This window comes from Pecten maximus, chromosome 14 (genome assembly GCF_902652985.1).
Source record: "Pecten maximus chromosome 14, xPecMax1.1, whole genome shotgun sequence".
Classification (NCBI taxonomy): Eukaryota; Metazoa; Mollusca; class Bivalvia; order Pectinida; family Pectinidae; genus Pecten; species Pecten maximus.
The window spans coordinates 35,450,625-35,522,713 of record NC_047028.1 but is presented as its reverse complement, the minus strand read 5'-3'; the positions used below and the strand labels follow the sequence as shown (position 1 = coordinate 35,522,713).

The window sequence follows — 72,089 nt, the reverse complement described above, 5'->3', positions numbered from 1 at the left end:
TTAGCATTATACACCGTTTGGAGTAAATTATCAACATTTATTTTCGTGTTGTTGTTTATTGGCAATTAAGGAGACAAATATTATAATGTAATAGTTCAACTGAAATTATTTCTCAAACTATATATTGTCATTCTTCTTATACCAATAGAAAGAAAAAAGAAAACAAAATCAATCAAGGATAGCTGGATTATGTTATTATAAAAAGTGATGATTATATATCAACATTACCCTGAATATCGACATTTTTGAAATATATTCAGTTTGATTATTTGGTTATGAATGTATATCTTGATGTTAATGGTAACAAAGATTAAGTAGCAAAAATTACTATTCTGATGTTTATTTTGATGATTCCACATATATGTATATATATATTAATGCTTATATGTATCAAAGGCGTTAGAAGAAATATTTAATGTTTTTTTTTCAGTATTTGTTTGATTTCCGGACTGATTAAGTGTAAAAGAGAATGGTATCACTTGCCAAATTACCTATAAATGTATCCAAAATTTCAAACCTTCTACGATGTCATGTAGGCGATTTAGATTGATCATCTAATTGATGGAAAACAATACAAAACTGATTTTGGAATGAAAAAAAAAAAGAAAATATAAAAACTACTTGCAGTTTTTCAATACATGTAAAAAGGCAATATTTTTTTGTAGAAACTTACATTGGGTCTCTGTTACGTTTTCTTCCGATGTCAAGGCATCTTGGAACGAATATGCTGTAAAAATAAAACAGTGAATGCTCATTGAAAATTAAGTAGCAAACTATAATAAAGTTATAGTTCAATTCAAGTTAGTTCACAAAATCGTTGTCTTTTTTTCTGATAATAAATAGAAAAAGAAAACAAAATGGATCCATTCGAGCTGGATTATGTCATTATATTTCGTACATCACACAAACATGTCCATGGCATTGTCATCGAGAAATTAGGAACACAAATGAAAATTGAATCATTTGCATTTCATTAAATGGAAATTAGTTGAAAATTTCAAGTTAGTAACGAACAGAATAAAAATGATGAAATGGGTAATTTTACAACATGATATTTTTCCGATATAATAAAGAGGAATAAAATTAATAATTATATATAAATAATATTTGGATTCTCGCCATTTTTGTCATTAAATATAGTTTTTTTATTTGGTTGTGGATATATATTTTGATGTTAATGATCATTAAAAATAAGTAGCAAAATTTACTATGCTGATGTTTATTTTGATGATCCTATATGTATATATATATATCTTGATGCCGATAGGTATGAAAAAAACATTAATAGCAAACTATAAGATTTGTTTTGTTTACATATTGATTAAATATAAAATAAATGGTATTTACCAAAATTAAGTAACAATGTATGGAAAATCATAATCTCATACCATGCCATTTAAGCAATGAAGACTGATTATAACAGATCGAAAACATTACAAAACTAATTTGAAATTAAAGAAGAAAATGAAGAAAAAAAAAATAATTACAATTTTTCAACTGTTGTAAAAAGACAATAATATTTTTAGAAACTTACTTTGGGTCACTTCGATGGTTTCTTCCATTGTCAAGGCGTTGTTAGACGAATGTGCTGTAAAAACAAAATGGATGGATGTTCTGATGACATTCTGATACATTTGGTCTTGGATGCTTCAGGCAGTTAGCATTATACACCGTTTGGAGTAAATTATCAACATTTATTTTCGTGTTGTTGTTTATTGGCAATTATGGAGACAAATATTATAATGAAATAGTTCAACTGAAATTATTTCTCAAACTATGTATTGTTATTCTTCTTATACCAATAGAAAGAAAAAAGAAAACAAATCATTCAAGGATGGCTGGATCATGTTATTATAAAAAGTGATGATTATATATCAACATTACCCTGAATATCGCCATTTTTGAAATATATTCAGTTTGATTATTTGGTTATGAATTCAAGATGGCCACCATGGCAACCATCTTGAAAAAACATTTTAAACTTCTTCTCCAGTTCCACTGGTACCATTGAGTTGGAAATTGGTGAGGATTTTAAGGAAGGAGTGCCAACAAAGTGTTAATATTTTTCCGCCTCGTAAAATCATTGACTTGGCAGCCATGGTGGCCATTTGTAACATGATTGTGCAATCATGGTTTTCCTGAACAATGCCTATTTTAAACTTCTTCTCAAATTCCCCCAGTGGGATTCAGCTCTTACTTACCAGAAATGATCCTGAGATGGTCCTTACCAAGTGTTGTTATTTATTGGGTCGGTCAGAAATCCAAGATGGCCACCATGGCAAACGGCGCCACTATATACTTGCTACAGAGAATACATACTACAATTATATAAGGTTTTTAATTTAGAGTCAGATGACCGTTAAGGCCCCTGGGCCTCTTGTTAACAAATAAACCGTAAAGGGCTTTTTCTCACCAGTTTGGAATGGAGCCTTTTTAGGTCATCTGACCCGAAGGGTCAGGATGACCTATAGCCATCGTGTTTCGTCCGTCGTCGTCTGCCGTCCGCCGTCCGCCGTGCGCCGTCCGCCGTCCGTAAACTTTTCACATTTCAATCTTCTTCTCAAGTTCCACCAGTGGGATTAAGCTGAAACTTGCCAGGAATGATCCTGAGATGGTCCTGACCAAGTGTTGTTATTTTTCGGGTCGGTCCGAAATCCAAGATGGCCGCCATTTTGAAAACACATTTTAAACTTCTTCTCAAGTTCCACCAGTGCTGTTGGGCTGAAACTTGCCAGAAATGATCCTGAGATGATCCCGACCAATTGTTGTTATTTTTCAGGTTGGTCCGAATTCCAAGATGGCCGCCATAGCCGCCATTTTAAAAAACACATTTTAAACTTCTTCTCCAGTTCCACCAGTGCTATATAGCTGAAACTTGCCAGGAATGATCCTGAGATGGTCCTGACCAAGTGTTGTTATTTTTCGGGTCGGTCCGAAATCCAAGATGGCCGCCATAGCCGCCATTTTGAAAAAACATTTTAAACTTCTTCTCAAGTTCCACTAGTGCTGTTGGGCTGAAACTTGCCTGAAATGATCCGGAGATGATCCCGACCAAGTGTTGTTATTTTTCGGGTTGCTCTGAAATCCAAGATGGCCACCATAGCCGCCATCTTGAAAAACACATTTTAAACTTCTTCTCAAGTTCCGCCAGTGCTATTGAGCTGAAACTTACCTGAAATGATCCTGATATGATCCCGACCAAGTGTTGTTATTTTTCGGGTCAGTCCGAAATCCAAGATGGCCACCATAGCCGCCATCTTGAAAACACGTTTTAAACTTCTTCTCAAGTTCAACCAGTGCTGTTGGGCTGAAACTTGCCAGAAATGATCCTGAGATGATCCCGACAAACTGTTGTTATTTTTCAGGTCGGTCCGAATTCCAAGATGGCCGCCATAGGCGCCATCTTGAAAAACACATTTTAATATTCTTTTCAAGTTCCACCAGTGCTATTGAGCTGAAACTTGCCTGAAATGATCCTGATATGATCCCGACCAAGTGTTGTTATTTTTTGGGTTGGTCCGAAATCCAAGATGGCCGCCATAGCCGCCATCTTATAAAAAACATTTTAAACTTCTCCTCCAGTTCCATTGGTGCCATTGAGCTGGAAATGGGTGAGGATGTCAAGGAAGGCGAGCCAACATAGTGTTGTTATTTTTTTGGCGTCGTAAAAACTATGACATTGCAGCAATATGGCGGCCATTTTGTAACATGATTGCGCAATCATGGTTTTCCTGAACAACACCTATTTCAAACTTCTTCTCAAATTCCCCCAGTGGTATTCAGCTCTAACTTACCAGAAATAACCCTGAGATGGTCCTTAGCAAGTGTTATTATTTATCGGGTCGGCCAGAAATCCAAGATGACCGCCATGGCAGCCATCTTAAAAAACACATTTTAAGCTTCTTCTCCAGTTCCACTGGTGCCATTGAACTTGAAATTGGTGAGGATGTTATGAAAGGAGGGCCAACATAGTGTTGTTATTTTTTCGGCCTCGTAAAAACTTTGACATGGCAGCCATGGCGGCCATTTTGTAACATGATTGCGCAATCATGATTTTCCTGAACAATGCCTATTTCAAACTTCTTCTCAAATTCCACCGGTGGGATTCAGCTCTAACTTACCAGAAATTATCCTTAGATGGTCCAGACCAAGTGTTGTTATTTATTGGGTCAGTCAGAAATCCAAGATGACCACCATGGCCAACAGTGCTACTATATACATGCTGCAGAGAATGCATACTGCAATAATATAAGGGTTTTAATTTAGAGTCAGATGACCGTTAAGGCCCCTGGGCCTCTTGTTGTCTTATTTTGGGAAGAAAATTGGTGAATGGAAAAGACAATTTGTGAATGGAAAAGATTTTTTCAGGAGTAAACTGCAAATTTTAGGAATTTGACTTATATGAAATGATTGGGAATAGGGCCCATTAACAGCCCCAAAGCACCCTCAGAAAAAGCCCTGCCATAGGCAAAATAGTACAGGAGATTTGCTCCAGAAACCTTTTAGGCAGTAACATTATGCATCTATAGACAAAGTAAAGGTCACAGTCAACTATATAGTTATGGTTTATGCGACACAGCGCCTTACAAATATCTTCCTTTAAACCAAGATTCATTATAACCGTAGGTGAAATAGTATGTGAGATATATATATGCTCTAGAAACCTTTCGAATGGACGATCGGACAGACGGACAAAGTCAACACTATATATACCCCCACTTCATCGAATCGGGGCATAATAAGACAGACGGACACCATAACATAATTGTATGCTCCCGTTAAATGTCATTAATGGGCGCAAAAAAAACAGCAATAAGTCCTAGATCTATATATGAAATACAAGGACTAGCTTGATATAAGTTCTAGTTCTTCATGTATTCAGCAAATCCATCACACAAACGTTCCAAAAAACCCTGTTCATTAGCTACCACAAACATGTTGGAGAGAGAATCCAGTTGGTAGTGAGCAGATCTAAAGATACAATAATCATCATCTGGGTTTTTTTGAATGTCGTGCAGGTTCAGTTTTATCATTGAATTATCAATTTTCTTGGGAAGAACAAGTTTTCCATTATGAATTCTGGCCAATGGCATCTGGCAGTTTGTGATTACACTATGGCTTTGTAGTATTTTTTGATAGCCAATGTAGAGCTCCCCATTGCTCCATTCAAAAACGGCAAGACAGTATGTCGTTGTATTCTTCTGACCAACACATGCAGACATATGCTGGTGGGGCTTATTACTTACATGCACAGGCTGATCATGATGAGGCTTTTTATTGTTTGATTTCTCAGCACTCTTTTTTTTCTTTTCATTGATCGTTATTGCTGGCTGTGATTTCTCATCACTCTTTTTTTTCTTTTCATTGACAGTTATTGCTGGCTGTATTCTATTTGTTTTTCATATAACTAGTTTCTTAATTACACCTTTGCAAAGCTTTGTAAAGGGACCACAGGCTTGTGGTAGTTCCAAGTTTTCATCTGTTTCATTGTCATCCACCAGCAAGTTTTGTATCACTACCTCCGTAAACATTTTGTCCTTATTTCCAACAACGATAGCCTTGGCCACTTCTCTGTTTTGTTGGTCTAGTAGCACAATATTACTTCCTGGGACAAACACGTTCATAGGCTCTTCTCCTGGGGATCCGTCGCTGTTCAGTATCTGCAGGTAGCTGCTCGTCTTACCTTTGTGTATCTTGTTAGGTGTAGAACTTCTTGACATCCTTGGCAACCGCTTTCCACTGACAATGTCATTCACATATTTCCTACGATTTTGAAGACATTGCCCAAGCCTTTTCCAAACCTCGGCTTGGTACTTTATGCTATTAAGCTGTGGCGCTGCTCTCTTGATACTTTCTTGAAATGCTACTCTCTTGGACGTCGACATTTCAGTAAGAAGTGGGGATTTTTTCCAAATGCTTGCTCCTTTTGCGGCATCTTTGATCAAACTCGAGAAAAAACTTAAGAACTTTGACAATTCTTCCGTTTCCTCCAAAAGTTGTTCCGCTGTAAAGTCGTTGCAGATTGCTGTTAAACTGGTGACAGTGCCAGTGATGTCCATCAATGATCCAGAGCTAGAATCCAACTTGTCTGCCTCATCATTGGATTGCGAGCTGGCTACTTCGGTATCAACAGCTGTAGTCTCCCGAAATTGATTATCTGCTACAATAACATTGGTATACGTACTACATGTACTAGCCTAGTTAAATAACAAGTTTACGTAACGAAGCATAAACTGAAATGAGTAGCGGCAGCCATGATTATTTCTTGGTTTCTTTTCTGAAGAGCTCCTCTAAATTTGTGAATGGGTGTACAGCTAAACTAGCATATGACCATATGAAAAGCATTACCGTCGTGTGAATAGACTGACGAGAACGTAGCTCGTAAATCGCACCGGCGAATTAACAGCACATTTGTCATAAGCACATAAGCAGGACCGTGACACCCATTTCTGTCATTTATTTTGTGTCTTTATCATTTTTTAAAACTGAAAATGTCGTTAAATTTTCAGGTAAACTTCGCCAGGGGAATCGAAAGCTGATTCAAGTGTATCCGTTACCCACTGATATAATGGTCTGGCAAGTGCATGCTGAAGTTTGATATCTCACAATTTACAAAAAAAAACCGGCTCTTACCTTTGATAATTAGCTTTGTTTCTTCACTTAATTGACTCATTGCCATGTTGACGTCCATGCCTCGTGGAAGCTGCTCGTGGCGACGTTTGGCGCTCTATCATTTCCAACCAATGTAAAGCCGGGATGCTGATGAAGCCCAGCGAACCAATCAGAGAACTCGTTCCAGCAGAATGGAATTACAATCTTGGTACAGATTACGTTTGAATTTTGCATTATATATCTTGTCCGGGATTTTTCTTCCAGTCTTTAACTACAATACTTGTCACTTGAACTTGTTGTGTCATGCTTATAAGTTCACCTTGGTGAGGCAGTTGTACTGTGTCATGTACAATAAGATCAGTGTGGTTGTATTTTGGCCTTGCACTTGGTCCTATACAGATCAAAGGGCAGCCAGTCTTAGACCTCCGATTGGATTTGGATTGAAGCCTTCTCATTTTTTCAGCAAACCGGGATCCTTGAAGTCTCATGATTATAACCAATGTAGACAGACATTACTCTATTTCTTTGACTGTATCAGCGCATTATGCAAAGAAAGCCAAGACCTAGATGATGTTGATAAAATGGAAGAGAACTTGAACAAAGCTCTAGCTTCTTTGGAACACAACTTTCCTCTCACATTACAGAATATAACGACTCTGAAACATTTCTGATTTATGAGTGGTGTCACTTCATGGTGGCGACTTCAAGGATTCCAGATCCCAAAGGTCCCAATGATGCTAGTGCATATGGTAATGAACCTGATCATCAACTTCTAGATGTAATGAAGGAAAAACAGCAGTCCTGTACTGGTAGAAGGAACATGCTTGTACTTAAACCGAGGGAGTTAAAGCGACTACACAAAGTATGCATTGATGGACCGGATGTGGTTTGTAATGGAGAAGATTGTTTTTTGACAAAATACTTTGTTCATTATGAAGAACATTCTGTGACAAAGCGTATTGTGACATACATATGTCGATTAAAGGAAACTAAATCAGCTAAAATAATATCTTCTTACGTATGTTCTCAATTTGACAGAGGAAAACAGCAGAACAAAGTGATTTCAGGAAAATTTATTTTGTTTGGACAAATACAATATTTTGGGGGACACAAGAACTGTAAAACAGGGAGTGTTACAGAAGTTGCTTCTGTCAAATGGTTTACGGATTTAATATTTGATAACGATACACATCTCTAGAAAGGTAATACAAATGGAGAACATTCATCTTCATATGTTTGCACAAAGAATCTTTCAATGCCATTGGTCACAGCAGAACAGGACAGCTGGGTATGGTTTCTAAACAGTGGAAAATTACATATATAATGCAAAAATAAACTGAAAGTGGTCATGATCAGTAGGTAGGTGTTGCATGTGATTCTCATATGTATACAAATGACGTAAAAACAATTCTGGTAAAAGACTGTGTACTTATTGATTAACTATAATTACCTTAGCATGTTAAGTATGACATGGATATAAATATAAAAAAGTATACATGTTATGATGTAAATACTGTCTTTATTTAAATTTGCCAGAGGTACATGTAACTCAGTCTGTTTCATTATAATATTAAACGTGCATTGATATTGATAATACATAATATTGATCAATCAAATTTACCCATTCATGATATTGGGATAAAAAAAGAAATTATGGTTTACATTTCATAAATTTGTAAATTTCCATGGCCATAAATCATCGACAAGTGATATGCACACTTTTCATAGCCATTATCAACTTGTAACTCATGGGCAGAAAATCCTTACATGTTTGCCATGTAAAATTCATGGCCAACAATTGTAAATCAATGGCCATGAAATACAACTAATTGTCTATTCTAAAATTCATGGCAATAATTGACAAATCAATGGCCATGAAAATAGGATTGTACAAAAATTCATGGCCATTAACATAACTGAACCCTTTCCCAGTTTATTTTCATAGATACAGTATTATATACTGTATTTCATTGCATGGATTTAATACACATTCTATAGTCATGGGATATTCAATTAATTCATGGCGACGAAACTAAGTTTTCATGGGATTTCCAGAAGTGCAAAAACACGTTATAGTCGTGGTGGGTAAATGTTGTTAGTGACACATTTGTTTCCGGCTAACAAGTTCTCTTTTTACACAAACGATATTCATCCACAGCCAAATATACTTCCTATTTTGACAGCAATTATCAACACGATTTAACTGATGGTTCCCGTGTTTACTGCATTTATTTAAAATGAAATATAAATGTTTGGTGTTCTAGATCATTTTAGATTGTAAACATAAACAATTCCTCACAAGTATATGCTATTTTGTTGGCATAGGATTACGTTGTTCTGTCTCATTCCTGCCTTGAAAACGAAAGTAAAAAATTCAGCTTGATCGTCGTGGAAATTTACATGCGTCCCAGTGCAGATAAACTATCCACATGTCTAAGACTCATATGTTCATCATGAGTTCATATGCATGAACAGTTAATATAAGCCCAAAACCAACCGTGTTTACGTAGTAAAATGTTAACAGTTCTATAAATAGCTTTGCAGCGGAACAGGGATAACTTCAGCTGTCGCGTGACTAATCAAGTGATCAAAAGTGAGAAAAAGAAGGCAAGTTGTACCAAACTACATTGCCGTTTTTCATGAGGATTTTATTAGATAAGATTACAATTTGTTAATTTGAAAATAATCTAATGGTTATGGTCCGTGACTGGTGTACTGTTTTGTCAAAACTACATAAGCAGTATGGAATGGAAATATATGCAATTATAGGTGAAGTTCCCTATTTCCTATTACTGTTATAACATGTCACAAATGAATTTATAAACTTAAGTAAATTAAAATAATTTACATAAAGTCTCTAATTCTGATATTTAACTAGACCTAACATTAGAACTAATTAATGTACAGAAATATGAAAAACATCTTAACAAACTACTAATTATTTCTTACTGATATATACATACATATACATATAGTAATAAACCTGCTTTGATTTATTCTATATTAAATATTATTAACAAGCACAAGTCATTGTAAACATCAACTGAGATCTGCCTCTGTAGCCCAGTGGGTGGCTCAGTGGGGTCCCTGGCCTGGCCAGTTTACTGTCATGGTCAGTCAAAGCCATGGGGAGTCCAGTCCAGCTGTTATTTACATATCCATGTGTACATACACCTAACATACACTTGCGTAGAGGTCCCAGAATATCCATGTGTCATCGTTCAAAGGTATTAACAGTTGGCAGAGGATGAAGAGGTGCTCTATGGTTTACTGGTGGTTGTTTTGCTCTCTGACATGCCGAGCAAGAGGACACTTATTCATGTATATGTTTATACATCCTAGGCCAGTAGTATCGTGATGACACAACATTGTAAGTCCTATCAAAGCCTTGATGTGCTCCTCCTGTCAGAGTGTCATGGCAATGTTTCATCAATTCGCGTCACATTGATGTGGGAATCGCTAATTGTTTCATCACTCTAATGTCCTTGGGTAGTTTCCGGGCTCGTTGATCCCATAAATGGTACAATAATCCATTGAGCAAGGCATAGTGCTGACTTTCAGCCACTATCTTGATTTCCATTTGTTTATCTTCAGGGAGTTGTCCCTTCTCCAAATATAACCTTATAGGTGATAGATCTGGACACTCCAATTGTTGTTGACATACTTCCTGTAGTCTGTCCCCAACGACAGACATAAGATCCTCATCAGCCTCTTTTTCTGTTACTGTATAAACACCTGGTGACTGAATTTGTAAACTCATTATAGATTTACGGTCATCTGAACCATACTCCAAAGTCAGAATGGCTGCAATTTCCAGCTCATCACATGTATTCTCTTATTTAACCTCTAGTCCCTTGGTGGTAACCCATTCCGAACAAAGGTACAAAAAGTTATACTTCTTTCGGTACAAAAAAGCTATAACTTTTTATACTAGATTTGAACCACTTTGAAACAGCGGTTCCAATCTAGTACTAAAAAGTTATAATATTTGATAACTTTTCTGTACCTAAAAAAAGTTACAAAAAGGGTACAAAAAAGTTATAATTCAACACTATATGCCCATATTGCCCCTGACATATTCCAAGAGGCTGTGGGTCAGGATTCACAGTAGGGAGATACTAGTTGTAAAATTTGTACAATTTCCTTGTTTACACCTACAGTTTGTATCTTCATGCAATATATGAGATAAGCCAGTGTTTTTGTTATTGTATCTATAATTATCTTCAATGGTATTGACAATGGTCTTGTCCATGCCTTTCTTTCCATGGCATCCTGTTACCTTACCACATTCAACAAGTTCGGTGTTGGTGTGAAACACTGACATTAGATATCTGGCAACCTGTGTTCCCTTCTGCTTTCTTTTTACTGTTATATGTTTTGGATAAACGTAAACCCCAGTTCCAGGTAATAGCTCAACCATCTGTAAGAATAACAAATACTTGAAAATTGATTTTATTTTCTTTAGTTTCTGATGTACTATTGGAGAAATAATTTTGGGTATGTAATCCTCCTATTCACGATAATTATAACAATGTACATGATCCTTTAAGTTTCCCAAAGCACACTCAGGGCTGACTGTAAAATTTATAAATGGAAGTCATCACCAAGAGGTCTCACCATGATAATTGGAAATTATACACAATTTATAAGTTGCGAAAGTCGAAAAATGAGTCCAATTGGTACCGTCTTAATATAGTTTAAGCAACCATGCCTAACCTATAGTCATATTTCCTACTGAAGCCAATGAAACAATACACATTTGCAATAAAAGTTATGTAGAATAAAGTTAAAAGACAAATATGATTGGGCACTTTGACTTATCTCTATTATAAGAAACTTTTTTAAGTATTGAAAATTGTATGATAGTTTAAATATATAATTATCATTGTTCCACTTACATGGTGAGCATTAGCCGATGCTGATGGCACCCGCCCAGCTCTTGGCCTTCCATCAGCTTGGTAAACATGTAATTTCATAATACATCAGTGGCCATTACAAACCCTTTCCAATAGGGTACACAATCAACATAATCAGAGCAAGATATTTTTAACATTTCCAATATTCACGGATAAGTGATTGAAAACAAGTATTAATTTTAATCAGAGACCATTACAGAGGAGATGTCCCACAAACCTCCAAATTTTGGTTTGCAATGCCATAATACACTCGCATAACAAAATTCTAATAAAATCGGACACTATTTATTTTGAGACCAATACGCGTGCAGGAAATGGTGGCAATTTTGTTTGATCATGAAATCTTAACTCACGACAGAGTTTGTGAAACCATAATTCACCTGCAAATCATAGTTCATCCAAACAGGACCAATTTTCTAAAATATTGACCAATAAGATGGCAGCAAATAGTGGCAATTTTGTTGATTTAGGAAGCTGCAATTTCCTTGCCAATAGCATTTGTAAACCATTTTGATAAAAATAATAAAACAGAAATTGGAATTTATCTCCAGTTATAAACTTGATTAAACACATCAAATAAAATGTATCAAACAAAAACTTAACCATTTATGAAGCACTGTTTTCCTTTAAAAAAAACTAAATTTCGATGAGAAGTTTACAACTTGCTTTTAAGCTAACCAGTGTATAAAAATGTGAAGTTTTATAAATGTGGGTTTAGTACTTTGTGATCAATTTACTAAATAAAAACCTTATCGCAGTATTGTTACTCAAGATTATTAATGTTATAGGGTGAAAAATGGTAAAAGTTCAACTAGAAGGATAAAATCACCCAAGAATAAAGAACTAGCTGAAAGGAATCTATATGTGAAGTTTCAAGGCTGTAGATTTACTACTATGTTTGTGAAAACCTCAATAAAAAGATTCACACAAGTGTGGACAATGTCTTCACCACCAAAACATTAATCGTATAAGCACTTGTATGACTTTTTGAACAGGCCAGGTAATAAAAGGATACCAAGATATCATATTTCTATTATAATGTATAAAATAAGGTCTCAACATGCATGATGAAAACTGGTATTTTGCCCGATAATACTAAGACACAAGTAAAATAAAGAACTTCACAACAGACATGTGCAAAAGATTTAACAGTCACAAGAAAATGTGAATTTCCTGTCCATCAGCAGTTTAATGCACACTTTATTTATTCGCTTTTCTGATTTTAAAACATCAGGCGAAAAAAGAAAGTTGCAACTGATAAATTAATAATTGATCTAGTGAAAATATTTCATCATCATGAAATGTTTGTCTTGAAAAATCTCTTAGTTTTAATATATACAAATTACTATAATAAAAAGATGTGATTTTCTTTGGTATGTAGATAATTCAACTTTATTCCAAAGGTGTGACTCTTTTAACATCTTGGGACACAGCAGCATCAAAATTAAACATAATAATTTGTCATTTGTTTTCATTTTTGATATAAAATAGCAAAAGGTAATTTGTTGGCTAACAGTTTGACGGGCTTTTCACCTTCTTACCATAAATGACCTAAAGGCTTGGTTTTTCCAAAGGTAAACAAAATATTTAACACTTAAAAGGTCATCCACATTCTAGTTTTGAATTAATCTGGCATCTGAGATGAAACGTTACAACAATTGTTGGACGAGGGGAGGTAACTCGTACAACACATTGTACGAGTTATCTCCCCTCGTCCAACTAACGTTATATCTCAGATGCCAGATTAATTTAAAATATCGTACCGCTTTAACGGCAAATGTTACTAAAAACATCACAATCATCAGAATAACATGCTGCATCATACTGAGATTGTTTTTTGGAACATTTAAAAATAGACTAAATTGACCCCATAACGGACTCTTTTATCTCTGACCTTAAAACTTTTGGTGAGTAAAAGTTAGTGCTAGGCATTATCTACAAATAACATAATTACATGATCTTTATAAAATGAATACTTTTTGAGTTTTGGCCATTTTAAACTTTTAAATATATGACGTCATGGCGGCCATATTGAATTTCGGACCGAGCCCAAGAATTCAAAACCTGGTCAGTACAATATTATAGCGATGTTGTCAAAGTTTGTGTTGAATCGCACTGGTGGAATTTGAGAAGAAAATTAAAATGTGCATGGTCTTGATGCAAAAAAGAACAATATAAATATTCAAAGTGGCATAACGCCTTAACGGCAAACATTACCGAAAAACTAAAGACATCAAAATCATCGGAATAACGTACTACATCATATTCCGAAAAAAAAATTTGAAAAATAAAGATTTTCTAAAAATAGATTAACTTGACCCCTAAGCGAGCTTTTTTATTAGGCATATTTTGTATTAACATGGCATGGCAACAAGTTAGCCCCTTAATTATTCTACATATAATATAATTGCATGAACCTTGTAGATCAAATAGTTTTCGAGTTATGGTCATTTTAAACTTTTTAGGTATGACGTCATAGCGGCCATATTGGCTTTTTGACCTACTTAATAATAGATGACCACACCCCTTTAACATATGCTATATAAATGTTACTGACATACCTCCTACCATTTTGGAGTTAATCGTGACGCAAAATCGAGTGCAGAATAATAATAATAATAATAATAATAAACAGAACAAAAACAATAGGTCTTTTCACCAGTTGGTGAAAAGCCCTAATTACCACCTGTATCTCTTTTCAGGATCAAGTTGTCTGTTTCCAGACTCTTATCTAGTTTCTAGATGAATATGAGCATTTTTTAACGCCCCAGAATCCCTTTAAAAAGTGTTCCCCATCTATTTCAACACAAAAGTTATCATCCATGATTGTCATGACGTCATGGTACTTCAGTTTCATCCCTGCTTAGTCCTCCTGAAAGTAGCACAAACATAATTTAGTGTAAACAACTACAAGATTGGTTTGAAAAATCAGACTTTTGAAAGTGTTTCCATTACAAAACAAAGTTTCAACTAAATGCAGCATGAAGGTGTGAATAGATCAGTAGTCAATCTTAGTACATACTTTCTGTTTATAAGATATGAAATATAGACTTCACTAACCTGCATGTCACTTTCAACACTTTTCAAAACATACATCTTTTCCATGAAAATATATGGAAATACTCGTAGGCAGGCACTTCTTTTTACAACTGTAATACAATAAGAGAAGTATGTCTTTACTACTGGAATGGTAACATAACATACACACATAACAAGGCACTTATACTGTAAATTAATATATTGATTACATTTTTATACTGATGTTGACAATTTCTATGAAGTTACACCTCATTTTCCACGATATATATACATAGAAAACAGTTGACCAGCTGTGTCATTTTATCCAAAAATAGACGATCTATACGATTCAAATTTCAGATATATATTTTTTCATACAGACACGTGCCTATTGCAAACGTATCATTATATTTTGTTGAATGTAAAAACGTTGCCTATTTTTTCTATTGATAACACATTAATATCAAAGGCAAATTTTGACTCGTACCGGACACAATATCGGCAGTACTAGTGAAGAACAAACTGAGTGTAAATCACATCAATGCTCTATATGTTATAAACACAGTGTCTGACATGGGTGCAGCCATATTGGCTCTGGAACTTCCGCGTTTTTCAGCAATAAGATTGTGTAGCACAGCATACACAATTTTTAGAGATATTAGATTCCCAGTTTTTTTACCTCAATAAGAGGTCTGTTGATTTATAAAGAAGAAATACAACTAATTTTAATCAGCTGCAATTTCACAGTGGATCGGTAAAAAAAACAGTTCTACCATGCAAGGACTTAGACATGTCCTATTAATTAATAAGTCCGTAGTTCTTTAATACATCAGCACAATTCTAAAACTTTTTTAAATAATGATTCCGCGGCATAAACAGTATACAGTTGTATGATTAACCGAAATAACCATTATCGTCAGATATTAGATCTACACAAAATCTCGAAACTGAGCCCATGTGTGCAATACATGCTGTTGTAATAGTGTCCCTGCCTCAATATATAGATAGATCTTTACTCAAATTCATATGCAAGTTATGAACAAACAAAACTACTTACATTGTATACTTCGTCGACGAAATAAACTTCCTTTAGAGAGGGATGTGCTGATCTATTGAAAAGACTGCATCATGCGCGCGTATACGTATAGTAGCGGTCACTCCTTGTGAAATATGATCACAAAAAAGATATGCTGTTTAGTGGCGGGAAGTGTTACCTCACTAGAGATCGGAAGTCGGGTTATCTGATTAACTGACCAAGAGGATTTGTCAAACTGATAGGGATGATTCGTAGAGTACAGTTTGACGGACTTCAACAGGGACTTGACTAACTAAGTTCGTCATTTTGAGGAGTTTTTTCTTCCAGTGTACATACACTGGAACCTGTTATAACAGGTACATGTACATTCACTTTCTGTTTGAAGATTTAAAACAAGTTCTTACCTCCACTGAAGTGCTGTTGGAAGAATGCAGATTTGGGGGCACTGGAGCAAGTGTGGGAAGGGCTTCTGGATACATCTGTAACAACCATGAAATATGTAATCATTGCCCAATCTTTCTTAAGATACACTTATTCTCTTTAAAAAAAATCTGAAATTTATTTATAAAGCACTTGTTACAAGTTATATTGTACATACATATCACAAACAGTTTTGTCAGCATGATGTTCCCACTGGCATAACTCTTCGGAAGTTAATCATATGTTAAATAAAAAAAGGGCAAAAGTAGATCCCACCAACCATAGCAAAACATAAAAGTTGCAGGACATTTTTAAAGATCACCTCAGAACCACTTTTGACAAGTTTCATTGAAATATCACAGTTAGTGCTCTCTTTTCAATGTGCCAGGCAGCCCTCTTTGATTTCCAACATTCTCAAAAAACAACACCCCTGTAAAGATTAAGCTCATTTGAACCAAAGGAATTAAAGAAACGGGAAATGAGAAGTTATTTAAAGTCATTTAGATGAAAAAAATCACTTCTTTTTCCCCGAGAGTCTAAATTGACATAACTTGGGTTTCTATGTGTGAAGTGCGGATAATCTCCTTTTTTTATCCTAGGAGTCTAAATTGACATAACTTGGGTTTCTATGCGTGAAGTGTTGAGAATCTCCCTTAATCCTGAGAGTCTAAATTGACATAACATGGGTTTCTATGTGTGACGTTTTGAGAATCTCCCTTCTTTATCCTGAGAGTCTAAATTGACAACTTGGGTTTCTTTGTGTGACGTTTTGAGAATCTCCCTTAATCCTGAGAGTCTAAATTGACATAACTTGGGTTTCTGTGTGTGAAGTGTTGAGAATCTCCCTTCTTTATCCCGAGAGTCTAAATTGACAACTTGGGTTTCTATGTGTGACGTTTTGAGAATCTCGCTTTATCCTGAGAGTCTAAATTGACATAACTTGGGTTTCTGTGTGTGAAGTGTTGAGAATCTCCCTTCTTTATCCTGAGAGACTAAATTGACAACTTGGGTTTCTATGTGTGACGTTTTGAGAATCTCGCTTCTTTATCCTGAGAGTCTAAATTGACATAACTTGGGTTTCTATGTGTGAAGTGTTGAGAATCTCCCTTCTTTATCCTGAGAGTCTAAATTGACATAACTTGGGTTTTTATGTGTGAAGTGTTGAGAATCTCCCTTTATCCTGAGAGTCTAAATTGACATAACTTGGGTTTCTTTGTGTGACGTGTTGAGAATCTCCCTTCTTTATCCCGATATTCTAAATTGACAACTTGGGTTTCTATGTGTGACGTTTTGAGAATCTCCCTTTATCCTGAGAGTCTAAATTGACATAACTTGGGTTTCTATGCGTGAAGTGTTGAGAATCTCCCTTCTTTATCCTGAGAGTCTAAATTGACATTACTTGGGTTTCTATGTGTGAAGTGTTGAAAATCTCCCTTTTTTATCCTGAGTCTAAATTGACATAACTTGGGTTTCTATGCGTGAAGTGTTGAGAATCTCCCTTAATCCTGAGAGTCTAAATTGACATAACATGGGTTTCTATGTGTGACGTTTTGAGAATCTCCCTTCTTTATCCTGAGAGTCTAAATTGACAACTTGGGTTTCTTTGTGTGACGTTTTGAGAATCTCCCTTAATCCTGAGAGTCTAAATTGACATAACTTGGGTTTCTGTGTGTGAAGTGTTGAGAATCTCCCTTCTTTATCCCGAGAGTCTAAATTGACAACTTGGGTTTCTATGTGTGACGTTTTGAGAATCTCGCTTTATCCTGAGAGTCTAAATTGACATAACTTGGGTTTCTGTGTGTGAAGTGTTGAGAATCTCCCTTCTTTATCCTGAGAGACTAAATTGACAACTTGGGTTTCTATGTGTGACGTTTTGAGAATCTCGCTTTATCCTGAGAGTCTAAATTGACATAACTTGGGTTTCTATGTGTGAAGTGTTGAGAATCTCCCTTCTTTATCCTGAGAGTCTAAATTGACATAACTTGGGTTTTTATGTGTGAAGTGTTGAGAATCTCCCTTTATCCTGAGAGTCTAAATTGACATAACTTGGGTTTCTTTGTGTGACGTGTTGAGAATCTCCCTTCTTTATCCCGAGATTCTAAATTGACAACTTGGGTTTCTATGTGTGACGTTTTGAGAATCTCCCTTTATCCTGAGAGTCTAAATTGACATAACATGGGTTTCTATGCGTGAAGTGTTGAGAATCTCCCTTCTTTATCCCGAGATTCTAAATTGACAACTTGGGTTTCTATGTGTGACGTTTTGAGAATCTCCCTTTATCCTGAGAGTCTAAATTGACATAACTTGGGTTTCTATGCGTGAAGTGTTGAGAATCTCCCTTCTTTATCCTGAGAGTCTAAATTGACATTACTTGGGTTTCTATGTGTGAAGTGTTGAAAATCTCCCTTTTTTATCCTGAGTCTAAATTGACATAACTTGGGTTTCTATGTGTGACGTTTTGAGAATCTCCCTTTATCCTGAGAGTCTAAATTGACATAACTTGGGTTTCTATGTGTGAAGTGTTGAGAATCTCCCTTCTTTATCCTGAGAGTCTAAATTGACATAACTTGGGTTTCTATGTGTGACGTGTTGAGAATCTCCCTTCTTTATCCCGAGATTCTAAATTGACAACTTGGGTTTCTATGTGTGACGTTTTGAGAATCTCCCTTTATCCTGAGAGTCTAAATTGACATAACTTGGGTTTCTATGCGTGAAGTGTTGAGAATCTCCCTTCTTTATCCTGAGAGTCTAAATTGACATAACTTGGGTTTCTTTGTGTGACGTGTTGAGAATCTCCCTGCAATGCAATAATGACTGAAGTAAATTCTTTTCTTCTTTTCATTAAAAAAGCTATTAAAACATCAATATTCATATTACATAGTTTAGTTCATTTACATCACTTTAGTTAGAATTTTTCTTTTATCTTTGTTTTCTTAAATTTAATTATCACTTAAAACAACCTTCAAAATAACCAACAAGTAAATAATTATTGATAAGCATACATAGAAGAAGGTAATTGTGTCCAGTATACTAAACAGGATAATGAAACACTCATGATGGGAAACCAAATATTACTTTTCGGGTTTTTTTTTTTTATAAATTATTGAAAATTAGAAAGATAACTAAGTTGCAAAAAGTAAGTCTTAATATCACTAATTAATATTAGTTAATATAAAACAGTAGTGAGTTAATAATCGGTTGTAATCAAAATTAATTTCTTTGGATTTCCAAACAAAATTTTAAACTTACGTAACAATAGCTCCTTGCAAGTTGTCTGTTTATCTCTTCGATGTTTCCATGCAATCTCTACAAAAGTTGTTGAATCAAATGTTTCAAATATCCACATCTTGGACAGGAAACATAATTTTCTGATGCAGTGCTATGTCAATTATTATGCCTGTTATCATCATCGAAACATGCATCAAAACTTGTGTTTAATGTTCTTAAACTATTTCCAATTAAGGAGGATTGAACAAAAATATATACGCTGTAAAAAATGTTCATAATATTTAAAAATCTGCACTTTTTAAACGAACATTAATGTTCGGTTATTGTGATCAAGAACTGGACTGAGAAATATAACCATATATGGTAGCCACATTCACCAATACGCCATCTACTGTCTGTTTCAATGAAATATGGCTGCCCCCATTGCCTTACGCTTCAAATAATTTACTTGCAAAAACATCTTCGTTTTATATAGTAGTTTTACCGAAAAGGTTGAAATGTATTCAGTAGGTGTTTTCAAGATGCATACGATTTGAGAAATGCATAACGCTAGCGAAATGAGAAGACTAAATGAACATGAACTTTGCGAATAACTCCGGTCCAGGTCAATATATTTATGTAAACAACTATTGCGCAGGCGCATTCGTCTCCGGATGTTTAGAAAGTTTTGCTCTTCTGTGTTCATTCCAAAACGGCTGACATTATAGCATAGGTCTGCAAATTTGTCCGCGATTTACTTAAATGTGTAATATATATATTCTAGATTGTTACATCATTATCAACTAGGTGTGTATTTCTATAATTTAGAGAAAGAAATATATCAATGACGGCATACGAGACGATACATTGTATCATACTATACTGTAGTTACTGTACGTGTTTGCGAGAAAGAACTGTACATATGTATAGACTTACAATTAGGTGGCATTTGTGGTCAGGGTGACTGGTCATAGCGTTAAAATTGTCATCGATTTCCATATACCATTTTCCTTTGACGAAAATGACCCAATAAATCAAATGCAAATGATATCTTTCTATGTGCACGAGATTGCTTGTTGTAGGCGATAATTGGAACGTATTTACTGTTGTAAGGGAGGTAACTGCAAGATTTACGGAAATCAAAAATAAACAAATTTGATTGGTCGATTCTTCCTTCACTTTGGCATGGGGTTTACAATCGAAGTGACAGATAACTACGGCAATATTCAGATGATATCAACAATAACATTTTTGGATACGTGTGGTTGGCAGTTGTTGTCATGTTTAAAATGAACAATTATGTAGCTTGTTTTTATTTCGGCAAAGACGAGAATATTTACTGAAACGGACCACACGTGAAGCAGACTTGGAAATACCGAAACGAAGAAAAATCGGGCTTAATTATAATATAAATTGGCATTATTTTCAGAGGATTGACCAAAATATATGTTCTGCAATGCCTGATTGTATCATATATAAAATATTAGAGGTTTATTTGACCGAATTTTAAATTAATTATTCATTTGCGAATCGCGGCCCGATTGTCGTTGGAGTTGAATTACCGAAATGGCCGATAGTCGACCCAAAATCGATATTTTTACGAAAATTTTTGTTTTCTTTTACCTGAAAGTATTTTGAAATAATTTGCAAAATACCGAATTCACGACCAAATTTTCGATTGCGACGAACTTCTGTGACGGTGTTAAGTTCATGTTAAGTTATATCTGATTAAAATCCGCTGTTACATGGCTACGTTTACTATGCACTACGTCTACTAGGTATTTTTTTTAAAAACGGAAATCCGGATTATCTAAAAACAAATGCAAAAATACTTGTGATATTCACTTAATTTGATATTCATTCGTTAATTGTTATCTGTAGTTTGATACCCGTATATATCCGTATAAACCACACAAACAAAAAATCTGCAAATGTTGAGGTAAAGAAAGTCTAAAAGTTCACAAAACAAAGGTCCGTAAACTCAGGAATGATGGAGCCTTTTTAGCCCATAATATGGCATACAGGAAGCTTTCTTGTCAAATGATCATGTCTAATTAATGGCTCCCACGGGCATATCCCCCTCTTACGGCATAATTGATAATTGGACACATACACACGTTATAATGCCCTAGTAAACGTTAAAACATATATTGGTATAAGATGTTGAATAATGAATGATCCGAAGTATAGATGCGATGTAATGTTGTGAATTATTGAAAAATCAAAATTAGAAACATCAAAACACAGAGATCTAGAGATACAGACTGGTCAGCTCACAATCTCCAAGTGAAGTTAAAATAGCGCAAATTACAGATTATAAAGAGGTCACTTTCGAAGTTATTTTTAAGTTGATATCCTATAAAAAGCCTTCAAAAGTTCTTCATCCAATATATTCTTCTGAGGTTCCCAAGAACTTCTTCCATCCTTCCATTTGACCAGGAATCCTTTTATCTGTTTTCTTGCTCGCACTTTAAGCAGCTTCTCTTGGTCTGAAACAAAGCAAATTCCATTTTAAAAAAAAAATATCGATATCTGGAAATTCGATTATTTAAGCTTAATCTGAATATATATATATATCATAATCTGTATGTATCACACAGTATCAAGTCTCCTTAAATGAGTGATATCCCTGAATTTACCAAGTGTACTTCTTTAAATGCAATTATTGAATAAGGTGGGTCTATTAAAGATTTCCTCATCCGTGCATACCTGGCATATAGTTTTAAATCCCTTTGGGACTACAATTAATCTTATTGTTTTATAATAATTGTGTATTGGACAGGAAGGAAAAAAATACATTAACATTGTTTTGTTTTCTTTCATCAGATCAATATGTATTTGTTTTGCCTCCATTTTGTTTGCTGCGACATGTGTTTCTCCATTTTGTTAGCTGTGACATGTGTCACCCCATTTTGTTAGCTGTGACACATGTCACTCCATTTTATTAGCTGTGGTATGTATCATTCCATTTTGTTAGTTGTGACACCATTTTGTAATCTGATAACATTTGTCACTCCTTTTTGTTAACTGTGACACCATTTTGTTAGCTATGACTCTTTTGTAATCTGATAATATTTGTCACTCCATTTTGTTAGCTGTCACACCATTTTGTTAGCTGTGGTATGTATCATTCCATTTTGTTAGCTGTCACACCATTTTGTTAGCTGTCACACCATTGTGTTAGCTGTGACACCATTTTGTTAGCTGTGGTATGTATCATTCCATTTTGTTAGCTGTCACACCATTTTGTTAGCTGTGACACCATTGTGTTAGCTGTCACACCATTTTGTTAGCTGTGACATCATTTTGTTAGCTGTCACACCATTATGTTAGCTGTCACACCATTTTGTTAGCTGTCACACCATTGTGTTAGTTGTCACACCATTGTGTTAGTTGTCACACCATTGTGTTAGCTGTCACACCATTTTGTTAGCTGTGGTATGTATCATTCCACTTTGTTAGCTGTCACACCATTGTGTTAGCTGTCACACCATTGTGTTAGCTGTCACACCATTGTGTTAGCTGTCACATCATTATGTCACCTGTGACATCATATGCTACTCATTTTATGATAATATGTGCATTTTAAGGTCACCTGATACAAAGTCTTATGTGACCTATTCTTATCACATTTTGTCTGTCGTCGTATGTTGTGTAATATTTGTGCATATCAGACACCCCTGAACCAGTTTTAGTGAAATTTTGCAGAACCAATCTATGACCAAAGGTCAACCAAAATTGTAAATTATATTATACCCTACCTGAGGGGATTGATGGGCAGGCCAAAAAGGGTCAAAATTGTTGAAATACTTGAGAACTCAGGTGACTGTTACGGCCAATTGGGCCTCTTGTGTGACGTAACATTGGCGGTATCTTATGGTTGTTAAACATTTTAATAATATACAATCTTTCTATATCTTGTGGTTCACAGTGACATGAAACTCAGTAACCAAAATATGTATCCTCATTTCTTAATGAGATTGGATGTTTAACTTTTTGTAGCATTTAAGCTTTTGATTTAAGAATGTATGGATGTAAAAATGAATTGTATAATGATGGTTTACTTTTTGTATCTTTTCGATAAAATTCGATAAAAGTTTAGAAGTACTTATTAAAAAGTTTACTAATTGAAGCACTCAGCTGTATAAGTATATTTCTAAGTTTGGCATTGTTTTATGCACAACATAGTTTTAAGAAATGCAAATTCTTTGTTGAAAATCCTCCAATACCATGTGCGCATGATGAATGAAGTCTGTGATTCTAAAGAGGTACTCCTGTGAAATTCTCATGAACATTTTATGAACTGTTTGTGGCAAATTGTTCGTGAACACTTCATGAACTTTTCATGGCAAATTGTTTCTTGAACTGTTCATAAAAAGTGCATGACGAATGGTAAACCTCTTCATGAACACAATCTCTACAAACATTAAATTAGAATTAGATAATAAAGAGAAAAAATGAGGCTACAATATTAATATCCTCAAGTAAGATTTGTACTTTTAATTTCACATCAGCCTCATGACCAGGCCTCTTCCATCAGCGCCATTCACATTCACTGATTCACTTTTTGGCGCATCGTATATTGTTGTGTATGTCAGCTATTGTTTCACTATATCACCTGATGTTGGCCAATTAATAACTTTTTCAAATATTCTTTGCTGACAGACTGTTAAGAATGCATTATAATTATTTGTCTGTCTGCAGTCACTAAAAGGGATAATAAAAATAGTCCTATATACTCATTATATAACTGCATCTGTATTCTTGTAATAAAAACCTTGTTTAAGTATACCAGTGTGTATTGTATGTTTGCTTATTACCTGCTTCGGATGGGCGACTTTTAGTCGGTCGAGCCACTCCTGCATAAGCACAATTACAAGCCATATAAACACCTATCTTTATCTTAATTGAACGCAATACTTACCCACATCAGGTTGTCCTTCTCAACTTCTCTTGCGATGCAATAATACAGCATTCTTTTGGTGAATCCAGGCTCGGGCTCCCAAGCTACACAGATAAAGTGGCAAAGTTGAGATGAAATGTTGCGACACAATTAAGGGTGCCATAAATGAATCTTGGTACCGTGATGTACATGTATATAGTCAATGTAAAAATCAAATTCACAGAGAATGTACCACGTAAGTTCCAGCACATTAATGAAAAATATTTCAATGGCAGTCGCATTGAACAGATACAATGAACAACCACATAACATATACAGAAACCCGATACAAATGATGATGCCGGCGACACAGGGCCTGGACACGCACATCAATCCCCCTCCACACACACACACACACACACACACACACTCGTATATATTTCTGTAATGAAGTCTGATACAAAGGATGACGTATGCGGAACAGGGACTGGACACTCACATCGCCTCTCTCCTGCATGAATATATACTTGTTTTACGGAGTTTGATACCAATTATAAGGTCGGCAGTACAGGGGCTAGGCACACGGGTTGAACGTCTCCCGCATGAATATATACTTGTATAACTAAGTGCTATACAAACTATAAAGTCGACAACACGGGGCTGGACAAACGCATAGACCCCCTTCCACATATATACTTGTTTAATGAAGTATGACATTATGTTGCGGGACTCTCACATTGATTATCTCAATACGCATACAAGTGTACTATCATGGAAAGAATCTATTTGTGTTTCAGATCCTGTGCTGCCAACATAGTGTTATATATCAGACTTCATGAAACAAGTATATATGTGTGGCGGAGGATCGTGTGTCCAGTCTCTGTGCCACTGACATCATTTTCTGTATTGGACTGCTTCAAACAAGTTCATATATATGATTTTATGCTTGGGACAATCGATTTGTGTGTGCGTCCCATATTCACCAATAATTTCATTGTAAACAAGAACGGTGTTACAAAAAATAATTATTTTAAACATTTCCCAGTTCATATCGTCATTATACAGAACATCGATATTACATTTTAAAATGAAGCCTGCTCTACTATTATCTTCCTTATCGTGTGCTTATTTGTCCGCTACAAAATTGACCTGCTCGGAAAAATTGAAAATGAAATGCGAAATTCCAGCTATGTTGCATAGGAGGAGGATATATTGGAAAATGGACCATGTAAATTCAGACTTAAAAATACAGAAAAAAAACAAAACAAAAAACAAGACTTTAAAAAAGTCATTGAATCATTGGAATTGATGTATATCTTTGTTTTTATGGTTTGAACCCTTCTATAAGAATAGTTCTTCCATTATAAACGATGGCCTTTAATAAGACGTTCTTGAATGACCGATCAAGTTAATTTAAAACTTAATGAAAAAAATTACGGCATCACTGTTCACAAAGTAAAATGTTTCAGAAAACAATGTGCGGTGGACATATCTTTTACATTATCGGATGATCCAGTTTCATTGAAACAACCTCATTTCTTTTGTGATTTTGAAAAAAAACAGGTCTGCATATAAAGTTTGATAAAACTCCAGCAATATGGCTTTGAGCGAGATGAGATTATTGGTCAGACCTTCTTCCCGAAGGCAATTTGATATGGCATCACCATGGTACGTTTAAACCACTCGGTATGAAATATAATGTTCAGAAAAATGTACACGCCGATTTCAAAATTTATCTTACTTTTGGATGAGTCGGTATTATTTGAACTCTTGAAAGCAATGTGGCCTACGCATTAATGTTACATCGTCCAGATTGAAAAACCTGACACGGCCATAGATGACCCTTGCTTTTAATAGGAGGTGAAATAAGATAGGGCTTCATAAAACGATGTGCCCCAAACACCCCTGGAGAGGTGGTATCACAACTTGGTTTTTAAAAATTACATGGATTGAAACATATTTTTGCGAATAGCAAAGAATGCAAACGATTAGGTTAAAAATTACTTCTTTTTGAAAGTCCTCTTCGACATTATAAACTATTTATCTTCATTCAATTTTGATATAAAGTATAATGACAACAAATATAATGGAAATAACACCCGTCGTTAGTTGTTATTTGAAAGAAATGCTTATTTGTATGATGATCTTTATAGAGAAGGCAACGGACTTTATTGAAATTGTCAGGAATCTGACCGATTGTGCAACTCATTTAAAATATCTTGTCGCTATGAATGGTTTGGAATGTACAGTATAGTCAGCTTCCAGATAAAATGAGAAGTACCGTGAAAACTACACTGGTAGTATGGCTAAAATCATCTGGCTTAAATATATTTGAACTATTTAATATCTTCAATTTTAGTTTAGATGAATAATTTCTCACATCTGGCCAGGACCAATGATCGACTGCCCAATTTTAGTTTTAAGGACAAATGTTTCTCACATTTGCACGACCAATGATAGACACACAAACATGGGCTAGGATCGAAATTTTAATTTTGCCCTTTCCCTATATTATTTTATTGATTATACATCAGTTTACATTGAGATATATGTGACGATGACCACAGTATTGAATCATTAGCCATTTGTTTGCTGTTACCGCTCTAACGCATTCTGAACTTTCATAGCTGCACAACTACATTAAATCGCACGTGCACAGCAAATTTCCTTTATCATGGACGTTTTCAAGCTATTGTCAACACACCTCACTTTTATTGCAATTGCTTGTGCTTTCCATCATGGTTTATCAGCAGCGGAAAAGTTGGAAAAGTGGCAGAACTTTGTTCGTATGACTGAATCAGACTGGAACGGGGAATTTACTGTCACACAATCTGCTATGTATGCAGGCACCAGTAACATCAGACAGAAACGCACGGAGAGGGGAACGGAATCGACATCTGAACAAGAATGTCCAAAAGGTAAAATACTTGTATAATTTGACATAAATTTGTTTGTTGGATGATTTGTTGTTCATTATTCATCATATCCCTCTGATATTTTAATTGAAACAATACATAGGTGTGAAAATATACTGTTTTGGAATTTAAAATGTCGCTCTGTTCCATGGCATTGAATATAATGCAACAACCAATACACAGAGAATATCTATATATCAACTGAAATTAAAGAAGTGCTAACTGCGTAATGTTGAACACACGTGGTTGCTCGAAATCTAAAAAAAACATATTAGTAACTAGGTCCGACTGTTACCGCTAAATGATAGTCCCGTAAAATTTAACCAGTATACAGTATGGTCCGTGTTTAGTCAATTTTAGCATTTCTATTTTTATAATAACTCATGTTAAATGTTTTGTATATGTGGCAAATATCTTACATGTTTCTCGATTGATTAGGTATTCTAAGTGTTAGAAAACAAAAAAACATTTTAAAACTTCGCTGAGAAAAGGAATATGGACAGGTAAACGAAAGAAAAGAAATACAAAATGAAATTAATGACAGCATTAAACAAAAGACACACAAGATAAAAGTACCTTTCACAAATGAATCAAACTGCGCCATACAACGGTTTTGTACGTCAATGACTCGTCAGTGATGCTTATTTACTCAGTTGGTTATCAAAGGAGCGGGAAAATAGGTTGAAAGGGAAGATGCTAAAATATGAATGAGGTGAAAGGTTTTCATAACTATTAGAACATATGAGCATTATATGACTTTTCCCATTTAATAAAAATCATATTATCATAAGTAAGACATTTTTGTTTTACATCTACCTTCGCGTGAATTTTGACTCACCTGACCTTGTGGTAAAGAGATAAACAAAAGCATGCTGTACAAATGGGCCCTACGGTCTTTCTCCAACTCTAGGAATTTAGTTTATTGGCTTTATTTTAAAAACCTGTTGAGGTCCCCGCCTCATAACCATATAAATAATATCTAGTTACGAAATAGGTCAAGGGGTCTTTTCCAAGCCCAAGGGAATTATTTTCTTGGCTATATATTGAAGTCGTTCAGAACTATAACCAACAACCATATATAACATTGATAGGCACCACGAGCTAAACACAGTCCAGTTTCTGGTCATATTTTTGAAACCAATGAAGACTATTGTACATCTACAAATCCATATACAAGATTCTGTGTGTGAAAGAAAAAAATGTGGAACATTAAGTACTCAAAAAAACTTTGTAAAAAAAAAAATTGAAACCTTTGAAATTTCCATCACATATTCATATATAGCACCTCTTGGAATAAAGAGATAAACACAATCCTGTTTAAATATAAGCCATGTGTTCTTAAAACACAATCTTCTTATAAATGCAATCGCTTCCGCCTTTTCAAATCCATAGGGAGACTGGACTTCATTTCTGGGTTATATCGTTAAAGCAGTTCAGATCCCCACCACATCACAATATAAAGCATTGTTTGACATAAAAGATAAAGTTTTCAACCAATTTATCATTGAAATTATTTTTACTTGAACGATACAGGCCCTTTCCTCAAGACTTTTTCTTCAGGTTTTTACAGTACGTTTTATTTTCAAAAGGCGGTAACAGCTGACTAGGACTAACCAGAATGGAGTGAATCACTTACAAAATATGAAAACGCCATTTGATACAATTCTGTAACTTTTACGCAAAACAATAATCGTAAGATAACATAGTGTAAACCAGCGTCGTTGTATATACAACAATATATAGCATTGTTTGACATAAACAAATAAAGCTTTTAACAAATTGAACATGGAATTTAGTTTGACCCTCTGGGTCTCTAGTTTTTAATTTGCCACACGAGTGCAATATCTTAACGGAACCATAACATTTTCCTTAAGACTCTTTCTTCAGGTTTTTACAGTACGATTTTATTTTCAAAAGTCGGGGTAACAGCTGACCAGGACTGACCAGAATGGAGTGAATCACTTACAAAATATGAAAACGCCATTTGATACAATTCTGTAACTTTTACGCAAAACAATAATCGTAAGATAAATAGAGGTTACACAACGAGTGGTTGTTGGATATGGAATTTATTTCACACGAGTAAGTTATTTTTTAAAAGTTACAAAAGACACGAGCTTTAGCGAGTGTTTTTTGCAACTTTTAAAAAATAACTTACGAGTGTGAAATAAATTCCATATCCAACAATTTCGAGTCGTGTGACCTGTTTCTACCACAATAATATCGGCTTGAATCAAAGGGAAACGTGGCCAAGAATAATTTCGCGTATGTAAATAAAGTGTACCGGTGACGTCCGGGACCCGGTGATGTGACGTCATTAGATTATTGATGACGTCAATAACAATTGCAGCTTGGGTCAAAGTTCACCGTGTTAGCCAATCGAAATGCGTACCACGTGTGGTATAAACAGATTGTTAATCAACAGCTGTAATGATTAACTGATGGTCTGAGAGTTGAATAACACAGGGTATTGTGGTAGAACATAGCGTAAACCTGCCTCGATATACAACATTTTGGAAATTTGTATGTTTTCAGCCTTATTGCTATTGTTGTAAAATTATTCCAGCTGTTAAGATGTCTAGAGATTTGAACAATGTGCGGTGATGTGTCGAAGGCATCCGTAAGTTTCTAGACGAGATGTTTCCTCACGCTGTAGGTATAAACCAGTCATAGGGATGTGTGAAAGGCTAGACTGTCTCACCGGATTCCAACTTTTGAAGAGTTATTGTAACATTATGTATTTTGCATAATTATTTTTTTCTTTTCGGTTCCCTTCATATATAACTTGCGTTCTTTTATCTATTTAATTTAATGCGGTGTCAAAGTTATTTCATTTAGATTAACAATTATCGATTCGCTGAAATATAAAGGTATTTTTATGATTTTATGTTAGACATTCAATAATTCTTGTAAAAAGTCGCATGAGTATTGTTTAAAAATGCAAAATAATCCTTTAAATTTGCAGCCTTGTTTATTGTTAAACCCATAAGATCTAAAATAATTTCTCACTAAAACATGAGCAGTTTTCAATCAATATTTCTATATTTTGTTATAGCTAAGTATTACGCGAGAAACTCGATTTTGTATGTAAAACAATCGGTAGGTCATTATTATCTATACGACATTAATCATTTGGCGGAAACAAATCTCTTAATTACGACTATGACATCTTGAGAGCTGTTTCCCGGAAAGCTTTTCATTTATTGTTCACATAATTATTGTACATGACTCAATGAAACAAATAAGAACACCAAAAACAAAAACAAATCTTTGTTTGAATTCATCGCACATTATTGTTAGCCCTTTTCTTGATTCAATAGGGAAGCTTGACTTCATTTCATGGTCAGAATCAACATATGACCTGTCGTCTTGATTTACTTAATGTCGCGTGCACTTGTTTTCCAAGTCTAATTCTGAAAGTGGATTGTAAAATGGTCACATTAACACATATCAATACATTATTTTCATTAATAGATTCATTTTACTTCATTATTCATTTTTACTTCAATAAAACAATGTTGGTCTTCATTAATGGGCGTTTTTATTGACATATTGTTGGTATGCTCATTACTAATTATTTAACTTAATAATTATTCCACCAACAAAGTCAAGTAGTAGTTGTAGTAGCGACTATTGTATTGGAAAAGCATTTGATACTTTTGTTTAATTCTCTGGAAAATAGAGTATGCCATAATAGATGTGTTCTGGATTAGTATCCGCTTAGTTAGTAAGGTATGTTGTCATTGCTGGAACTAATTGAGCTGGTTTTCATTATCAAGTTAAATATTTAAAGCAAGTGGTAAAAAGTATTGTCATTTAGATAAAATGAGAGGGCTAGAAAGGGATCCTTGACTTGTCACGAATGGATTACTCTTAGTTGAGAGTGTTAATGTCAATTAACAAGTGTTTGTATGAGGTCTGTACGATAATTCTAGAACAAATAATAATAGTTTACATCAAAATTAATCGCTATAGCAAAACCTAGTCGAATGGTTTCAAATATATAAATATTTACAGGAAGAGTAACTTATAATATTGACCATATTAAGTAACGTGGAGGTAACGTATATAGTACTTAATTGTTAATGCTGGATAGCAAAGTGTAAAAAAAAAACAGTTAAACTAACGTTGGGGACCTGTGAATTTGTTACATTCTAGGTGTGTATCATAATGTGATAGCACAGGGACCTGTCCTAATGCATTTATACTGTAACAAATTGGCAAGTCCCTGTGATGACGCTGATGATAGGGTAGTTATTTATTAAATACTTTTAAAGTAGCACCACACAAATTTCACCTTATTCATTCGATTTGCAAATATTATTATTGCTGTGATATTTTCTGTTTTTACCATAAAACTTTATTCGAATTCGGGCGCTAAGTCAATGCATTAGTGAACTGACAGTGTGTTAGAATAAACTTATGAATATCATAATTAAAATAGTAAGCATTTAATTCTGTGAAAATTAAGTGAAATTGAATGTGTGTGATTTCTGCATGCTACAAAAGCTATTATGCCTATTGTTGTTTGATGTTTGAATCTGTGGACGAAATACAAAACAAACAGTAGAGATGTATAATTACGATTTTTATTCTGGGACTTATCTATCAAGTGCCTACTATAACATTAGTGTCAACCCTTGGACCATGCTGTAGAAAATTCGGTATGTAACTGTTAAAGCCTTAAAATCATATGTCATATTTCATTATATATACTCTGACGTAATTTCTATATTTTGTTTACCCCTTCTACCTTACGACGAACGGTAATTGAATTTTGTCTATTAACTGTAAATGCTTTGCCTTTGAATGCTTGTTGACATACCTCCATTATCATCTTTCTCGATTATTCTAAAATAAGTTTACATTTATACAACAGGTAGACCGTCTACTAGTGTGGACGAGTTTATAGCATGTCCGATGTCCTTCTGTCAACACACCAGCTACAGGTGTGCCATTCGATGTCTAGGACAGGAATCTGGTGACAACTGTGGTAAGTTTATAACCATCTTTGTGCTATTTTCATGTAAGACAGTGTGTTCATCAGTCTTCAACTCAAAAAGGAATGCAGTTCATTGTTTAAATGTGTTATTATCTTGTTACAAAACTCACAAGTGTACAAGGAATCAACACTGTCAACATCTTGTTGGTATATATCATCATTGTGCTTCAGAGCTTTACTACTGTACAAGGGAACACCAATGTTTGTGTGCTATTTATATGTTACTGAACAATACAATTCACAGGGGATTGCCATGCTCCCAATCGTGCTAATATGTGTTATTTTTGTGTTACAGAACTATACAACTGTACATGGCACCACCACTGTCCATATCCTAGTCGTGGTGGTAAATACACTATTCCTATAGAGAAAGTTTGTGACGGTGTAGCCCAGTGTACCAATTCTGATGACGAGTCCTTCTGTGTCAAGCCATGCCCACAAAAATGCACGTGTACTGGTTTAATTATCAGCTTCATCTCTACTCCACTCAATACTTTACGTTCTCCTTTTACGAAAATCTCCTTTTTCATTAACAAGATCGATCCACCTTTAAAACTTTATGTCAACTTTTCAGACTATTCATATCTTGCAATAAGAGGCATGAATGCAACACCAGATAATTTCACCAGAGGTTTATATAATATACAAAATTTGGTGTTAACGGAAAACAATATATCGTTTGTGACTAGTGATATGTTCACTGACATGTCAGGTCTACGGTCATTAAGTTTATCATCTAATAGGATCACGCATTTAAATGGTAATATATTTAATGAACTGTCTGCTCTTAGGCGTCTATCTCTACATAAAAATCGGATGAAAATGCTTCAAGCTGATGTCTTTACCGGACTATCCACACTTACGCATCTGAATCTAGGTAACAACCAGATACAAATCCTTCCAGCTGATGTCTTTACCGGACTATCCACACTTACGCATCTGAATCTAGGTCACAACCAGATACAAATCCTTCCAGCCGATGTCTTTACCGGACTATCCACACTTACGCATCTGAATCTAGGTCACAACCAGATGCAAATCCTTCCAGCTGGTGTCTTTATTAGATCATCTACACTGACACATCTGTATCTACATAACAATCAGATTAAAGTCCTTCCGACAGATATATTTAATGAACTCACCGCTCTTACGTATCTGTATCTAGATAAAAATCGGATAGAAATCCTTCCAGCCAATGTGTTTACTGGACTTTCTAAGCTTACACATCTGTTTTTAAATAACAATCAGATAAACATTCTTCCGGATGATATCTTTACTGGACTATGTAAACTTTACCAGCTATCTCTAGAAAACAATCAGATACAAACTCTTCCAAATTATATCTTTACTGGACTATCTACACTTAAAGATCTGTCTCTAGGTAACAATCATATAAAGAGCCTTCCGACTGATGTCTTTATGGGACTACATACACTATACTATCTTTCTCTAAGTCACAATCAGATAGAAATCCTTCCAGGTGATATTTTCAGTGGTTTATCTGTGCTTAGCTCGATCTTACTAAACAACAATACCCTATCCATTATACCTGTTTTACCTTCCTCTGTTAGATTGCTTGATATATCGTTCAATAGCTTCACGATGTTACCTGCTGGAATATTTTCCAATTGTAGTCAATTAAACCTTTTAAACATCATAGGTAACAAAATAGAAATACAGGAACACATGTTTGAAGGATTAAATAATCTGTCTACTTTATTGACCGATACTCCTTTCATGTGTTGTGTTAAGCCTCCGTCTGTTTCTGACAATAGATGTTTGAGAGATCACAAAAAGTTGGCGGATTGTTGGTTTGGATATTTGTCTTGCAAATCAGAAGGAGATGCGATATCTTCATGTTATACATTGATAGGTTCAGTTGCACTAAGAACATCTCTCTGGGTAATTGGAGTTTGTGCTTTAATTGGGAATTTTGCTGTCATGTTCTACCGACTATTCATAGACACAGATAATCTTACAATGAGTTATTCGTTCTTTGTACTGAATTTGAGTTTATCAGATTGTCTAATGGGCGTCTACATGATTGTGATAGGCATTGTAGACATCTATTATAACGGTGTCTACGCATGGAACAACCAAACATGGAGAAGAAGTACTCTATGTACCACAGCTGGAGTTCTATCCAGTATATCCAGTGAGATGTCGACGTTTCTTATTCTACTGGTGACGATAGATCGAGTCATTGTCATTATGTTCCCAATGTCCCGTCTTTCCAAACAGAACATCTCGTGGAAACAGGCATCCGTGGTCTCAGTGTGTCTGTGGCTTATTTCTACCACACTTGCAGTCATCCCAGTTATTTCCATGCAGTCCTACTTCAAGGGGGAATACTACTCTCAGTCAGGGGTATGTCTCGCCTTACCATTGACTGACATCGAACAACCAGGTGCTGAATATTCGTTTGCAGTGTTTGTTTGTCTCAACTGTCTCGTCTTTTTAGCTATAGCCATAGGGCAAATCTGCATGTTTAAAAGTTTGATTTCAAGCCCAGGGCGTCGTATGGCCTCGTCACAGTCTCGTCAACGGGATATATCTGTAGCAAGAACTCTCTTTATGGTGGTGGCGACCGACTTTTGCTGTTGGTTTCCGATCGGCGTAATGGGTATGTGAATTTTGTAGATATTTATTTTCTGTTGTTTGACATATTATATATAAATCGATGCTCTTGGCGACAGTTCGAAGAAAAAATGTATATTCAATGTGTGTATACACCCCTGAACCACGTAACATTAAATATATTGTATAACGGTACCGATATTCGACCAGTGTTTTACTTATCTAACACATGGTTTTATTCTGTAGCGTTCAAAATTCAGTCGAGCTTCGTCATCTGAAATCTGATACCTCAAACGCAATGCTTACTCAAAGTAAAAATGTAAAAATTCAGTTCGGACATAATATATATTAGTATTGATAACATATCTTTAATATACTCGGTTACCTCGAATACTCGGGACATCTCGTAATTGTATCATTACCCTACTGACTTCGAGATAACAAGGTTCGGATGTATAAATTACAAGTGTGGAATACTATATATGATTATATCGGGTACTTTTGAAAGAATACTTAAACTTGCCACATCCTGAAAGACATTAGTATTTTGGTACAGAAGCTACTGTCACTCTACCTGTTGTTTTAAATTTCTGTAACCCTTCATACCACTATTGAAGGATATCCGCTATTATGTATGAAGTGATTTAGATTGAGTGCGTTCTCGTTGGTGTAAAGATTTTTCTTCTTAGATAAAAAAAAAAAGCAATTGGATTTCCCTGTATTTCACTATTATTAAATGGTCGGTGGATGTAATGTCAACGTAATAGGTCTTACTGTTGTCAGCAATATATATAGGCATTTTTTATTTATACATTTTCAGGAGTGATTTCAAAATTTGGATACCAGATGCCGCACGGTGTTTATGCGTGGGTTATGGTGTTTGTTTTGCCAATCAATGCTGCCATCAATCCATTCTTGTACACGGCCTCAGCTATATGGAGGAAGCGACAAAGAGTAAGTTGCCAGGTTTTTAACAACAAAATGTGAATTACTCTTACCAATGTGTCTGTCGACACGATCAACCAACCTGTATCTCGGTTACTCTAGTGGAAAATTGGGAATATTTTCGATGTGACTAATATAAAAGATGGCAAAAATGAAATTACTTTAATAAAATAAAAAGTTAATAATAATAAAACGCTCATGATTGTCATAGACGTGGAAAGCACACTGTATTATTTCAATTTGGCTCAATTTATAAGTAAATGAATTGCGAGCAGATGTTTTCACTTTGTCATTATTAAAGTATCTCTTGTAGGATCAAATTAACTCGTTACTGAATTGGCTAATGACTTAACTGTTTACGGTACATCGTAGATTCCAGGACACTTCAAGACATCTTTTAAATCAGTGGGTCATGTGGGAGATATCCCTAATTCGAAAAAATTAACTAAATATTTTTTTTTAAATTAAAAAGGCTCTATGGTCTTTTGAACAAGATTTCCCCCTTAACACAAGTGGTAGCATATCTGATTTGAAATCGGTATATCAATAATAATCTGTTTTGTTTATATTATTAGGAACAACAGATTGCAATGACGACGTCAAAGAAAAACACCAGAAGGATTAACGCGAAATCGAGATGAATATACTTTAACAGCCATTTCTCTTTGCAAGAAGTGTAATACAACTTAGCGAAAGACACCGCTGGAAAGAACGGGGATTACTCCATTTTTGTTTGTAGATTTGTGAAATAAAGCATGACATGAACATGTCCTAATTGTAGTTGTTTATTGTTAGATATTACAAAAATGTAGGTATCTGATACAAGTTTTAAAGTAGCAAATACATGAAGCTTTCAAAATATTAGTAAAATGTACATTTGTAATAATATGAATATATAAGTAACTTACGTTACGTTTTCTGATGAGCATTCATGGCACCAGTATTCATTGATATTGATAAAACATTGAACATGCAGTATTCGACTGTCAACAAAACTCTATTGTATTTTTTTTTCTCCTATTTATGTCACCTGAGATCGATGTCTCAATTGACCTTTTCTCATCGTCTTATGTTCGACAATTGAAATTTGCAAAACTGGTACTGAGAGGCGGGGCAAAAAAGTCAAATCGCCTGTTCTTTTTAAAATATTCTTCTGGACAATCAATTAAGTTAGAATAAATTACTCATCTTAGGTTTTAAGGTGCTTTATCAAAATTGTGAATTCCATGACCCGGGATCTCAGTATGCCCCGCCGGACGCGGGTAAGCTATACTGTAGTTTCTATAATGGTAAAGTATATAATCTTAATTTGATTTGTTGAAATGACATTGGAATTAGTTACAGTGATCAGTATGGTATGACATTTTGATGGCATTCACATGTTAGCATGACTTACATTCAAGAGGCTGAAGACCGGCGCCAAAAAGATCAAGCTGACTGAAACTTTGAACTTTGATGACCGTTAAGGCCCATGGTCCTTTTGTTTTGCATCTAATTACCCAATTGAAATAATACAACCTAACTTTGTTATCTCAAAATCTGATATCACGAATGACCTACTTAGCTCAAAGTACACATTCGGTGAAGACGGAAAAGTATCATATATGTTATACAATATTGCTTCGAGTATTCGGGATATATAGAAGTTTTTCATGTCCCTTTGAATTTTATATATCGAGTTTTTGGCGTATACCATAGTTAAGTTCCCGTTGTAATAAATTCTGTCACAAAACATTTTCATCTCTGTGTGATTATATCGATAAAATATGATGGTTCTGACTTTTTTTGTGTGTTTAACACTTTACAATGAACCCTCTTAGGCTATATATATGCAACTTGTCATTTCGCAGGTGACGAAATAACCCCTGTTCTGTCTACACAATACACACTTTCTATACCGTATATAAACCTTGTCATTTCACTAAATTCACTGGTGACGATACACATCCCTGTTCTGTCTATAAAATATACACTTTCTAGACTGTATATAAACCTTGCCATTTCACTGGTGACGATTTACACCTCTGTTCTGTCTATACAATACACATTTTCTATAGTAAATATAGCATAGGTGGAGCAATAGTGAAGAAACATATCATTTATGTGTCAAGTAATTGTTTCCTGACCAAGATACTTTGCATGGGACAAACAGATACAAAATACTCATTACTACAAGATAAAATATATTCTCTATCATTCACGAACATTAAAAACATTTCATTTTCTAGATCTTCACATCAAAGCAGATTGGAAATGTAAACAAAATATCGTTTTTAGACCAATACTCACCTCCGACTTTTCTTTTCTCATCAGAGTCTGTTGAAGTTGTGGTTTATTTTGTTTAACGTCCTATTAACAGCCAGGGTCATTTAAGGACGTGGCTGGTTTTGGAGATGGGGCAAAGCTGGAGTACCCGGAGTACCAGGCAAATGCCCGACGTGGGTTTCGAACGCGCAACCCAGAGATGTAGAGCTTGTGATAAAGTGTCATCGAGACACCTTAACCACTCGGCCACCGCGGCGCCGCCATTACTATACAATGTAAAAGACAGTTTATTTTGGATTTTTGGTATATCTTATTTTAAAGATATCGACGTTCATATATTGAAAGTCGTAAGATGTAGATGATTTAAATGTTAAATGATACTTGATATTCCTCAAAGGTAGTTTTCAGTTCTCCATGTAATACCCATCTCAACACACTTGCGAAATAAAAGGATCAATGTACATGTACTAATGGAGTAGAGTTTTGTCCGACTATCTAACTTGGGGGGTATCCTCTAATTGTACATCTGTCCAGCCATTTCACATCTATAACTTATTATCCTATATCACTTATCAAGCATCACGCAATTGGTCCGGGTTAAATTTTATCTCGTTTTTACTGTCATTGTCTATAGACAACTTGATATTTCTTTTAACGCCTTCAAAACATGTATATGTCACAAATGATTTCCCTTCTGTTCATGTTGATACTCTGGCAATGGTTGACATTTTGTTGGGGATGCGATAACGCAGATAACGCGGACAATGTGTTTTTCAATAGAACAGTTTCATTTCAAAATGGCAAAATGATTCTCGCGTTACCTTACATAGTTAGAAATATGAATCGCAAACTCCTGCTATGTCGATCCTGGCCAGATGGCTTAACAAAGAAATTTTATCGGACGGTAAAGTTAATATATTTGACTTTTAATGTTTGAATTTTTTAAGCAACAATAATGAACACAGGGATCAGACAGACTATTTTAGTTAAAATTTAATAAACTGAGCGTATCGGTTTTACTTGAATATTCTATGATTGTGAGTCTTGAATACGTCTTTCTTTCGACATGCTATTCATATGTAACTGATGCGTATACTTTATCTTATACACTGATCTTTCCTAGGTTTAAATCTCTTGAAAAAAATACTAAAATGTCATCGATGTTATGCTTCTCCATTTCTTGAGTATCCCGCCATTTTGTCATGTCTTGGTGATTTTAATATAAACTATAACAATTTCAATTCATAATTGACGTGCATGTCAATTTCACCATCGATAGAAATGGCTTACATTTCAGTTTGGGTAAGTTTCTGATAAAAACTTTGTTCCTAGCAACGGAATGCATGTAAAACCCGATCTTTGATAATGACTTCAATATCTATTTTGTGCAAGTGTTGAAATGTTGAAGCCTAAAAATAATGCTGAAAAAAAATTGGTCAACTAAATAAATGTTTCAATTGACACAGATTTTACTGAATAAAAAATCAATGTTTGTTGGGAAAACGGCCAATGCCTATAGAAGCTCTCTCTCAAGGGTTGGATACAGAAGTGTATATTATGTTACAATTATAATATATATATACATTAATTTAACAATACTATATTTAGTTTTAACGTTTTTTCATCAAAGCCTATGACAAATGTCACCCGGAATAGAATTAAGAATGTTTGAAAATCTGACAAGCTTGCTGAAAACTCTATACAATAAACACTTTCTAAATCTAAACAATATCTGAATATACATTTTTATCTGTATATAAAACTTGTCATTTCACTGGTGGCTTTTTTTCTTTCCTTACAATACACACTTTACAAAATAAAACAGATAGTTTATCATGAAGTTTCATAACTTTTTATTTTAAAGTTTATATCACTTTAAAGCAGACCTCAAATAAAACCAAAGTATCATTTTTAAGCTAAATTTCTCAAAGTTGATATTAAGCTTTCCCTTGTGCGCTAATTTGGCACATTCACTTTTAAATTTGATCAGGGTATAATGGACAACGTTCTTCGATTCTATCAACTAAAATTTGTTATCGCTATTTCTTGAGAACGTACAGGGTATTATATTTAACTTCATATATAGGTTTTCCTTCTGAGGCAGACCAAGAAAAGGAAATGGACGGAAAGCCTTCATCGCGTTTTGAAATTTGAAGTTCATCACTAGCCCTCTACCTCTTGGTTGATAGTTTGAAACCTGAGTGGGACAGTTGCCAGGTACTGACCGTAGGCCGGTGGTTTTTCTCCAGGTACTCCGGCTTTCTGCCGCCTTTGAAACCTAGCACGTCCTTGAATGACCCTGGCTGTTAATAGGAAGTTAAACAAAACAAACCAAACCAAAGTATCGTAATACAGTTCTGCGTACAATGTTCATCTCTTCAAAATAACAATTTCACAATATAAAACTTACCAAAGTTACAAAAACAACATACATATCACTAGGTCAATATTTATCAATAATCAGAAATGAAAAAAAAGAAAACAAAATCGTGGTTGCTACTATTTATTAGGGCGGTATCATGCGAATCGATGACGTCACCACGACCACTTATGTTCCATCATCGACAGTCTTCTAAATCTCATCGCCAAACACTGAAAGGAATCTAAAAGAAAATGGTTAAATAAATAAATAACAGATTGAACGTAATACTAACGTATACATGTACACTAGTTCCGCTCTCTTAAACAGAAAGTGTTTTATATTTTCAAATCATTAATTTGAATTTGAATGAAATTGAAAATTGTTATGAGTATGCGAGTAGCAGATTACTTAGTCGCGTGCCGGGGTACGTAAGGAGACTCCCTGTCCGACAAGGGACAAATGAGTATACTTGTGAGGGACAGGGTACATACCTAGTAAGGCACTGGGTACCAGTCATTGATTTGATGCTGGATACACAGCGGGAATAGAACCATGTGGTCCTCCTCTAACTGATCGCTGTATTTCCTAGCCCAGTACAGCTCATCACGGGGAAGTTCTTTTGTCAGGTCGACGGACAGCTCCAGTCCGAGGCTGAACAACCTCATGGCATTGGATCGCTCCTCGAACTCGGTCACATTCTTGATACGGGGTCTGAAGCGCTTCCATGATGTATGCTTAGCCTGACATGGAGCAGTTCCACAGAAACGACAGAGGGAACGGCCTGAAGTAACAGATAGTGTGTTAAAACACATTTTCAAAAATACAAAGGTAACAACAAGTATTCTACCTTAAAATATCATCCGCAGAATGGAGTTTACCGTTATTGTTTTGTAGAGAAAGGAACCGCTGAAAGTGGTAACGAATATCGACATTACTTATGAGTTCTCCATGCTTTGAACATGGCAAGCACGGCTGTCCATCCGTCCTTGGCGCGGTTTCCAATCATCGACGGTGCATACACGTACGTGTGAACTAACATCAGTGATATAATCCCACACAGAAGGGTAAAGAATACCTCATTTCCGATTCTCTGAAACAAATAGTTATAATCAACCTCGAGAATTCTACTTGGCTGGCCTTGGTTCCTGGAGTTAGGAATTCTTAAAACGTCCATAAGGAAATACGTCTATAAATTTCATACGAAACGCATAAGCGCAATTACAAGTCATATAAACTTCAATCTTTATCATAATTGAATGCAATACTTACCCACATCAGGTCGACATGCGTTGGACAAGCTTTCCTAACTTCTCTTGCGTTGAAATAATACAACATTCTTTTTGTGAATCCTGACTCGGGCTCCACGCTACACAAATAAAGTGGCAAAGTTGAGGTGAAATTTTTGCGACACAATTAAGGGCGCCATAAATGTACAAGTATATAATCAATGTAAAAACAAAAATCATAGAAAATAACCAAACTTACCACGTAAGGTCCCGATAAGCAGCGTTCAGAATTACCATGAATATCAAGAAAATCTTGATATCCATTGTTGTAAACCAAAAATTAAGATAAGAAGATGCTTGCGGAGAGACTCACCATCTTCTCTTTTGCCTATTGCTAAGCAGCTTAGTAACATGAACATGACGTCACAAATGACCTTTCGTCATCAGTATCATGACGTCATGGTATTGTCTCCGTCCGAAGAAGAGAAGAACGTCTACGCCTGCCGATGGATGCGTGTATGTTTTTGACGATTTATTTGTTATTTTTAATTGACGCCCCTTTTAATGCAAATAGCCGTTATTTTAATTAATACCGGACATCATCAATTTCATTTTCATCCTATTCATTATATTATGTTGATAGTATAAAGATAAAGAGTAAATACGGAATTTCCATTTAGTCTAGTGCGTGACTCCCAGACATTGAGAGGTCGCTGGTTCGAGCCCCAGAGCGGACAGGATTCTAAATCAAAGTTTGCTTCTTCTTTTTTTCATATTTCACTTCGTTACAATATCCATGTATTCAGACTTTAGCGATAATTATTATGGGTTTGATTTATATCACAAAATAGACATATATTTACAAGAGAAACCGCGTTACTGTCAGAGACACATTCATGGGCATTAGATGTCCGCTGGAAATGATGACGTAAAACACTATGTTTCAATGACATTCGCCTTTAACAGAGACCTGAACAACCACATAACGCATAAAGAAACCCGATGCAAATTATAATGTCACCGACACAATGACTGGAAACACGCAACGATCTTGTCCCACGTACATATGTATTTGTATAATGAAGTCTGATACAAAATATATCATCGGCGGCACAGGGGCTGGACACAATCATCGATCCTCTCCCAAGTGTACATTCATTTGTTTGATGAAGACCTAAACCTCAAACATTTTCGTGATTTTGAAAAGACAGGTCTTCAAATAAAGTGTGATAAAACTCCAGCAATATGGCTTTGTGCGAGTCGAGTTTATTGGTTAGACCTTCTTTCCGAAGGCAATTTGATATGGTATCACCATGGTACGTTTAAACCACTCGGTATGAAATACAATTTCCAGAAAATGTACACACCGATTTCAAAACTTATCTTACTTTTGGATGAATCGGTATTATTTGAACTCTTGAAAGCAATGTGGCCTACGCATTAATGTTGTACCATCCTAATTGAAAAACTTGACACGGCCATAGATTGCCCTTGCTTTTAATAGGAGGTAAAATAAGATAGATAAACCAAATGGCTTCATAAAATGATATGTGTCCCAAAAAACCTGAAGAGGTAATATTACAATTTGGTGTTTAATAATTACATTGATTTAAACTTTTTAGTTGTATGAATGTTCGTCATCGGGAAGGCAAAGGACTTTATTGAAAATTGTCAATTGAGTTTTGTGTGTCAGTAAGGAATCTGGCCGATTGTGCAAATCAAATATATTGTCGCTGTGAATGGTTTGGAATGTATAGTATAGTTCGGCTTGCCAGACAAAATGAGAAGTACCGTGAAAAACTACACGGGTTGTATGGCTAAAACATTGGCTTAAATATATTTGAAATATTTAATATCTTCAATTTTAGTTTTTAGAATAAATAGTTCTCACATTTGCAGGACCAATGATCGACGCACAATTGTAGTTTTAAGGACAAATATTTCTCACATTTGCATGACCAATGATCGACGCAAACATGGACTAGGATCGGAATTTTTATTTTGCCCTTTTCCTATGCTATTTCATTGATTATGCATCAGTTAACATTAAAATATATGTGACGCTGACCACAGTACAGAATCATTAGCCATAGTCTTGCTGCTACCGCTCTAACGCATTTTGAACTTCCATAACTGCACAGCTGCATTAAATCGCACGTGTACAGCTAATTTCCTTTATCATGGACGTTTTCAAGCTATTGTCAACACATCTCACTTTTATTGCAATTGCTTGTGCTTTCCATCATGGTTTATCAGCAGCGGAAAAGTTGGGAAAGTGGCAGAACTTTGTTCGTATGACAAAATCAGACTGGAACGGAGATTTTACTGTCAAACATTCTGCTATGTATGCAGGCACCAACAACATCAGACAGAAACGCACGGAAAGGGGAACGGAATCGACATCTGAACAAAAATGCCCAAAAGGTAAAATGTTTGTTGGGTAATTTGTTTTTCATTATTCATCATATCCGTCGGATTTTTTTAATTTGAAAAACCCATTGTCTGATAACTTTCATCAGTATACAGTTGTTGACTGGGGTGGAGGGCAACAGATGATCTGTTGGACCTGAAAGCAAAATGTTGCCCGAGGCCAATAGTTTGCTTGAGGGTCCAACAGGGCATCTGTTGCCCGAAATCACAGTCGATAACTATTTTGTTATATCCTTCTCAAACATCAAATATTTTACTGAAAATAACAATAATAGAATTTATAAAAATTTATTGACATAACAAGAAAATTGACAATGCTTTAAAAATTGACAGTGTGTTGATTTGTTGTTACATTTATTACATGTATTATCTTCTTCATGCAGACTAGATTACAATGAAACATAATTATATGAATTCATTAACAATGTTAAGAAATTAAGGACTTTTTAGCATACATGGTTCCATCTTGTTTACGAACGGCGCAGTTGACAAACTTTCTCAGCAAATCGTTCAAATCCTCAGTTGAATAATCATTGATCAGCGTAAGAGAGAGATCGCATATCAACATAAAGTCGGTCAATATGTTTTCCGCTGTTTTCACCACATTTTTCGTATATTTGCTAACACGGTCATCCAAAATTTGCTGTATTTCGTCTTCAGACGCTAGGGCAAACCTACACAAACCGCCTGCACCACTCGTAGCCATTTCAGGATGTGCAAACGGCAAGGGAAGGTAACTCTAAAGTTTACAGTAAATCGTAATCACTAGCGCGCATTCGGGTACTTCCGGAAGAGTTAGCGGTCAACAGTCAATTTTAACAGTCGATTTTAACAGGTCGTTTGGACCGGCAACCACAACAGTTAAATTTTTGGCATTTTTACTCTCTATATTTCAATAGTAATTGTTGATTAAGGGTATAACAATATATTATAATGTAGGTGTGAAAATATACAGTATTGGAATAAAAATTTTCGCTTTGTTCCTTGGCATTGAATATAACGCAACAAGCAATACACAGAGAATATCTATATATCAACTGAAATGTAAAGAAATGTTAACAGCATAATGCTGAACAGACGTAGTTGCTCGAAATTAAAAAAAAAATATTAGTAACTACGTCTGATTGTAACCGCTAAATGTTAGTCCCGTTAAATTTAACAAATATACAGTATAGTCCGTTTTTGGTCTTGGTACAATTAACCAGATGTCAATTTTAGCATTTCTATTTTTATAATAACTAATGTTAAATGTTTTGTATATGTGGCAAATATCTTACATGTTTCTCGATTGGGGGACCGCGGTGGCCGAGTGGTTAAGGTGTCTCGACACTTTAACGCTAGCCTTTCACCTCTGGGTTGTGGGTTGTGAGTTCGAAACCTACGTGGGGCAGTTGCCAGGTACTCACCGTAGGCCGTTGGTTTTTCTCCGGGTACTCCGGCTTTCCTCCACCTCCAAACCTGGCACGTCCTTAAATGACCCTGGCTGTTAATATGACGTTAAACAAAAGCAAACCAGTTTTCTCGATTGATTCGGTATTCTAAGTGTTAGAAAACAGAACATGTTAAAACTGCGCAGAGAAAAGGAATATCGACAGATAAACGAAAGGAAAGAAATACAGAAATGAATTATCATCAATTACAGAATTAAACAAAAGACAAACAAGATAAAAGTACCTTTCACAAATGAATCGAACTGCGCCATACAACTGTTTTGTACGTCAATGACTCGTCAGTGATGCTTAACGACTCAGTTGGTGATCAAAGGAGCTGAAAAAATAGGTTGAAAGGGAACATGTTAAAATATGAATGGGGAGCTGAAAGGTTTTCATAACTATTAGAACATGTGAGCATTCGATGACTTTTCCCATTTAATAAAAATCATATTTCACAAGTAAGACTTTTTTGTTTTACATCTACCTACGCGTGCATTTTGGCTCACCTGACCTTGTGGTCAAGATATAAACACAAGCATGCTGTAAAAATAGGCCCTGTGGTCCTTCTCCACCTCTAGAAATTTAGTTTATTGGTTTTATTTTCTTAACCTGTCGAGATCTTCCACCTCATAACCATATTTAGCATTACTGCCCATCAAGAGATAAACAATATCTTGTTATGAAATAGGTTAAGGGGTCTTTTCCAAGCCCAAGGGAAATATGTTCTTGGCTATATATTTAAGTCGTACAGAACTCTAACCGACAACCACGAGCTAAACACAATCCAGTTTCTGGTCATATTTTTGAAACCATTGAAGACAATTGTACATCTACAAGTCCATATACAATATTCTGTGCATTAAAAAAATTGTCTGTGGATCATAAAGTAGTGAACAAACTTTGGAAAAATAAAAAAATAATATTTTTGAAACCTTTCATATTTCCATCCCATAATCATATATAACACCGCTTGGAATAAAGAGAGAAACACAATGATGTTTAAATATAAGTCGTGTGTTCTTTAAACACAAGCATGCTATAAAAGCAATCGCTTGCGTCTTTTCAAACCCCTAGGTGGACTGGACTTCATTTCTGGGTTATATCGTTAAAGCAGTTCAGATCCCCACCACATCACAATATATAGCATTGTTTGACATAAACAAATAAAGTTTTTAACAAATTGAACATGGAATTTATTTTGACGTGTGGTCGAAACTATGTGAACGGTACAGACCCTCTGGGTCTCTAGTTTTTGATTTGCCACACGAGTGCAATATCTGAACGGAATTTTCCTTAAGACTCTTTCTTCAGGTTTTTACAGTACGATTTTATTTTCAAAAGTCGGGGTAACAGCTGACCAGGACTGACCAGAATGGAGTGAATGACTTATAAAATATGAAAACGCTATTTGATACAGTTCTGTAACTTTTACGCAAAACAAAAATCATAAGATAACATAGCATAAACCAGCGTCGACATACAACATATTGGAAATTTATATGTTTTCAGCCTTATTGCTTTTGCCAAAATTATTCCAACTGTTAAGATGTCTAGAGATTTGCACAATGTGCGTTGCTGGGTCGACAGCATCCGTCAATTTCTAGACGAGATGTTTCTCCATGCTGTAGGTAAACAAACAGTCATAGAGCTGTGTGAAAGGCTAGACTGTCTCACCGGATTCCAACTTTTGAAGAGTTATTGTAACATTATGTATTTTGCATAATTATTTTTTTCTTTTCGGTTCCCTTCATATATGACTTGCGTTCTTTTATCTATTTTATTTAATGCTGTGTCAAAGTTATTTCATTTAGACATACACATATATAATATATAGATAAATGTAGTTTGACTCCTGTTGCACATTCAACAATTCTTGTGAAAAGTCGCATAAGTATTGCCTACCATATAAAGTGGGTTATAAAGTAGTGAAATTAACACATATCAATACACCATTTTCATCAATAGATTGATTTTGTTTCATTATCTAATATGCCTCTCTTGCCCTATATTCTTCAGTTGTATGTTTCAAATTTCATTTATATGTTGCTAGTAAAAATAATCAGGGCATGTTATTGACCTGAGTTGTGCCTGTGCCGAAGCGCAGAGGAAACTGGAAAGACATGATTTCAGTTCAGTTGACACCTCACAAACAGATAAAGTATCTTATGTTTAAATGTTGGAATAGTGGCTCCTCTGACATCAAGTCCCAGCAAACTGGATGTCAAATGATGTGAGGTTTAACAGCATACCGCTAGATCAGTGACATGATATTCTTGATAAATGTTATATTGTTTGTATGCTTATTATTAAATTTAACTTTATAATTATTCAACTAACAAAGTCAAGTAGTAGTTGTTGTAGTAGCGAATATTCTATCGGAAAAGCATTTGATACTTTTGTTTAATTCTCTGGAAAATAGAGTATGCTATAATATATGTGTTCTGGATTGGTATCCACTTAGTTAGTGAGGTATGTTGTCATTGCTAGAACTAATTGAGCTGGTTTTCTTTATATAGTTTATTATTTAAAGCAAGTGGGGGGGGGGGGGGGGGGGGGGGGTATTTTCATTTAGATTAAGAAAGAAAATGAGAGGGCTAGGAAGGGATCCTTGACTTGTCACGCATTGATAACTCTTAGTTGAGATTGTTTATCTTAATTATTAAGTGTTTGTATTCGGTCTGTACGATAATTCTGGAACAAATAATAATACTTTTACATCAATATTAATTGCTATAGCACAGCCTAGTCAAATGGTTTCAAATATATAAATATTTACAGGAAGAGTAACTTGACATCTTCATTTATAATATTGACTACATAAAGTAACGTGGAGGTAACGTATATACCGTATAGCGGAAAATTTTAGCGGTCATAAAATTTGGCGATTTGGTCATGAGAACTGAAAGTTAAATTTTGGCGGGTTAAAATTTAGCGATTTCCCTTAAATCTAGGGTTTTAATTTGGCGTTGAGCATATACATTACCTACTGGTTTATATAGATAATTATGTTATGTCCATACATCCTATCCATGTTGATTAAGTGTGTTGTGTATTATCGATCCTCTGTCTCGAAACCGGAAACTATTACCAAAAAATTTCAGACGAACACATACATATGCCGTGTGATATTGCAGTGGTAATCTATTGTATTATGTGTATATGTACAGGTAAGTTTAACAATGAGTCTACAGGTAAAGTGTTAACATCAGTTCATTGAATGGTATGGGTAGATGGCTTTGTTTTCACAAAAATTAATTATGATGGCGATAAATGTCATACTTGTATTGCTATACAATTATCGTGAGTAGTTGTTCACTAGCTATTAGTATATACATATCGGCATTTTGGTCGATAGTCCCCTTGCAACAAACAACGTTACGCACCAGTCGTTACTCTCGGAAGTTATCAAAGGTAAATGGCAGTCGGAACAGAAACTATTGGCGAAATTGAAATGTTCGCGTCTTTTTAATTGACGGTGTTAAAATTTGACGGGTTAAATTTTGGCGATCTATATACGGACCCGCCAAATCGCCAAATTAAAGCCCCGCTAAAATTTCCCGCTATACGGTAGTACTTAATACTAACCAGTGTTAATACTGGATAACAAAGTGTAAAAGACAACAGTTAAACTAGCGTTTAGATCCCCTAATGGACATAACGAAGTAATGATGTCATCTGCCTACCACGTGACTTTCTCCGGGTTTCCTCCTACTGTAAGACGCGTTTAAATCAGAGCAAATCAACATGAGGGATGTTAGTGTTGGCACAGGGACATGTGGATTTGTTAATTCTAGGTGTGTATTATAATGTGATAGCACAGGGACCTGCGAATTCGTTACATCCTAGGTTTGTATCATAATGTGATAACAAAGGGACCTGCGAATTCGTTACATTCTAGGTTTGTATCATAATGTGATAGCAAAGGGAACTGCGAATTCGTTACATTCTAGGTGTATTTGTACCTATCCTTATGTGTTGGCACAGGGACCAGCGTAGATTTTTGCCGAATTTTAATCCCTAGCCCTCCCCCAAAACGTCCGAAAATATGCTATGTATACACACAAGGGAACGTCCTAATGCATATAGACTAACAAATTGGCAGGTCCCTGTGGTGACGCTGATGATAGAGTAGTTATTTATTAAATACTTTTAAAGTAGCACCACACAATTTTTTTTCCATTCGATTTGCAAATATAATTATTGCTATGATATTTTCCATCTGTTTTACCATAAAACTTTATTCGAATTGGGGCGCTAAAGTCAATGTATTAGTGAACTGACAGTGTGTTACAATCAACCTTTGAATATCGTAATGAAAATAGTAAGCATTTAATTATGTGAAAATTAAGTGAAATTGAATGTGCGTGATTTCTGCATGCTACAAAAGCTAGTATGCCTATTGTTATTTGATGTTTGGATCTGTGGATAAATATAAAACAAACAGTATAGATGTATAATTACGATTTTTATTTTGGGACTTATCTATCAAGTGCCTACTATAACATGAGTGTTAACCCTTCGACCATGCCGTAGAAAATTCGGTATGTAACTGTTAAGGCCTTAAAATCATATGTAATATTTCATTATATATATTCTGACGTAATTTCTATAGACATGTTTGCCCCTTCTACCTTACGACGAACGGTAATTGAATTCTTTGCCTTTGAATGCTTCTTGACATAACTCCATTATCATCTTTCTCGATTATTCTAAAATAAGTTTACATTTATACAACAGGTAGACCGTCTACTAGTGTGGACGAGTTTATAGCATGTCCGATGTCCTTCTGTCAACACACCAGCTACAGGTGTGCCATACGATGTCTAGGACAGGAATCTGGTGACAACTGTGGTAAGTTTATAACCATCTTTGTGCTATTTTCATGTAAGACAGTGTGTTCATCAGTCTTCAACTCAAAAAGGAATGCAGTTCATTGTTTAAATGTGTTATTATCTTGTTACAAAACTCACAAGTGTACAAGGAATCAACACTGTCAACATCTTGTTGGTATATATCATTATTGTGCTTCAGAACTTTACTACTGTACAAGGGAACACCAATGTTACCGTGCGCTATTTATATGTTACTGAACAATACAATTGTACAGGGGATTGCCATGCTCCCAATCGTGCTAATATGTGTTATTTTTGTGTTACAGAACTATACAACTGTACATGGCACCACCACTGTCCATATCCTAGTCGTGGTGGTAAATCCACTATTCCTATAGAGAAAGTTTGTGACGGTGTAGCCCAGTGTACCAATTCTGATGACGAGTCCTTCTGTGTCAAGCCATGCCCACAAAAATGCATGTGTACTGGTTTAATTATCAGCTTCATCTCTACTCCACTCAGTACTTTACGTTCTCCCTTTAAGAAAATCTCCTTTTTCATTAACAAGATCGATCCACCTTTAAAACTTTATGTCAACTTTTCAGACTTTTCATATCTTGCAATAAGAGGCATGAATGCAATACCAGATAATTTCACCAGAGGTTTATATAATATACAAAATTTGGTGTTAACGGAAAACAATATATCGTTTGTGGCTAGTGATATGTTCACTCACATGTCAGGTCTACGGTCATTAAGTTTATCATCTAATAGGATCACGCATTTAAATGGTAATATATTTAATGAACTGTCTGCTCTTAGGCGTCTATCTCTACATAAAAATCGGATGAAAATGCTTCAAGCTGATGTCTTTACCGGACTATCCACACTTACGCATCTGAATCTAGGTAACAACCAGATACAAATCCTTCCAGCCGATGTCTTTACCGGACTATCCACACTTACGCATCTGAATCTAGGTAACAACCAGATACAAATCCTTCCAGCCGATGTCTTTACCGGACTATCCACACTTACGCATCTGAATCTAGGTCACAACCAGATACAAATCCTTCCAGCTGGTGTCTTTATTATATTATCTACACTGACACATCTGTATCTACATAACAATCAGATTAAAGTCCTTCCAACTGATATATTTAATGAACTCACCGCTCTTACGTATCTGTATCTAGATAAAAATCGGATAGAAATCCTTCCAGCCAATGTGTTTACTGGACTTTCTAAGCTTACACATCTGTTTTTAAATAACAATCAGATAAACATTCTTCCGGATGATACCTTTACTGGACTATATAAACTTTACCAACTATCTCTAGTAAACAATCAGATACAAACTCTTCCAAATTATATCTTTACTGGACAATCTACACTTAAAGATCTGTCTCTAGGTAACAATCATATAAAGAGCCTTCCGACTGATGTCTTTATGGGACTACATACACTATACTATCTTTCTCTAAGTCACAATCAGATAGAAATCCTTCCAGGTGATATTTTCAGTGGTTTATCTGTGCTTAGCTCGATCTTACTAAACAACAATACCCTATCCATTATACCTGTTTTACCTTCCTCTGTTAGATTGCTTGATATATCGTTCAATAGCTTCACGATGTTACCTGCTGGAATATTTTCCAATTGTAGTCAATTAAACCTTTTAAACATCATAGGTAACAAAATAGATATACAGGAACACATGTTTGAAGGATTAGATAATCTGTCTACTTTATTGACCGATACTCCATTCATGTGTTGTGTTAAGCCTCCGTCTGTTTCTGACAATAGATGTTTGAGAGATCATAAAAAGTTGGCGGATTGTTGGTTTGGAGATTTGTCTTGCAAATCAGAAGGAGATGCGATATCTTCATGTTATACATTGATAGGTTCAGTTGCACTAAGAACATCTCTCTGGGTAATTGGAGTTTGTGCTTTAATTGGGAATTTTGCTGTTATGTTCTACCGACTATTCATAGACACAGATAATCTTACAATGAGTTATTCGTTCTTTGTACTGAATTTGAGTTTATCAGATTGTCTAATGGGCGTCTACATGATTGTGATAGGCATTGTAGACATCTACTATAACGGTGTTTACGCATGGAACAACCAAACATGGAGAAGAAGTACTCTATGTACCACAGCTGGAGTTCTATCCAGTATATCCAGTGAGATGTCGACGTTTCTTATTCTACTGGTGACGATAGATCGAGTCATTGTCATTATGTTCCCAATGTCCCGTCTTTCCAAACAGAACATCTCGTGGAAACAGGCATCCGTGGTCTCAGTGTGTCTGTGGCTTATTTCTACCACACTTGCAGTCATCCCCGTTATTTCCATGCAGTCCTACTTCAAGGGGGAATACTACTCTCAGTCAGGGGTATGTCTCGCCTTACCATTGACTGACATCGAACAACCAGGTGCTGAATATTCGTTTGCAGTGTTTGTTTGTCTCAACTGTCTCGTCTTTTTAGCTATAGCCATAGGGCAAATCGGCATGTTTAAAAGTTTGATTTCAAGCCCAGGGCGTCGTATGGCCTCGTCACAGTCTCGTCAACGGGATATATCTGTAGCAAGAACTCTCTTTATGGTGGTGGCGACCGACTTTTGCTGTTGGTTTCCGATCGGCGTAATGGGTATGTGAATTTTGTAGATATTTATTTTCTATTGTTTGACATATTATATATAAATCGATGCTCTTGGCGACAGTTCGAAGAAAAAATGTATATTCAATGTGTGTATACACCCCTGAACCATGTAACATTAAATATATTGTATAACGGTACCGATATTCGACCAGTGTTTTACTTATCTAACACATGGTTTTATTCTGTAGCGTTCAAAATTCAGTCGAGCTTCGTCATCTGAAATCTGATACCTCAAACGCAATGCTTACTCAAAGTAAAAATGTAAAAATTCAGTTCGGACATAATATATATTAGTATTGATAACATATGTTTGATATACTCGGGACATCTCGTAATTGTATCATGACCCTACTGACTTCGAGATAACAAGGTTCGGATGTATAAATTACAAGTGTGGAATACTATATATGATTCTATCGGGTACTTTTGAAAGAATACTTAAACTTGCCACATACTGAAAGACATTAGTATTTTGGTACAGAAGCTACTGTCACTCTACCTGTTGTTTTAAATTTCTGTAACCCTTCATACCACTATTGCAGGATATCCGCTATTATGTATGAAGTGATTTAGATTGAGTGCGTTCTCGTTTGTGTAAGGATTTTTCTTCTTAGATAAAAAAAAAAAAAAAAGCAATTGGATTTCTCTGTATTTCACTATTATTAAATGGTCGGTGGATGTAATGTCAACGGAATAGGTCTTCCTGTTGTCAGCAATATATATAGGCATTTTTTATTTATACATTTTCAGGAGTGATTTCAAAATTTGGATACCAGATGCCGCACGGCGTTTATGCGTGGGTTATGGTGTTTGTTTTGCCAATCAATGCTGCCATCAATCCATTCTTGTACACGGCCTCAGCTATATGGAGGAAGCGACAAAGAGTAAGTTGCCAGGTTTTTAACAACAAAATGTGAATTACTCTTACCAATGTGTCTGTCGACACGATCAACCAACCTGTATCTCGGTTACTCTAGTGGAAAAATTGGGAATATTTTCGATGTGACTAATATAAAAGATGGCAAAAATGAAATTACTTTAATAAAATAAAAAGATAATAATAATAAAACGCTCATGATTGTCATAGACGTGGAAAGCACACTGTATTATTTCAATTTGGCTCAATTTATAAGTAAATGAATTGCGAGCAGATGTTTTCACTTTGTCATTATTAAAGTATCTCTTGTAGGATCAAATTAACTCGTTACTGAATTGGCTAATGACTTAACTGTTTAAGGTACATCGTAGATTCCAAGACACTTCAAGACATCTTTTAAGTCAGTGGGTCATGTGGGAGATATCCCTTATTCGAAAAAATTAACTAAATATATATTTTTTTTTAATTAAAAAGGCTCTATGGTCTTTTGAACAAGATTTTCCCCTTAACACAAGTGGTAGCATATCTGATTTGAAATCGGTATATCAATAATAACAATCTGTTTTTGTTTATATTATTAGGAACAACAGATTGCAATGACGACGTCAAAGAAAAACACCAGAAGGATTAACGCGAAATCGAGATGAATATACTTTAACAGCCATTTCAACCGAGTATGTCTGAAGACTCGTCAATTCCTCTGTCGTTTGTTAGAGGCGTGGTAACTGTCTTTGCAAGAAGTGTAATACAACTTAGCGAAAGACACCGCTGGAAAGAACGGGGATTACTCCATTTTTGTTTGTAGATTTGTGAAATAAAGCATGACATGAACATGTCCTAATTGTAGTTGTTTATTGTTAGATATTACAAAAATGTAGGTATCTGATACAAGTTTTAAAGTAGCAAATATATGAAGCTTTCAAAATATTAGTAAAATGTGCATTTGTAATAATATGAATATATAAGTAACTTAGGTTACGTTTTCTGATGAGCATTCATGGCACCAGTATTCATTGATATTGATAAAACATTGAACATGCAGTATTCGACTGTCAACAAAACTCTATTGTATTTTTTTTTCTCCTATTTATGTCACCTGAGATCGATGTCTCAATTGACCTTTTCTCATCGTCTTATGTTCGACAATTGAAATTTGCAAAACTGGTACTGAGAGGCGGGGCAAAAAAGTCAAATCGCCTGTTCTTTTTAAAATATTCTTCTGGACAATCAATTAAGTTAGAATAAATTACTCATCTTAGGTTTTAAGGTGCTTTATCAAAATTGTGAATTCCATGACCTGGGATCTCAGTATGCCCCGCCGGAAGCGGGTAAGCTATACTGTAGTTTCTATAATGGTAAAGTATATAATCTTAATTTGATTTGTTGAAATGACATTGGAATTAGTTACAGTGATCAGTATGGTATGACATTTTGATGGCATTCACATGTTAGCATCACTTACATTCAAGAGGCTGAAGACCGGCGCCAAAATGATCAAGCTGACTGAAACTTTGACCTTTGATGACCGTTAAGGCCCATGGTCCTTTTGTTTTGCATCTAATTACCCAATTGAAATAATACAACCTAACTTTGTTATCTCAAAATCTGATATCACGAATGACCTACTTAGCTCAAAGTACACATTCGGTGAAGATGGAAAAGTATCATATATGTTATACAATATTGCTTCGAGTACTCGGGATATATAGAAGTTTTTCATGTCCCTTTGAATTTTATATATCGAGTTTTTGGCGTATACCATAGTTAAGTTCCCGTTGTAATAAATTCTGTCACAAAACATTTTCATCTCTGTGTGATTATATCGATAAAATATGATGGTTCTGACTTTTGTTGTGTGTTTAACACTTTACAATGAACCCTCTTATATATATGCAACTTGTCATTTCGCAGGTGACGAAATAACCCCTGTTCTGTCTATACAATACACACTTTCTATACCGTATATAAACCTTGTCATTTCACTAAATTCACTGGTGACGATACACATCCCTGTTCTGTCTATAAAATATACACTTTCTAGACTGTATATAAACCTTGCCATTTCACTGGTGACGATTTACACCTCTGTTCTGTCTATACAATACACATTTTCTATAGTAAATATATCATAGGTGGAGCAATAGTGAAGAAACATATCATTTATGTGTCAAGTAATTGTTTCCTGACCAAGATACTTTGCATGGGACAAATAGATACAAAATACTCATTACTACAAGATAAAATATATTCTCTATCATTCACGAACATTAAAAACATTTCATTTTCTAGATCTTCACGTCAAAGCAGATCGGAAATGTAAACAAAATATCGTTTTTAGACCAATACTCACCTCCGACTTTTCTTTTCTCATCAGAGTAATTTGAAGATCTCGAGTGCTATCTACACTTTTAATAAAACTGCTTATACATATTTTTGTTCTAATCAGAAAAAAAACAAAAATGATTTTTAGAAAGAAAAAAAAAAAGAAAAAACAAACAAAACTTATATCCTACAATATTTTTGCAATATTTAGATCAGTATTACTTTATGTATCGCTGTAATGTAATGTAGCTGCTGCAGAAAATTTTCTTGTCAAAAAGGTCTGTTGAAGTTGTGGTTTATTTTGTTTAACGTCCTATTAACAGCCAGGGTCATTTAAGGACGTGGCTGGTTTTGTAGATGGGGCAAAGCTTGAGTACCCGGAGTACCAGGCAAATGCCCCACGTGGGTTTCGAACGCGCAACCCAGAGATGTAGAGCTTGTGATAAAGTGTCGTCGAGACACCTTAACTACTCAGCCACCGCGGCGCCGCCATTACTATACAATGTACCAGACAGTTTATTTTGGATTTTTGGTATATCTTATTTTAAAGATATCGACGTTCATATATTGAAAGTCGTAAGATGTAGATGATTTAAATGTTAAATGATACTTGATATTCCTAAAAGGTAGTTTTCAGTTCTCCATGTAATACCCATCTCAACACACTTGCGAAATAAAAGGATCAATGTACATGTACTAATGGAGTAGAGTTTTGTCCGACTATCTAACTTGGGGGGTATCCTCTAATTGTACATCTGTCCAGCCATTTCACATCTATAACTTATTATCCTATATCACTTATCAAGCATCACGCAATTGGTCCGTGTTCAATTTTATCTCGTTTTAACTGTCATTGTCTATAGACAACTTGATATTTCTTTTAACGCCTTCAAAACATGTATATATCACAAATGATTTCCCTTCTGTTCATGTTGATACTCTGGCAATGGTTGACATTTTGTTGGGGATGCGATAACGCAGATAACGCGGACAATGTGTTTTTCAATAGAACAGTTTCATTTCAAAATGGCAAAATGATTCTCGCGTTACCTTACATAGTTAGAAATATGAATCGCAAACTCCTGCTATGTCGATCGTGGCCAGATGGCTTAACAAAGAAATTTTATCGGACGGTAAAGTTAATATATTTGACTTTTAATGTTTGAATTTTTTAAGCAACAATAATGAACACAGGGATCAGACAGACTATTTTAGTTAAAATTTAATAAACTGAGCGTATCGGTTTTACTTGAATATTCTATGATTGTGAGTCTTGAATACGTCTTTCTTTCGACATGCTATTCATATGTAACTGATGCGTATACTTTATCTTATACACTGATCTTTTCTAGGTTTAAATCTCTTGAAAAAAATACTAAAATGTCATCGATGTTGTGCTTCTCCATTTCTTGAGTATCCCGCCATTTTGTCATGTCTTGGTGATTTTGATATAAACTATAACAATTTCAATTCATAATTGACGTGCATGTCAATTTCACCATCGATAGAAATGGCTTACATTTCAGTTTGGGTAAGTTTCTGATAAAAACCTTTGTTCCTAGCAACGGAATGCATGTAAAACCCGATCTTTGATAATGACTTCAATATCTATTTTGTGCAAGTGTTGAAATGTTGAAGCCTAAAAATAATGCTGAAAAAAATCGGTCAACTAAATAAATGTTTCAATTGACACAGATTTTACTGAATAAAAAATCAATGTTTGTTGGGAAAACGGCCAATGCCTATAGAAGCTCTCTCTCAAGGGTTGGATACAGAAGTGTATATTATGTTACAATTATAATATATATATATACATTAATTTAACAATACTATATTTAGTTTTAACGTTTTTTCATCAAAGCCTATGACAAATGTCACCCGGAATAGAATTAAGAATGTTTGAAAATCTGACAAGCTTGCTGAAAACTCTATACAATAAACACTTTCTAAATCTAAACAATATCTGAATATACATTTTTATCTGTATATAAAACTTGTCATTTCACTGGTGGCTTTTTTTCTTTCCTTACAATACACACTTTACAAAATAAAACAGATAGTTTATCATGAAGTTTCATAACTTTTTATTTTGCAGCTTATATCACTTTAAAGCAGACCTCAAATAAAACCAAAGTATCATTTTTAAGCTAAATTTCTCAAAGTTGATATTAAGCTTTCCCTTGTGCGCTAATTTGGCACATTCACTTTTAAATTTGATCAGGGTATAATGGACAACGTTCTTCGATTCTATCAACTAAAATTTGTTATCGCTATTTCTTGAGAACGTACAGGGTATTATATTTAACTTCATATGTAGGTTTTCCTTCTGAGGCAGACCAAGAAAAGGAAATGGATGGAAAGCCTTCATCGCGTTTTGAAATTTGAAGTTCATCACTAGCCCTCTACCTCTTGGTTGATAGTTTGAAACCTGAGTGGGACAGTTGCCAGGTACTGACCGTAGGCCGGTGGTTTTTCTCCAGGTACTCCAGCTTTCTGCCGCCTTTGAAACCTAGCACGTCTTTGAATGACCCTGGCTGTTAATAGGAAGTTAAACAAAACAAACCAAACCAAAGTATCGTAATACAGTTCTGCGTACAATGTTCATCTCTTCAAAATAACAATTTCACAATATAAAACTTACCAAAGTTACAAAAACAACATACATATCACTAGGTCAATATTTATCAATAATCAGAAATGAAAAAAAAGGAAAACAAAATCGTGGTTGCTACTATTTATTAGGGCGGTATCATGCGAATCGATGACGTCACCACGACCACTTATGTTCGATCATCGACACTCTTCTAAATCTCATCGCCAAACACTGAAAGGAATCTAAAAGAAAATGGTTAAATAAATAAAGTACAGATTGAACGTAATACTAACATATACATGTACACTAGTTCCGCTCTTTTAAACAGAAAGTGTTTTATATTTTCCAATCATTAATTTGAATTTGAATGAAATTGAAAATTGTTATGAGTATGCGAGTAGCAGATTACTTAGTCGAGTGCCGGGGTACGTAAGGAGACTCCCTGTCCGTCAAGGGACAAATGAGTATACTTGTGAGGGACAGGGTACATACCTAGTAAGGCACTGGGTACCAGTCATTGATCTGACGCTGGATACACAGCGGGAATAGAACCATGTTGTCCTCCTCGAATTGATCGCAGTATTTCCTAGCCCAGTACAGCTCATCCCGAGGAAGTTCTTTTGTCAGGTCGACGGACAGCTCCAGTCCGAGACTGAACAACCTCATGGCATTGGATCGCTCCTCGAACTCGGTCACATTCTTGATACGGGGTCTGAAGCGCTTCCATGATGTATGCTTAGCCTGACATGGAGCAGTTCCGCAGAAACGACAGAGGGAACGGCCTGTAGAAACAGATAGTGTGTTAAAACACATTTTCAAGAAATACAAAGGTGACAATAAGTAATCTATTATAAAATATCACACACGGAATGGAGCTTACCGTTATTGTCCTGTAGTGAAAGGAACCGCGGAAAGTGGTAACGAATATCGACATTACTTACGAGTTCTCCATGCTTGGAACATGGCAAGCACGGCTGTCCATAAGTCCTTGGCGCGGTTTCCAAACGACGGTGTATACACGTACGTGTGAACTAACATCAGTGATATAATCCCCCACAGAAGGGTAAAGAATACCTCATTTCCGATTCTCTGAAACAAATAGTTATAATCAACCTCAAGAATTCTACTTGGCTGGCCTGTGCTCCTGGAATTAGGAATTCTTAAAGCGTCCAGAAGGAAATACGTCTATAAATTTCATAACGCATAAGCGAAATGACAAGTCATATAAACATCAATCTTTATCTTAATTGAATGCAATACTTACCCACATCAGGTGGACATGCGTTGGGGAAGCTTTCTCAACTTCTCTTGCGGTGAAATAATACAACATTCTTTTGGTGAATCCTGGCTCGGGCTCCGCGCTACACAAATAAAGTGGCAAAGTTGGGGTGAAATGTTACGACACAATTAAGGGTGCCATAAATGCATCTAGGTACCGTGATGTACATGTATATAATCAATGTAAAAACAAAAATCACAGAAATTGTCCAAACTTACCACGTAAGGTCCCGATAAGCAACATGGCCTTTCTGCATGGCGTTCAGAATTACCACAAATATCAAGAAAATGTTGATATCCATTGTTGTAATCCAAAAATTAAGATAAGAAGTAGATACTTGCGGAGAGACTTATCATCTCCGTCTTTGCCTATTGCTAAGCAGCTCAGCAACGTGAACAGGACGTCACAAATGACCTTTCGTCATCAGTTCCATGACGTCATACTATTGTCTCCGTCCGAGGAAGAGAAGAACGTCTACGCCAGCCGTTGGATGCGTGTGTATTTTTGACGATTTCTTTGTTATTTTTAATTGACATTCCTTTTAATGCAAAGAGTCGTTGTGTTAATTAATTCCGGACATAATCAATTTCCTTTTCATCATGTTCATTATATGTTGATAGTATAAAGTTAGACAGTATATACATTATGTACGAAATTTTCCTTTAGTCTAGTGCATGACTCCCAGACATTGAGAGTCGCTATAGTTCGAGCCTTAGCGGGAGCAGGATTCTAAATCAATTTTCTGTTTGTTTTATTTTTGTTTTCATATGCCACTTCAATAACAATATCAATGTGTACGTCATGTAACGAAATTTATTATGGGTTTGATTTATATACCAAAATATATAACGTAAAGCTGTCTAACAAGTCTATGTTTCTGTGTACTCAATGGACAGATACAGGCAACTTATTGAGAGGCTATAGATGATTTAAGACTACGAATTGTGCTACATATTGCACACAACACATATTTGATGACACGGCAAGTTGTGTTTAATACGTGTACTCATACTGGTATTATAATATATGTTTTAACTACGAGATAGACGTGTCATTGTTGTCTTTGGACCACAGGTGTGTACTGCAAATATTATGGAAGGTATATAACACAACCAATATGATAAGCGTGTGACGTTTCGATGACTACACTGTCACCTTAATCACCTTCATCAGACTAATGACCAGTACGAATCGTGCTAGCACGGAATTGTTTAGTGTACGCGATGGTAATAAATTCGATCTACTGTTTAGGATGTTTCGTCGCGATTTTGTTCCTATTGACCTAGGTTCGAAATAAGTGTGACGAGGTGATAAAAATAAAAAAAAATAAAAAAAAACCCAACAAGTGTACGAGATGGCACATGTTAAAGTGGGTCGTTTATTAATAACACATAGCGTAGCCGATTCGATATTAAAACAAGTAATACAGACAAGTTTGTAGGTAGCACACCTTCATTACCTTAACGATTTAATTGTTTCCTGTCTTTCTTTTGTTATAGTTTCATTCTCTCATACCTTTATAAAAGCTATAATGTAATGTTTTCAACAATTAAATTAATCTCTTTCGATGACCAATATTTATGTAACCTCGTAAGTAGATACGGGAGAAAAGACGGGTGGTTAGCAAATGTTGTATTCTGACCGGACATGCCACGTGCTTGAGACTCGGGGTAAACTACATTTATTTCATTTATATGGTTAGTTGTGATCAAACGATGGTTGGCATATGTTTTAGGCTAGACGTATATAATTGTGAATTCCTCACTGTGCCTCTCGGGTATTATTTTGGTACTTTGTTATTTTTACACATGTTAATAAATTGTTGAACTTTATATGACGAGTCTATTTTCTTTCTCACCAGTTTACTAAATATTGTCTATTACTTGAAAATTCATTTGTATTTGGAATCTGCAAGCGAAAGCGGCAGTCGAACCCTGGGCAAAAACTTGGTAGCAGTCCGACACACGTGGCACCCCTGCGGTACACGTGCTGCGCGTTACAATTGGAACCTCCGGCGGGACCGGTTTATTTCTGTGATATTGCGGTCTCCGTTTTGTAAAGTAGAGCGGTAGTTTTTTTTAAGTAATAAATTCGAAAGTAATATTGTAATATTGAGCTTGAAGGGATAACTTTGGTTAAAAAAAACAACTGGTGAGAATGGAAGGTTCTGAAAGGATGGGCGACGGATCTATCGAGGGGAAGCCACTCGTTAGTAGGGGGGTGGGGGTAATAGAGAATCCTTTGGAACTTAAGCCGGAGTTTGAATTTATTGGGATGGCCAGCCCCTCAGGCAGGGGGACGTCGTAGGCGTCCGCCGACTGGATGAGGTCTGGGGCCTATGACCTCACCTAATTACAATTGTCACTTCCTGTAGTGTAGGATATTTATCATGTGAGAGAATGTTTTAAGTCATAATTATATAACTAATAGAATATATATTTGTTATTTACTTTCATGTAAAATCCTGTGTTGCTGGCACCCCTCTGACCTGGGGGAGGGAACCACGGAAGAGGACCCAGGCCCCTGTGACCATATGGAGCTCCAATAAATGACCGCGCGCGGGGTAGACCTGCCCAGACATAGACACTCGGCTTCCAGAGGTACCATGATCATGACCTTAGACAGCACATGGCGTTTGATCAACTGATGGTGCATGTGAAACAAAACCACAAAGGAACTGCATACAAACTTTTGCAAAATACCTTGTGCAGCTACCAGGGTTGAACTGTATGGTGGTGGATGTGAACACAGGACATTGGGGTAGTCAACTTTGCCCCCTGGTTGACCGTGACCCCCAACCGCGCAGTGCCTTATATATATGTGACGGGAAAGTCTATCGGAGACGTCTGGAGGAACTTTCACACAAATATTAAAGGAACATTTGTTCTGATGCATGTGGTGGTTGAGTGAAGTTGTTCGCACGGGCAGGCAAAGGCAACATGGGCAGGGGCCTGGAGGACACTGGAGTCGACCCCTGGAATTCCTTCCCTTTCCCAGGAGGTGTGCCAGTGACACTTTAGTGACAATAATACCATGGACAGTAATTATAGTTGTATTAATCTGGATGTGAGGAGTATGATAATGTATTGAGGTGAATTGTAACAATTCTTTTCTTCTCTTTTTTATTGTAGGTACAATTAAACATGGATAGACAGGTAACAGGCAAGGTGGCCCTTGTGGGGCATAGTTTTGTCAACCGGGTGGGGGGTTTGATAAAGACTAACAGGGGTGGGCATTATAGGGAGAATTTAGGATTGAGGGGGGTGGAGGTTAGAATGTATGGCAGGTCCGGGGGGAGGATATGGGACGTAGTCGGGTTAGTGGATACTATGATTGGGGAGGGATTTCGGCCAGGGGCGGTTATTCTACAAATTGGGGGGAACGACCTAGATTCACGGGGGGAGGGGTGGAAGCAGTTTATGGGGGTACTGCGAATGATTTTAGATAAGTTGGATAGGTGGGGGGTGGCCCGTGTTGCGGTCATGAGGGTATTCCCTCGCACCCGGTTTCGGGCAGTAACTGGGGCGGAATATGGGGCGCGCCGGGCGCGTCTCAACTTTGCCATGTCCCTTGAGCTCGGGGACCGTGGGCAAAGTTGGGTCGCCCGGAGGCGCCTCATGTCCCCTCGGTTGCTGGCCGATGGGGTTCACCTGAACCCAACCGGCATGAGGAGATACTACCATGAGCTGCAGCACGTGGCCATCAGGGAGTTGAGAAAGATTTAGTTTAGGGGGGTTCTGAAGTAGGTAGAATGGGAGTGGGGGGTGGGGGGTAGACATAAACTGGATACTGGAGGGGGAAAGAATTTTTCAATAGTTGGTGTGTGGAGTCACTTTATTGGTAGTAGTGTGTAAGTGATCACTAAATGTATTTACTAGATATTGGGGCTCAATCAGAGATGACGGGGGGGGGGGGGGGGGGGGGGGTGTTCAGTAAGGGTATTGTAGAGTAGGTTTTTTTTTCTTAGCTGGGAGGTCACCGGTTTGGGGTTGTCCCTTTGGTGGCTAGAGTTGATATGACCAACACTGAGAGGCAAACTCAACCAAGACGCTCCCTCCCCTAAATTGTTCGGGTGGGTTTTCTTTGGCACATAGGTTAGTGTAACCGTTGCAGGAGCTCTGGTCCTTGTGGCTAGAGTTGATATGACCAACACAGGGTATGGGCGACTGCATGGTTATAGATAGGTTGGGTGGGTATAGACTGCTACTGTGTCAACTCTGATCGGGCAAAATATTTAGTTCAAGGAGGAAGTTAAAATTGTTTTAGAATGTCTATAGTGGTTGATTATATATACTGAAACGAAAAAGAAACGCAACTTCAAATTGTAGGTTTAATAAAATAATACTTGTGAGCATTATGTTTAAATTTCATATGTAATAGTTAATATTGAATATTGATGTAACATCCTTTAAATGTTTAGAGATTTTTAAGAACAGGTCACTTTGCTAGAAGGTCATGATTGGTAGTACCCTACGTGAATCCAAGTTGAAATGGCAGCAGTTTTGAAACCGTGCCCTAATATCGTGTGTGTCCTCCTCGAACAGTTATCACATCTCTAATTCTTTGTTGCATTGAGTTCATCAGGGCATTGACTTTCCGTATTGGAATGTTATTCCATTCTTGGACGAGTGCATTTGCTAACTGAGGGAGGGTATTTGGGGGGTTACGGCGATTTCGAATTCTTCTGTCTAATTCATCCCACAAATGCTCGATTGGGGACAGGTCGGGGCTATATGGAGGCCAATCTATAGGAACAATGTTCTGTGTCGCAAGAAAGTCTCTACAGACTCTTGCAACGTGTGGTCTCGCGTTATCTTGCTGAAAGGTTAGATGATGCTGCCTAACAAACGGCACAACATGGGGCCTAAGGATCTCATCCCGATAGCGTACGGCCGTTAAATTCCCATTGACTATCAACAAAGGCGTCTTCAAACCATGGGAGATTCCCGCCCAAACCATAACTGATCCACCCCCAAATCGGTCGTGTTCCAAAACACAGGCGTCAGCAAAACGTTCGCCTCGACGCCGGTACACACGTTGACGGCCATCTGCTCGAAATAACGTGAATCGAGATTCATCGGTGAAGAGCATAGACCTCCAACGTCTCATAGGAAAACGTCTGGGCATATGTGCCGTTGCCCATTGCATACGACGTGCTCGACGTTGCGGTGTTAGTGGTAAACCAACGTACTGTCGCCTTGCACGCAAATTAGCCTCACGCAGTCTGTTGATCACTGTTTGGGGATGAATTCGACGGTTATGATTACCAATCGTATTCCTTGCCGTTTCAGCGGCCGTTAATCTCCTGTTACGCAGGTGTGCCAACCTAAGAACCCGGTCTTGACGTCGCGACGTTACGCGTGGACGTCCTGATCTCGGCTGGTCATCGACTCTTCCTGTTGCGTTAAGACGTGAAACTAATCGACTAATAGTCGATTTGTGAACTCTGAATTGTCGAGCGACGTGAAGTTGCGTGTTCCCTGCCAGAAGCATCGCTATAGCACGTCCTCTATCAACCTTTGATAACCGTGGCATAATTGTAAAAGGAATTATTGTTTGCAAAAGTATTGGCGATGATGTGGCTCAATGTTAGTGATGAATTGATACTGGTTTGAATGAAAAAAGAACGCATATGTTTGTACAGGCACGGTTTTTGATGTTTTTACCGCGCCGGAAGTGCATAGGTCTCTAGTCACACTTGGGTGATTTTGAAGATTGGTATGGGTGTTAGGCAGGGTGCATGTTTATTTCCGCGATTTTTATACAGATATGTATATTTAATACAAAATTAATCACAATTTTCCATGTTGCGTTTCTTTTTCGTTTCAGTATATAATGGGAGTGGCTTCCCCAAATTTAGTCAGGGGGGGGGGGGGGGGGGGGGGTGTTAAGTGCTGACACCGGACAAAAGTCCATGTTTTTTTCATTTTTGGGTTTTTATGTTTGTATTGTAGTGTGTAATTATATAATGTGTTATTTTTTTTTGGTGTAATATTTAGTTATGGAGGTGAACTACAGCTAAATCCCTGCAAACTAACAGTTGTTGCTGGACCCCTGACCAATGTGCTTACTCGACATGTGCAAAATTTATAAATAAATTACATCCTTGAGGTTTCTCTCCAGTTAAATTTAATGTCATTAAATGTTCTATAAGGAACCCCTAGTTCTCCTAAAATTGATATTTGGCCACAGGGTTCCTGTAAGATAAAGCAATTACCAGTTATATCTAGAATTTGATCTCTGCTAATGAAATAAGACACTTGTCTACATATTATTGAGTATAACTCAGCATCAACTGTGAAAGTCTAGGTTTTTTTATTGTGTCGATTTTTGTTGCACAGTGGAAAGTAACATGTGCAATTTGTTAATGTAATGTGTAACTTATTTTTTTATGTGACTAGATGTTATATGGTTACTATATCCCTATTGAAGAACTGGCTGGAAAATAGAAAAGAAATGTTAATATTCATTTTTGGAATTTGAAATACTTATGTGCTCAGGAGTGAATCAAAATGCTCAAGGGTCAAATATTCAATGCTCAAAATGCTCAAGGCCCAAATATTGAATCTCCAAATGCTGAAAGCCAAATGTCAATGCTCAAGGCTTAAATACTAAACATATACTTTGTTTATTCTTCAATATGCTTGAGATCCAGAACTTGAATGGAAATGCTCAAGGTCTAAATATTCCATGCTCAGAGTGCTTGAGGCCTAATTATCAATGCTAAACACATTTATGCATTGTTTTATACTGGGCCAAAGAAATGCTGCCAGGAAAAAAAAAAAAAAAAAAATATTGTTTTACACTAGGCATAGGAAATGCTGAATCATGTAAACTGGCAAATATAATGGACGAGCATGTTTTATATTAGGCATAAGAAATGCTGAATCATGTAAACTGGCAACTATAATGGGCGAGCATCTCGGATGTAAAATCATAATTTGGAAGAAAATTTATGTTAAAACATACAAGGATGTTGATATGTCCACTATACAGAATTGTGTAATCCGAAATGACACCTTGAACTAGATTATTCCCAGGAGCTTGAAAGAAACACTGTATAAAAAGCAGCTGAACCTTTAAAATTTAACATTCTCTGAATAGACATTTTATGGAAAGGTTGTCATTTTGTACAATTTTTGATGATCATGACTTAGGGTGCTATGATCACCCCTGTACTAATTGCCTGTAAAACTAACTTTGTCCTTGTAGATTGACAATACAAAGGAAATATAGGTATAATTATTGATCATGAATTGATATTGTGTTAACTACAATGCATAAGAATCTAACTAAAGTTGTGTGATTGTAAAACCTGATTGCAGGGAGTCGCCTCCATTTTTTTCACTATGTTGTACCAGTTGTTATCTGGTGTATTTTTGTGAAAAATGAAATGTATCGTGGGCCAGTGAGGTACTTCTTCTCTTGTGAACTTAATTTTGTTTTCCTGGTAGGCAGTTAGGTAACATGTTGATGTGGCAACTGATGTCCAGCATTTTCACCTAGATTATCTCCCTTTGGCTGTTTGTAAATTATCTCCCCTTTGACTGTTACCGGCTACGGGTCGTAGCCTATTCAGGTGGTTGGGGGGTATGTAACGCAGTTGCGTTTCGCTCGTTTATTTTTGGACTCATTCCGGAAAATTGTAACATCCGGTTACGTAAGATACCCGTGCTGCTGTGGGGTCAATCACTTTTCGTCCAGGTGTCAGCAGGGTAAGTGGCACCCCTGCGGTACACGTGCTGCGCGTTACATTTACGTAGTTGTGTCAGGTATTTGTCATATTCAGTACTTAATGAGATGTGTATTGTTCAAATCTCCATGTCAGACGAATATTTTGTGGAGAATATGATATCAACAATAAATATCAAGATAATCTCACAATTCCTTCAGCATTAGATGAATGGGTAATGTTTGATAACAGGACAAGGCATAGGAAACACTAATAATAGTCAAGTCTGACCTAATTCCATTCAAAAACTTGATATTAGGGATTAAAATAATATTGATTTTGTAGATTTTACCAAGTGATTGACGATATACTTACATTACTACGGAGGTCATTACTATTGATAGCTTTATATATTCATATCATGACCAGGAAATATTACATACGACATATGTACAACATGTACGTATACAGATGGACGAACAATATGTACCTACAAAATCAACATTCATTTGTGTTCCACATAAAACTCTACGGGTTCATCTTACTTCTCTTGACAGTCACATCATCGTCAGGTACGTATCTACTAGGCCAATATTCTTATTTGTCTCCCATGTATAACCTCTCTTACATATACTTTGTGTATATCATCTGTTATATAATATTAGTTAAGTTTGGACAAAATGAAAACATACAGTAACGAATAACAAAAGCTACCATAAATACACTATCAAGCTAACCATCTCTCGCAACACACACCCACGAAGGAGAAAAGTTCTTACAGTTACAGCAAAAGGATAGAGTATATTACATTATGTATTGGAAAAATGAAAGGTACATTTTTTTTACTTATTATCTAATGCAATATACAAGCATAATCATTGGATATATTAGCTGTATCGTACCTATATGATTATGGCTCAGAATCATGTCAATAAAGCGTTTATTCCCTACATGTCATATCACATAATCAGAAACATATCGGATGACCATATATTGTCTTTAAATAAGGACATCTGTAAAACTCTGTACTTCAAAGCGATACCAATAACAAATTCACATATAGACATCTATGGGTCAGAGGTCGGAGGTTGGAGGTCAAGAACGTGTACGACAATAAATAGAGTTTCAAATGTATTAGAACAGTAAGTAAATAGTAAAATTATTTAAACACTCAATAAACGTTGAAGTTTTTTTAACACTGCACAAAAAAAACCAAGTCTGATTCATCTTCCTGTGAACGAATGATGAGGTTTATTGTCGGTTATTTACCTTTGAAACAACTCATCTCACTCTCCAAATATTATGGTTTTGTCTTTGTGTAAATCTAGAATTTGTTAAGTTTCAGCAGAAACTGGGAGATGGCAAAATATTGAATATAGAAATAGAATTTGTAATCATTGTAATACACATGAAATCGGAGATGAATTCCAAAATTTACTTTGATCTAATCTTGTGAAGAGAAATGAAATAAAGTTTGAAAGTTTAGGACTATTATGCGTGAGTCAGTCTGTACACAATCACAGCAGGTATCACATGACTGAATCACGTGACTAATCTGGTCTATTCACATGATTCTTATCAACAAAATAGCGGCCAATATGACACAATCTGTTTTTGCTAAAGGAGTATATGTCTCCGATAGCTCATCATTCGCGAAATTAAAGTTATTTTTAGATCAGCTTTACGAAATCGTGTATTGGCGAATGTGTAAGAAGAAATAAGTTCGCGAAATGAAGTATTTACGAAGTCACGATTATACGATTCTGTGGATTTCATAATTCAACTTGATGAAAATTTAGGTGAAAACTCTAAATAATCTATCAATATCTGATAGATCAAATTCGACCTGGACGATATTCTATGTTCCTTCTAAGAGACAATTGTGCGAAGTCATATTTCATTTGTGATGTCAAAACCGCTATGACAGTGTTGTAACACAAAAGAACCTTACGACGTGATATAATAAGGCATAGCCATATTTCATGACAGAGTAGGCCTGTTGAGATACGATGTAATTAGGATATTCATCACTCTTATTTACAGAGTTAAGAAAATCTAAACATTGGAAAGTTTCGTTTCCTGTTAGAAAATCGTACTGCATGGTTAACATATAAATTCAATAGTCACTCCACTTATCCACTCAACTACCGCCTGTCTACGTACAGTCATGTTTCAAGTGACATAACGAGGAGGTTTAACGACAAAAGGAAATATACTGTGGTTATCATAATTATACGAGGAAGGTCTGTATGACATATGCTGATTTGATCAAAATATCAAACTAACAACTATCAATCAACGAAACCGAAGCGATATGTTTGAAATTAATTACTTTTAAGGCGGTTGTGACGACGACGACGACGACGACGATGATGATGATGATGATGATGATGATGATGATGACTGTTTATGTCAATGGGTATCATTTTGGTAAACATTATTGACCTTGAACTTTGTTCAAAGTCACTTGAAAGAAATTTGTTGAAACATTACAATGTTTGAGTGCACAAGTATACACAGAATGTATGCATCCGCATATGTATGCTTATGCATGTATGATATCAACCTAATATTCAAGTGTAAAGTACTTTATTACAAGTCATTGAAGTCAACTATGTATAATGTATTAGAAAGTAAAAGTGTAAAATGTTGGAAAAAAAAAAAAAAAAAGTTGATGTACAGTATATGTATGGATGTGTATACAATTATCATTACTAAGTATGCAACTTACATGTGCTACATTATGAATACCTGTATATTAGGTATACAGATACCTGACTACTTTATACCTAAAATCAAGTATAGAATGGGTAGTATATGTTTAGTGTATAGCTGTAAATATTATATAAAGATGTGTACATGTTCGTTTAAAGTACATGCATGTGTAAGTATCAATCTTTAACATAATAAGTCAAACGCAAAAAAAAAAAAACAATTTACAAAAAAAATAAAAAATAATCATGAATAATAATACCAAGCACCTACATTTCATAACATTGAATACACAGGGATTAAGAGATACATCAAAGAGAAATCGCCTGCTACAATATATAAAGAAACAAAAAGGACACCTTATTTTCTTGCAAGAAACACATTATACACCAGAATTATTTCCACTCCTAGAAAAAGAATTTAGTGGGAATATCTATCACAGTATTGGAAAAAGTGATAGCAGAGGGGTAGCAATTTACATTAGTAAAACTGTACAATACACATTAATTGATCAATACAAGTCAGAGGATGGAAGAATTTTAATCCTAGTTTTAAAAATAAATAACAATATATATACAATTACAAACATCTATGCACCAAATGACCCAACCAAACGTAATGCTTTCTTTAAAAAGATAAAAGAAAAGATCTCTGAAGTAAGTGTTGGTATTAATATTATTGGTGGTGATTTTAATGAAACTCTAGGACAAATAGATAGGAAATCACGAAAAAGCAAGCTAAAAATAGAAAGCCTGTTTTTGGTCTGACAGATTTAATTAAGTCCTTTAAATTTATTGATATTTGGCGTATTAAGCATCCAAATATTATGCAGTTTAGCTGGAGGAGAAAAAATGGAAAAGAGGCAAGCAGGTTAGACTACTGGTTGATAACAAAAGATTTCTTAAATAGGGTAAAGTCATGTGACATTAGACCTGCGCAGATTCGCTCAACTGATCATTTAGCCATATCACTGAAATTGATAAATGTAGGTGAAAACAGAGGAAAAGGGAGCTGGAAATTAAATAACAGTATATTAAAAGACAAAAAGTACACTGTAAAAATAGAAGATGTGTTTGGAAAAGCAATAAGAGAATGTCTAAAGGCAAATTTAAATAAAAGACAAACATGGGATTATACCAAAATTCTTATCAGGGAAGCTACAATAAATTTCTGTAGAATAAAAAGTAATGAAAGAAAAGAAAATATTTTGTATCTGGAAGAAAAGCTTGTGCGTCTTTATGCAAAAAATGATAGTGTAGAAGAAGCAATAACTGAAGAACAGATTAAGATATTAGAAAAGGAAATAGAAGAATATTATGATTATAAAGCACAGAGAGAAAAAATTAGAGCAAGATGTCAGTATGTAGCTAATGGGGAGAGAAGCAATAAATATTTTCTAGGATTAGAAAAGCAAAGACAGGCTAAGAAAGTTATACATGAAGTTCTAGATAGAGAAATTTTTTTAGTAACTGATGAGAAAAATCTTCTTGATGTGATACGGTTGTTCTATAAAGATTTATATACAAGTGAAAAACTAGATATAGAATCCATGAAGATTTATATAGAAAATACACATATTCAAAAAACTTTAAATGAAACAGAAAAAGAAATATGCGATGGCGTTCTAACAAAAACAGAATGTACACATGCTATCAAAAAAATGAAAAAAATAAGAGCCCTGGCTTAGATGGACTAACTGTAGAATTTTATGAACATTTTTGGAATATGATTGGGGACACTGTTATAGATGCACTAAATGAAGGGTATAGTGAAGGTGAAATGTCAGAATCGCAAAAAATAGGTTTATTGTCATTAATTTATAAAAAACGTGATGAAACTTCCTTACAAAACTGGCGACCTATCACTCTGTTAAATGTAGACTATAAAATT

At 35.6% G+C, this 72,089-nt stretch overlaps 3 protein-coding genes across 3 annotated transcripts; all 3 read left to right on the top strand.

Moving 5' to 3' along the window:
- Positions 1 to 26,697: 26,697 nt before the first annotated feature.
- LOC117341884 (relaxin receptor 2-like) lies at positions 26,698 to 36,284 on the top strand. Its single transcript, XM_033903745.1, has 5 exons — positions 26,698 to 27,009; positions 31,886 to 31,999; positions 32,304 to 34,631; positions 35,406 to 35,539; positions 36,106 to 36,284. Exons 1-5 carry the CDS (start codon positions 26,766 to 26,768, stop codon positions 36,169 to 36,171), a joined length of 2,886 nt encoding a protein of 961 aa, XP_033759636.1. The 5' UTR covers positions 26,698 to 26,765; the 3' UTR covers positions 36,172 to 36,284.
- Positions 36,285 to 43,563: 7,279 nt separating this feature from the next.
- LOC117341883 (relaxin receptor 2-like) lies at positions 43,564 to 52,422 on the top strand (the record flags this gene model as incomplete). The annotated part of the gene is made up of 3 exons (XM_033903743.1): positions 43,564 to 43,807; positions 49,984 to 50,097; positions 50,405 to 52,422. Coding segments are annotated over exons 1-3 (2,376 nt in total), but the record flags the coding sequence as incomplete, so codon positions are not given.
- A 9-nt stretch (positions 52,423 to 52,431) lies between these two features.
- Positions 52,432 to 54,435, top strand: LOC117341607 (G-protein coupled receptor GRL101-like). Its single transcript, XM_033903457.1, has 3 exons — positions 52,432 to 52,732; positions 53,495 to 53,628; positions 54,203 to 54,435. Exons 1-3 carry the CDS (start codon positions 52,435 to 52,437, stop codon positions 54,266 to 54,268), a joined length of 498 nt encoding a protein of 165 aa, XP_033759348.1. The 5' UTR covers positions 52,432 to 52,434; the 3' UTR covers positions 54,269 to 54,435.
- Positions 54,436 to 72,089: the final 17,654 nt, after the last annotated feature.

Bases quoted from the DNA above. Each gene is read 5' to 3' on its own strand.
- LOC117341884 (XM_033903745.1), top strand. From the start codon at position 26,766: ATGGACGTTTTCAAGCTATTGTCAACACACCTCACTTTTATTGCAATT. The intron at 34,632-35,405 runs GTATGTGAATTT...ATACATTTTCAG, and splicing joins GTTTCCGATCGGCGTAATGG to GAGTGATTTCAAAATTTGGA. The intron at 35,540-36,105 runs GTAAGTTGCCAG...TTATATTATTAG, and splicing joins TATGGAGGAAGCGACAAAGA to GAACAACAGATTGCAATGAC.
- LOC117341607 (XM_033903457.1), top strand. From the start codon at position 52,435: ATGCAGTCCTACTTCAAGGGGGAATACTACTCTCAGTCAGGGGTATGT. The intron at 52,733-53,494 runs GTATGTGAATTT...ATACATTTTCAG, and splicing joins GTTTCCGATCGGCGTAATGG to GAGTGATTTCAAAATTTGGA. The intron at 53,629-54,202 runs GTAAGTTGCCAG...TTATATTATTAG, and splicing joins TATGGAGGAAGCGACAAAGA to GAACAACAGATTGCAATGAC.